Consider the following 72,089-nt stretch of genomic DNA (forward strand, 5'->3'; position numbering starts at 1 on the left):
GAGCGCTCCCACAGACCGCCACCTCCCCACCACCTGCCGCGCGACGCATGCGCAACCGTAACGGTCACCGGCGTTGAGGAAGTGACGCATACGCGCCCGGCGTGGGTGGGCGGTGAGTGGCGGAGCGGCGGTGCCGTGCGCCGCGCGTGCGCAGCGGCGGTGAGGTGTCCCAGCTGCCGAGCGGCGGGGTGAGTACCGCGCCGGGACCGGCGGTGCCTCGTGCCTCCGCTGCTCCTCCGCCTCCTCCGCGCGCGCGGGGGCGCCAGCGGCCCCTCCCACCCGGGGCCGCGGCCTGCCCGGCGCCCCCCGGAGCCCCTCGCAGCCCCTCGCGTTTCCATCCCGGCCGGGCCTTGTCGCCAGCCGCGAGGGACAGCCTTCGGCCGGCGGTCCCCGGCCCGGCCCCGGGCTTGCTCGCAGAGAGAGGTGGTGAAGCACGGGACCTTGGGGACCGGTGTAGGCGGGGGGTGGTGGATGGGGCCCGGGGTCTCTCGAGGGGAACTAGCCGGTGCGCGGCGTTGTCACGGTACCTGTTGCCTGAATGCAGGGCCAGACCCGTTGCGTGCGTGTTCGGAGCTGATGGAAGGAAACCGTGAGCTGGGACTGAGATCCGCGGGCTGCCGTGCTAGGAGGGGTTGCTGATGAAGCCCACCTGCCTTATTAATGTCTTCCTGCAAGTGAATAACACTTCTTTCTCCCCGAAGCTGACAAAAAATACATCCTTTCAGAAGGCAGTCTGGCCCTGAAGGCTCCAAACAATACCAGCTCCAGACTTGCCTTGGTAAGTCAGTCCAGCGTTAATTTCCTAACAACTATGATGCTTTATTTTCTACTTCAAAGCTGAATTGTCAAACTAAAGCCTACAGCCAGCTGTTCCCATGGGTGCTTTCACTGGCAAGGCTTACCCTGTTTCAAAAACTTGTATTTTTTGGTTTTGGATATGTTAAGTTGCATATGTTTTTGTTATGTCGTAGTCTTCCAGAGCATGACCATGTACAACAAGATTGAGTTCACTCTTTTTGCAAGGAGAGTAATTTTTACAAGTTTTTTTATTTGTCTTGATATCAGTGTCTTCCAGGAATATTCCATATAGTTGTCTTCAAGAAGTTTTGGCCACTTTTTCCTTTTCGATTGTGGAAATTGGTGTAGAGAAGCCTTTGGGGGGAGGACTCCTGGAGAAGTAGACTACTAGGTGTTTTGAAACAAGAATTTCTCGTAAAGAAACAAGCTTATTGCTTGCTTACTTTTATTTGGGCACAGTCTTCATGAGGAACTTCGTGTGTGTGAATGTTCTTATGATGATGTGGTTCTTCTTTGTTGCCTTTGAGCAGAGGATGCCAACAGACAACAGCCACCTGCCAGACGGTATCCAAGAACAAGACCCTGTTACTACTTCAAGCGATAATTGCCTGCATAATACTGAGGAATTGGGAATTGAACAAGAAAATGGCATTTATAACAGTGACCTGGGTAATAGTATTAGAGTTCCCAGCTCTGCCAGCCAGTCATCCACTTCCATGGCTGTTCCTTTGGAGGTGCCCAGAAGAGGACAGCCCCTTTTACAGATCAACAGGCAGCAGATTCAGTCCATCTCATATAGTGCACAGGCTGCTGAGCTCAAAGGTTTAGGAGTTGATGTCTATGACCAGGATGTATTGGAGCAAGGAGTTCTTCAGCAAGTAGATAATGCAATTAATGAAGCTAATAAAGCAACAAAAATAGCTGATGCAGAGAAAGAATATCAGTCAGTGCTGGATGACTTAAGGTAAATTGTGTCCTTTCTTACTGTTCCTTTCTGTTATTGACTATCTAATGAGGCTTGGTGTCTCGTGTTTTTAAAAGCTGGAAGATGAACAGATGTTTTGAAAGCACGAGATCACCTGTACTTTTTCTGAGTCACCCACCTTTTAAAAAAGGAGAAAATATTTTTCACATCAGAGCAATGCTTCATTACTCTTATTTGACTAATTCAGTCATGCATCAAGACAGTAGAGGACAGTGCATCTCCTTTTTCTGCTTTGTCTCCTACCTTACCAAGATACATGTCTGTTTTCTGGGCAGTGTAGAACTGCATTATACTCTATTATTCAAAGTTGTAGTCAGAAAAAGTGCCACTTCTTCAGTTCTGTATACTTCGTAGGGTTGTCTGTGTCTGGTTATGTGCTTTCTGTAACTTGGATGACTCCATATCACGAGTGTACTACAACCAAAACAACCCTATCACAAGTGCTTGTATGAAGTACTTAATGACACCTTAAAAGAATCAAATGCTTAATTAACATGGTATATTGATAATAGAAGACTTTGAGGGATAAGAGCCACTGATCTTTTGAGTTTTGATCTTAGATCTCCTGTTCTGTTTCTAGTCTCATTGTAGAGTTACTGTGTGAACTAATGCAGGTACATAATTCTACCTGTGCATCTTTCACTGTATTGCATTAATGTTGTTTTTTAGTGCTCAAGAGTGCTGTAGGCCTCCATTATCTATGTGATATCTATGCATAGCTCTCTTATTATGCATATGCTTAATTTTATGCGCTTCATTAATTTTCAAGTTTGGTTGTGGAGATGTGAAATTAAGTAAGTTTCCAAAACTGGAACCTAATTTCAGATGTTATGTAGCAGAAGGACGTAATGAGTAAGATGGTCATTGAGAGGAAGAATGAAGCAGTGTAACCTTTGCAATAGATTGTGCGGTTATTGAAAGAGTGGTGCAGGGCACTGTCCGTTAGTTGATATTTTCCTGTTTTTCTTTAAGAAGCATCCTATGATTTTTCTTACCCCTCTATTTTCACCTTCCACTTAAAGTTGTAAAATGAGATTTACATGAGGTGATGCAAGTGGTTTATGCAGACCTGTAGAACCTCGTCTGTGTAAGATGTAATGTGCAAGTCTGAAAGTTGATTTTGAAGAAAATTAGCAGAGATTCAGCTGGCTTGTTGAGCAGAGGGACTAACAAAAGTAAAGACGTATAAGTAGAGTGTTATAGAGTTGGTTAAAGTCCTGTAACACTGTGAATGCATGACTAGAGGTAAAATCAGGCAAGAAGTGGTTTTTGAGTAGTTGGCACAGAGTTCATGGTGGAAGCTGCATGATTCTATAATATACACACAAATTTAAGCAGAAGAAGGAGAATAAACAATGGTTGAAGTTAAATCCTGTTTAAATCCCGCGGTCCTGTTAAATAAAGCTTTGTGGAAGAGGACAGTAGTGGTATGTGTCAAGAGACCCTAGGGCCAAGGAAGCAAGAGCCAAAAGGTAGGAGACATGCAAAAGGATGGTATACTTCAACAAAACGGAAGACTGAGAAAGGGGATGGGATGGTTAAAAAGTGTTGAAAGAGAACAGAGAAGTGAAGATGGCAGTGATAGCTGGGGAGCTGGTAGAATACGTCTCCTAGGAGAACAGTGGTAGAATCCAGATTAGAGCTGGAGAGAAATGTGGCCCAACAATTTCCTCCCTGACAATTGAGGAGACTTATGTAGTGCTTTTCTTTGCGTATGAGGGGAATAATGGCCGCTTTGCAAGTGTTGTAAAGAGTTTTCTTTGACATTTTTCATAATGCTTTGAGATGCTAATTTGTGTATCCTTATGAAATATTCTGCTATTTAAATCAACAAACCTAGATTTGTTGCTTCTGACGGGGGAGCAGTGCCTTCTTCCTTGCAAATGAATTCAACAGCAGAAACAGATGATAGTAGGTTATACTATGTGGTTCAACCTGAATTTCATATTGTAAATGGAAACATGAAAAATGGTAGTGCATGAGTAAGGAAAGTTTAATGTTGATGTACTGTTAATTCTTTGATCTAGTCTGTCTTTCTGAGTCTATTTGTATCTTCTTATCTATTCTTTGTGTAAAGAGACATTGTAAAAGTAAAAGAAATAGGCTTCCTTATATAATGGCATCAAACTATTAAAACAGTTTTAGAAAATGAAAACATGGGATTTCCCATTTAGATTTTTGTTTTGCCTTTTTTTTACCTTGAATAATAAAAGCAACCACTATCACTTGCTTATTATCATCATCAGACTTGCAACTTTTGAATACTAAATATTGCAGTGGTTAGTTGTTTCCTTGCCTTTGGAATTTTAGTATTAGCAAAATTTTGTTTTAAAAAGTTGTACATCATAAAATATTTTTAAGCATTTAGTATTTCCAGTGTTGTTTAAATATAAGATGCTTGTTTAGAAACTTACCTTTAGACCTTTTTAAATCTTACCTTAAATCTCCTGGAATTTCTAAGTTGTCTGAATCGAGAATGTGCTATTTTTCTTCTAGAGTTGACTAGTACATTGCAATCTTCTTGTTTTTTCAGATCATGTACAACATCTCTGAAACAAATAAGTAAAATTATTGAGCAACTTTCACCTCAAGCTGCCGACAACAAAGATATAAACAGAAAACTAGATTCTGTAAAACGGCAAAAATATAACAAGGTGACTGGATTACATTAATTTCCTGCTGACAATACTTAGCTTGTACTTTGGCTTAAGGTTTGGATTACGTGATATAGTTCTTGCTTAATTATATAGTTCAGAGTCAGACTACAATTGCTGTTCCTTCCCTTTTAAATGGTTTAACTGTCCATGAAAAAATGTAAATAACTAATTTAAAGATGTGAAAGTGAGAGCTGAATTTTTTTTTTATTATTCTAAGTTTCAGAACAAGCTGTAAAGCTGAAGTTCCAGGACCTGCTCAGAAGACTGATTTGCATTAATTTAATTAAATCCCTCCCAATAGTATTTGGACACTTAGCAAAGCATTGTTAGGGCATGACTCAATAGTTGACCTAAATCTCAGCTCTCATGGTCTTTGTTCCCTACCTTTCTTTCCTTAATTCCTCTTTCATTGTCTGTATCTTTCTTGTACCAGTACACATCATTCCTTTCTGTGAGCCATTTTAACTCATTGATTTGGCAGAAACTGCTCCAGCTTTTTTCTGCCAGAGCAGTAAATTAAAGGAGCTTGTAGAGCGATCTAGCAGGCATCAGGGTAATGTAAGCAATAGACCTATGCAGCTGTGAATAGGAAGGAGATTTGAGAAAAGGGGAACTTCTCCTGGTCAGGAATGTAGCACTTTGATCAGCTCATCGTCTGATGGAAATTCACCCTAATATTTTCTCTAATGATAAACCTGGCTGAAAAACTTATTGTCCTTTGCCCTCAGACACTTCTTCCCAGTCTCAGGCCATTTGCCACGGACTCATTCAGTTGTTCGTTTTTTAACCTTGATCATTTCAGCAACTTGGATAACACCGTGCTCACAATTTGGCCAATTAAGAGAGTGAGGGGAACAGTACTGAACAGTGGCACGGGACTAGGAACAAGTAGCTGGAAGTAGTGGGAAGAAATGCATTAAACCAGACTTACCACTAGAGAGTGATCATATAATTGGACACTGTATTTTACTTGTTTTCGTATTACTTGAAGTAATTTACGCAAGTGTTAGTTGCAGGGGAAGTTCAAACCTTGTTGCAAGTTCATTGTTATCCATCTCTAACAGTCCTTGAAGCGTATAATAGGGAAGTGTATAAAAGGGAAGAATAAATCCCTGTATGAAAACTATAATCTGTGAAAGTGGTCCTATAACCTCAAGAGTGTTTTGGAGGCTGTTTGGAGGCAGGCAGTGTATTTAAAGCTGGTCTTGAGCTGCTTTTTGCATGGAGAAGTGCCTTTTAGTACTCTTCCTTTTGTAGTATTTTAAAAAAAAAAAATGGTTAAAGAAGACTGAGTTATTCCGTTATTAAAACAAATGCAAAATTAATGACTGGTACAAGACAGCTATTTCCTTAGAGCTGTCATACAGGGAGTGTTTTATGATATAAAGTACTTTGGTAGCAAGGATAATAGTGCATACACAGGAGATAATATATTGTACCATACATGAATACACTTACCCTTTGTGGTTTGGAAAGTGCTACATGAAGACATGAGCGGGCTAGTGAACCGTTCTTCACCAAAAAGAAGAAAAAAAAAAATTTGCTGATTTTGCCATGAACTTGATTTTTCCTGAAGTATGTGCCTCTCTATGTAAGGAAATACTTCCAAAGAATGGAGTTACAAATGTGGAAAGTTACATTGCCTATGTCTTTGTTTTACTGGTTGGAATTTCTTGTTTCATAAATGAAAGTTAGCAACACCAAGGAATCACAATATCACCAGTAAATATACAGTTGAGGATATTACAATCAAATAAAAGGTGTAACAGAAGAGCTAGCTATGAATTATTTTCATAGCAGTAATGAACTATACTTGTTATAGTATCTATAATGTTGATTTTTTTGACTTTTTTTAAAGTTATTTCACTTTGTAGTTTTTGCTGTTAAATTAGCTGTGACCACTCCTGAATTAACTGTGTACAAACATATACTAGGATGATGGACTGATTTACAATTTCAGTTGCTTTCTAACAAAAGCAAATTATTCCAAAAATAGTTGTTCTAAAAAACAACTATTCCAAAACTACTGGGATGATAAATAAATCTTATAGCTGTTTTTAGTGGCTTATTAACCATTAACCCAGTCTTGCAAATCATGAACAAATTTTTTTGTGTTCTCTGTGCATCTCACTAATCTGCTTGATGGGCTTCCTTCACTAGAATCAACACATTCATAAAATGACCCCAGAAGGTGTACATAATGTGTAATGTGCACGTGTGTATAAACAATCTGATCTTACTGTACGTGTATCGTAAGATGATTGTACACACAAAATTGTGTGTGTTCTATGGGTTGGAGCCCTACGGACATTGTGGTGACTCTTTTTTGCACATTTTTTTGTTTCAAATGTGATACTGTGAACATTTGAATATGAGATTCTGGTGGAAAATACTGTAAATGTAGTAATTTGAGTCTTGTTTAAAAGGATAGCAAGTTTATGAACCAGATTAAAAATTAAATTATGTATCTATTTGTCATTCAAGGAGCAACAGCTAAAGAAGATCAAAGCAAAACAAAAGCGTCTCCAAGCAATTCTTGGTGGAACAGAGATTCTTGATAAAGTAAATGAGATTGAATTAGAGGAAGATGAAGGTATGGGAGAAGGCTGAAAGTTCTGTTCTACTTTGATGTAATGCTTTTTTTTGTTTGAAGCTAGTTTGCAAGATCTTTGCAATAAGGAAATAAATTTCAGTGGTTTGCTTTCAAAGAGAGAGTTAAGAACACTTATTCTCTGCACCTGCAGAACTGCAGATCTTGGCATATTCATGTGGGAAGTTTTAAAAAATGGATGTTAATCCATGTTCAGCTCAGTAGGGATGGCTGAGGCACATTAGAGTATTGGGCTTAATAAATTGGAAATCCTAACATTTTTTCACAGCTAATTTGATAAAGATGACTAACATCATGATTGAATTACATTTTATATGCTGGATGCTATCAATCAGCATTAACAAAATTGTTTTTTCTTACTGTTGGGAAGTATCACTGGAAATGGAAGGGGGAAGTGCTTCTTTTTTTCAGGCTGCACTGTGATTTCAAAAAAAGTAAAAATAAGGCTTCTTCCAAAGCAGAATATTTGTTCTCTCAGTGTTTCACTAGGTGTTCTTTCTCACTGCTGTCTGCAAACTGAGCTTGGATTTTGTAACTCCAGCTTGGCTGTGACTTGGCCACAGTCACTAATCTGCAGTATTCTGCAGGGCAAGTTTGGACCCCATTGGCATCTGCACATCACCTTTGGGTTATATTGTTGTTTGCAGAGGTGGAAACTCTTTGTGCTATTTGTACATTGCAGATGTGGCTGGGGTGGATTCCAGATCTCACAGAGCTCATGCTTCTCTCCTGATGCAACAAAACTTACAGGAGTCAAAACCTCAGTAAACTTTTCTTAGTAGAAAAGCATCTGTAATCCTCTTTCTTTGAATGGGTTCATGCAGTAAAACTCAGGCACCCGGTGTGATGAAATGTAACTAGGAAGTGAATGGGGCCCAAGACAATAAATGGAGTTGACCAGTTCCAGTAGTTTGAGAAACTGAGGGGGTGGAGAGGGAGGAGTTTCATGCCTGAGGCATCATCGTTACTCATTAAACGTGTTTTGGTGATAAATACAGTGCTTTAAATGGGACCGTATACAGTAGCATGCAGTGCTGGCAATTCTGGTACAGCTATTTGGAAATTTTGGACCCTAATAGTAGATTTCAGGCTGGAATTCCCCTTCAGCTTCCTGAATTCAAGAGCTTTTCCACCTCTTTGGTTTCGAACACCAATTACAGTTTGTGTTAGTATGTATAGTAACTGTGTATGCAGTTTAACTGAAGTGCTCTTTTATGGCAACATGCTGTGCAGCCAATCTGACTTTTAAAGTCATAATCCTAATACTAGTATTGTAGAGTAGGAAGATGGGGTTTGTTTTCTTTTTTTTGTTTGTTTTTTTTTTGAAGCATGTGGAAAGATAGTCTTTTATGTGTTTTGTAAGATTTGTGTCTGTCCTGGTATGGTAATGGAAATGTCAAATTTCAAGCTTATGAGTAGGACTGAAAAATCAATAATAAAATAGAAACGGACGATGTTGCTGCATATGGGAACGCAGTGGTTTCTTGCACTGAACATGGTGACATGGGTTGAATTGACAGCATAGGGAGCACATTAGAGCTCATGTGCCATGGGGAACTGTAATTTTATGGTAGTTCTTGCTGCTGTGTGTTGTTTCAGAAGTATTTGCATTTTGATAGTATGCGTAATGTTTCCTATATGAAGTTTGAGAAGTAGTTTGAAGTAAAAGTTAAGTCTTTTTTGGCCTTCTGTTTTGTTGGGTTTTGCCTTTTTGGAACTTCAAGTATTATGTGTGACGATAATTTGGACTTTTAAGTTGTATATAAAAACTGAACTGAATGCATATAAACTTGGGGAGAAAAAAAAACAACACACCCTTGTTGCTGTGTTTGAGTTATTCAGAAGGTGTTAAAGGCATGCTGGATGTTCTGATTTTTGTTGTAGAACCTGGTCCATCATGTCTTGGCAGTATGCTTATGCCTGTTCAGGAAACAGAGTGGGAAGAGCTTATTCGTACTGGCCAGATGACTCCATTTGGAACTAAAATACCTCAGAAGCCTGAGAGGAAGACACGACGATTAATGCTAAATGAAGCTTCTGATTTTGAGAAATACTTAGCAGACCAAGCTAAGCTGTCATCTGAAAGAAAGAAGTTATCCCTTCACAAAGGAGCAAAGAAGAAAGCACAAGCCAAAAATGTCCAGTGCGTAGCTCCCGCATCTACTACAAAGGAAAAAAGGGGTAAAGCCCTGTCAAAAACAGATAAGCGCTTAAAAAAACACATGAGAAAACTTCAGAAGCATGCCCTTCAGATTCAGTCAAAGGCAGAGATTCCAAAAGAAAAGAAATACCTTGAGGCCAAGAAGTTCAGGCGTGAACAGGAGGATGATAGTGGAGAGTCTGAGTATGTACCTGATGAGGAGCTCTTTGATCCAGAAGCAGCAGAAGAGGAGGAAGAGCAGGCATCTTCTCATGTTGAGAATGATTCTGATGATGAACTCAGGAATTTGTCAAGAAAAAAGAAATATTTGGTGAAGAGAGATTTTAAAGAAGCTGAAGATGATGCTGACTTCTTTCCAAGCTCTGAGGAAGAAGAGCATACACTGGGGAAGCGCAAAGTAAAGAGATGGAGAGATGATGGAGATGAAGACTATTATAAACAGAGACTAAGGTTAGTCTTAGACATTTTTATTAGTAACATTAACAAATGATGTTGAACATGCAAAGGGCAATGTCTGTAATACACTGCTAGGAATTGAAGTAAGGAAAATGAGACAGTCTGAATGATCATAGCCTTCCAAAAGGAACTAGACGTACCTCTTAATTACAAGGACTTTGCTGTTAAATTTTTCTGATTGTTATAGGTCCTTCAATAATAAGGTATTTGTGTATCAGTGGGTGTTTGTTTGCAGAACTGTGAATGTGCCCAAAATCGAGTATGTATAAAACAACGTATTACTTGGCAGTTTAGTACTTAAGTACTGCCTTTGTCTGTAGATCATATACCTACCTTTAAAAAAAAAAAAAAAAAGATTATGTCTTCTGTTTGCTAGGCAAAATTACAATGCAGACAGACAATGCCCTCCCTCTTCAGAGGAATGGCACTTTTCCACTGAGAGAGAAGTCTTTGGTTTGGGATGGGGTGAGGTGCTTAGTTTTCGGCTTTAAATAATTAACTACTAGTCAAGAAGAAATAATTTGAATAAATTATAGTTACATACTATTTTTGTAGAATCTGTTAGTTTATTGAAATCCGAGGCAATTACATACAGTTTACATGGCTAACAGGTTTATTTGAAAATCAATATTAAAAGGATCTTTTGAATTTAAACTTGTAAAAAATTTATACTGGAAAGGACAATATATTATTTGATTATTAGCACGTGATATCTCTTGCATAACTTATACTAGAAGACATAAGTAATGAAGACTGGACATTTATACTGCTGTTAGTCAAGTCTAAAAAGAGCTGCTCTGTTTCACAGTGATTTTCCTCTCTTTGTTCTTGATGAGGGTGAGGGTAAAATCCTCCTTAGCTAAAGAGATAGTTACAGTGGTGGTAGTAGTGGTGGTTTCTGTTGCTATGATGACCTAAGGTTGTAAACTGAGTAAGGTTTCTAAGGAGAATCTAGTATGTTAGGTGGGGGAATACAGCTAAGAACACAAGTTGTTTTTTAAAATGGCAGCTGAAACACCTTGTGCTAATCTGTGATTTATGAAATTTGTATAACCTGTGTGTTGATCTCTCTGTAGCTACAGCGTGCTGTTGAGATGTTTTCTCTAGTGATAGCATAGCTGTTGAACTCCTAACAGTAAGACTGAGCAATGTTTCCATTTTCACAACTGCCTGGAAAACATTTTGAAGGGGCAACAGTGTGACATGTAATTTGTTAAGCTGTTAAAATGCTAACTAGACATGGCAGTGAAGTTAAGAGACATTTCTGCACATACTGGGAGTCAAAAGATCAAGATCACTAAAATGATTGTTTTGTTTTAATTGTTCTCTAACCACTGGCATGTTTTCTCTTTTCTAGTATAAGGGTTGAGCTTCATATAATGAACTTTAGCTTGTTGATAGCACGCTTACTTTTAATTAATTAGCTTTAGTGAATGTCCTTCACATAGTTTTATAGTCCTCCAGAAAATCATGGATTCCAACTTGAAAACAGCTGCTCTAGAGTGAAAGGAAGAATATGTATTAGGGCGGTCAGTGAAGGATGATTGATGTAGTGATAAGGCCTAGCATAGGAACTTGGTTAATGCTTGGGAGACTCGAATTTTACACTTCTATGGAAGTATAAAATCTTACGGATTTAAATGAAGCTGTATCAGAGAAGGGGTCAAGAAGTAGAGGTATAAACACTGTCTCTTCCTGTGGTGAGAGCCTGAGTTGCTGTGGAGGAAGAAGTATCTTCTGATAGCAGAAGTACTCACAGTTGGAGAATTACTGGTAACAAAACCTCAGGAAGAGCCCAACTTCACTGTCACATCCCAGGTTACAAAGGCAGATCAGGAGCTGATATGAGGCAATAGGTTTGCAACGAAAGCATAGTTTATTGCTCTTGAATAGAAGATTTTGGCAAAAGGCTAATCTGAACAATGTCCAAAGGGTCAAAAAGAAATATGTTTTTTATTGGATGCATTAACAAAAATTAATTGTACTTAATTGGTAAAATATTTACTATTTTCTTGAATAAAACTGTACTCTTCACATTTAAATTACACCAATATTAAATCATTTTTAATTCAGTGTTTTCATCAAGAGTAATTTATTTTGATTGAAAGTTTTAATATGACTCACAGTTTAAATTCATTCAAACACGTTTTTTAATAACGTTAAGATTGTGACAATTTATCCTTAGCAAAGTCATATCATAGACTACATTTCTTTTGGTTACTAAAGTTACAATAAAAGCCTAAATGAATTTTAGAAATATCAATAACTGTAATTGCTACCAAAACACTACATCTCTTAAAAATTTCATAGCTACAGTTATTGTGGCTGTTAAGCTGCAGCTGTCCACATTGACGTTTTTATGCTGACACCCCCAGGTAATCTTCATTATGGGAAATGCCATGAGAAAATAAAATGTAGTGAATTAAGAAACATATTAAGAATGCTATAGAAATGCTGTCATTTGCTTACATTTATGTCTTGTTTCATGTCAGTTTTACTTTTGAATGCAAATGAATGGGTGAGATTATGGTATATTTTACCCCTGAGAGAGGCAGGGGAAAATCCGTTAGGATTACTTTAGTCTTCTGAACATCTAGTCTTATGCTTGGCGCCGAATACAGTCCTACGCTCTTAAAGATTGAAAATGAGTTTCCTTAACATTAAAACTTTTCAGAGATGGAACTTGAAGAGATTGTTCTGTGTCAAGGGGAAACTACGATGATGTTGTTAAAGCATGATAATTAGCTAACTGTGGGACTGCAAAGCATCTCTAGAACAGGAGACTGTTTTCAGAACAGGAGCTGGTGTTATCTGCAGTAAACAAGGCAGGTGGGAGAGCACCCAGCTCTTTCCTTTCCTTCTAAAGGCCGCTTGCAGTGGTTGGCCTAGTGACTCAAAGCAAGATGTGATCAGTGGTATGTGAAAAAGTAGAAGTTAGCTATACAGAATTCAGCTCACGCTCTCAGTAATTTCAGTTCTTTTTGCGTGGGTCTTGCCTTTCTCTAGTTACTGTTACTGGAGGCATGTTGCTGTGCAGAGACGCGGGGGAAAAATCTTCTGTTCTGAAAAGGTTAACGTCTAAAGTGAATCATAGCTTGCAAGAGTAATGAACAGTAGCAAGGAACATCAGGGTTATGGAAAGTAAGGTAAATAAGTAGGATACTGTCAAGCAGCTAAAAGGTAAGTTTAAGGTTCAGCGAAAAGTAGTATAGCATCATTCCCAACTGTCCTTTATACTGGCTATTACCAGCTGAACCCAGAGGATTAGGTAATCAGTCTCTAGGATGGTGCTGAAGCTCTCAGAGACTTGATCCCCATCAACAGGTATGTTATTGATGTATATTTTGTCATACTCAACAGTGACCATCTTGGTCTAGAAGTGTTCAAAATTGGCGCTGGTGGAATCTTAACCTGTTGCATCCTGCCTGGTGGAATGGTCACGTCATGGCAGAGCCAGTTTCTTTGAAGACTATGGAATGAGTGAAAAAGCACCTGTTTTCAGCTTCTTTTACCTAGGCTTACAAAATAAAAGTAACCTTGTATGCCGGTTAAATGCATAGGAAATAAACCTTTTCTTTGTTCTCAACAAGAAAACCGCTGCATGGTTTTCTTGTATTATTCTCAAGACTTTGTAGATGTGGAAACTGCAACTTACCAAGATTTTTTTTTTTTTTGCATATTAATCAAAGCTTTCCTTTGCATGTATTAAAATGCAAAGCATAACCAAGTAATTTTTGCTGCTTATAATATATGTAGTTAATGTGTTACATTATTGACATCACTAATATGGTACCTGCATAAGGTAACAGCTTGGAGTCAAAACAAAAAATTAGCAGTCTTATGGTTGCTATTCCCATAGCAGTTGTCAGTACGTATCTGCCTGCTGCTTCAAGGAAGGAATTACATGTCATGTTATGGAAGATAAGTGCCATATATGTGTTTTCTTGTGTATTCTGTATAGTTTGTGGAGTACAGTTGTTTGAATTCTTCAATTGCTGTCAAGTGCTCAGAGGCAAGGCGAGGAAAGCTGCTTCTTTCTATGTCTCCCAAGTGACATCCAAGCAGCTGAGTAGCTGGAAGTTGTGGCTATCAGTGCGTAAAGCAGTTGATACAAAGAATCAAACGAAAAAATAAAATTTGCTTAAAAATAAGTTGTTTTTCTCAAATCAGATCAGTTTTCATGTGCTAGCTTTCTTTGAAGTATCTGAGTCACTGAATCTCTTGATGTTTCAGATTTATAAATTAAAAAAGGATTAAATATTACCTTTCCTGAAAGATACTTTCTTAGAGCATCCTAACTGCTCTTTAAAATGACAAAGCCAAGACACAAATGAAGATATATTTTGGCTCACTCGCCGAGTACACCTTTCATTCTAAGCCCAAGTGTGTAATTGTCTACATCAGTCTTAATTTACTTATGGAGACTTGTGGTACTAACTGCATGTATTTCATCTGTTAGAACGTACCAATTAAATCCACCCATATAGACCATAAAAAGTTAGATCAGAAAAGTAATGCTGAATGCTTCAGTTTAGCAAATTAGAATAATCTGTAAGGGATTCTTAGCTGTATAAAGTAGAAAACATATTGTGCTTCACAAATACAAACTATATTAAACACTCAGCTTGGTTCCTGACTGTATTTTTAAAAAAAAAATCAAATTGTGCTCATTACTGTTTTGGATGCAGAATTTCTTTCTAGGGTATTGCAATAAGTGGGAAATGGGCTTAGTATCTGAATACATTCTTACATTAAGGAAGATTTAATTGTATGATATATGGCTTTCATACTGCACTTTGAGGATAAAATTGTATTTATGTTAGTGACCGTGGACAACATAAAATAGATTTCTCAAAGGACATGCTTTTATTTTCAAGAGACCTTGGTGATACAGTAAAACCTGTATTTTCTGATTGTTTAGGCATGCTAATGATGTTTAACTGAGGTGTATGAGGAATATATTGACCAAATGATCAATATGTTACTGTGTGGTTAAGTCAAATACGAGCTACTGCTGTTTCTCCCTCCAAAGTTTGACTTCTGAGGAAAGGTACAAGACCAGACTGACCAACTGACTGATCTGGTCTAGCAAATGGTGTTTGTCCTCCCATTGCTTCAGCCGCTTACATATTTACACTTTTTTAAAGAAAATGATGAGGTTTTAGTGTAGAATGTCTTAATACAATGTCTTACATTAAGTTCAAAAACTGAATATCAACCCCAGCAATGCAGAGTCATGAAACTGTAACTAAAGAAGATGTTCCTTATGGCAACAAAGTAAGTGCTAGAGCATCGGATGACTCATACCCTTTCCTTCTCTTATGCTGTCTTTATGTCATATTTGGTTGATAATTAATTAGAAGATACAAATTAAAATCTTTCCTCTCTAAGCAATACTTCTGTATGAATTCTAATCATTATGCAGCACAGAGCTCCAAACTTTGCCTCAGATACAGCTGAACAAGGTTATGTTGTTATATCTAAAGTCCTAATCCCTTTTCTGCATAAGTACAGATAGATGTTTTTAACCTATTTAAATTTGCCTTAATTGTTTGAGTCCATAGAAAACTGATTGTACTTTCTGCTTTTCTGGGCAATTCCAAGAAATTAATATGCACTAAGCTGTTTCTTTAGATATTGCAGACTTCTGTTAGCAGTTACAGTTACTAAGCAAACACATTCCCTGGTGATGCAAAGATACCCCATGGTGTTTGCCACTGCCTGCTTTTACCTTGATATCTTTCAAACTTTGGAAGTTGTTAGTGGTAAAAACAAATTGCTGCTTTTTCTTTAAACTGGTAATTGAGGGCAAAAAAACCTCCAGACCTTTGGAAGAGATGTAGTACCAGAGCCTTCAGTAGTACAGCTTGTGTAATTGTACACTTCAGTAAAGTAACAGATACAGTGTGTATAAAATAAACTTTAGGAAAATTAAGTACGGGATTTATTACTTCAAATTCTAGACATACGTATTTTCTAGGTATCCAATAATTTTAAGAGAAATTGATCACACTTTTTGCAGAAAATAGAGTAGTTATATTAAGGTGAAGTGCCTAAATTCCTGGACAGCTACGAGCTAATCTCAGAAACGTTTCTTCTTGGTTGTTTCTGGATCACTTTTTCTAATGTACACTAGAGGGCAATCTATTTCTTCCCAGGGGAGACTGAAGCTCCAGTGTTGACTAGTGGCGATTCATATTGGAATACAGAATTAGAAGCAAACTCTTGTACAAATTCTTGCCCTGCTTGAGTTTAATATGGATTCTTTATCTAGCTGTCACTTCGGAAGCTTTGTAATCTACAATTGTTTTGATTTTTAGTGTGGTAAGTAGGAGGTTTTTTTCCTTGGTTTAAGTCTTGTCATAACCCAGTCAGATAAAATAATCAAGTTCTGACATGTCTCAGTTCCAGTAATGACACAGTCTGAAGCAATGACTGTCAGCATTTCTCAATTTGAATCGTTGATCGTTTTCTGGAACTCAGAAGAATAATTGACCATGCATGCCTGATAGCACAACATTGTAGTACTGAACAAAAATAAATGCATTTTTATGCTGTGCCTCTAGAATGTATCATATCTGTCTGCTAGACTCCAGAGCATGAATGTTATTTTCCTAAATCAAACATTTAACAGTCTGCTAGTCTAAGATAGAGATTTCCATTCCTGTTTTAAGATAGATACATAAAAGTATCTGTGGGGAAAACTTTGACACTTTATATATTTTTAGTAAGCTCTTCTTTACTACTTAACTGGATACATAATTTCATATAATGAAATAAGAACAATCTGATAATAATATTAGCAGCTCATCAGTTTTTAATCAGAAAACTGAAGACTATCTTTTTCCGTCTTGGTTTTTTCCCCCTGCGTATGCTGCTTTTTCTCTCCATCATGATTTTTGCTTCTATATCAAAATATATTCCAGTGAAGCTGGCTCTCTAAACCTGTCCAGCATTGTGTTGTCTTAGTTTTTCAGTGCAATTGTTTTTGGCAGTTATGGTAACTAGTGTATATTTGGAGATGGTGGTGTTTATTTTCACTTAGTAAAACAATACCACAGTTCCAAGTTTGTGACTGGTTCCATAGAGGCAGACTGTAAGTATTTTCTCAAAAGATACTGGTGAAATTCTGGTCTAGAAACCTGCCATAATTAGATTTCTTTCATGAGAAAGGGTATATGATTGTGTCATTTGTATATGAAGTGTTGAACTTCTTCCCTGTTCTCTTGTTCCTAACCCAAGTTTTTTTAAACAAATTTGCCAGAGACGCAGAAACCTTTAAGTGGAAGTTCCAACAAGTCACTGAAGTAAGTGGTCAGGAAGACAAGAGAAACTCTATTAGTGCTGCCACTGGAGAAAAGACAACTTGAGCTTAAGACGTGTTATGAGTTTGCAGATCCTGTGGAAGATGATTTTGAATGACCTAACAGCAAGAAGAGTCTCTTTTAGTGTTTACACCTTACTTCATACCAGAGAATGCAGAGTAGTGTCCTTAGGAAGACAGGCATCATTGGTTTAATTGCCCCTAGAACTGCTTGTGTAGTTAAAAAATACAAGGGGAACACTACACCTTCATTGCCTGGGTTTTTTTGTTGTTTGTGTTTTTTTTTTCACTCACTAGTGTGTTCAAGATAGAAAACTTGAATCAAATCTGATTTTAAACGGTTTTAGCTGGCAGGATTTTTCTCTAGTGGAGAAGGCACTTCTCATATCAGGCTGGAAGGAGTTGCGGTCCTGTACGAGACATTGTGCCAGTCGTGTCCGCTCTTAACATGACTGAGCTAGATAGCAGCATGGCTGAAGTCTTAAAGACTTGGAGCAACACTTGAGATGTTTTATAGTGTCTTCTGGTTTGTTTGCCAGGTTGGAAGTGCAAAATGTCAGGGATGGTAGCTGTCGTACTGGCGGTTGTTTGAGAAAAATTTTAACAGTGACTTCTATCTCCCTCCTTTTGGCTAGTTAGGTCAGGATATAAATCAAGATAATGAAACTGTTTAAGTTATGTTTCCATAGCTGATGATATTGTCAACTTTGGGCCAGAAATTAACTAACATTTTTATGATTATGCTTCTTTTTCCTGACCGATGAAATTGGGCTAGTAGCTTTGAAAACTTAACTGTAAAGCACACTGGATTGTGCATAGCAAGGCTGGAAATAAAATACAGTTTGCATGTCAACCTCTAGATGCAGTTTATCTTTGAATGCTTGAAAGCAACGCAGAGCTTTACAGAAAGAAAAATCAGGATAAATAACTTCAAAAATTAAAAAAAAAAAAAGAAAAAGGAAAATGTGAATTTCCTCATGTTTTTAAATAGTTCGGAAATCCCTTTTCCCAGAATATGGAGTGTGTTTTGGGGAAGAGGGTTGGGGTTTTTGTTTTGTTTTTTTAGAACTCTGTTAATCCATTATCCTGCCATGGTTTTTTGCTGCTACAGAGGCGACCTAAGCCAACAAGAAGCTATTTGTGTAATGGGTAAATGCGAAAATGTCACCAGGAGGGAAACGGACTATTCACTCACCTGTAACGTTTGTCATTCAGAAACTGGAGGTGTACTGGAAAGCTGTTGCATCCTGTTAAGTCCTCCTCCATCCAGTTACTGCAGGACTGTTCTAGAGTGCTTTCTCAAAGGCTTCTTCAATGTAGAGTTAAAAGACTGGACAGATGAGTTTTCCAGCATCTCACTTGGGAGGCTGTTTGTCACTTAATGCAGAAGATTTCAGTGCTAGGCGGCTTAACTTACTTTTTTTTAGCCTGAATTTCCCACTTGCTTCTTTTCATCCCATTGCTACTATTTATAGTTCTTTGGGACCTGAACAATTTTAGTCTTCATGTTTTATATTTCAGATACGTAAAGATTATCAGGTCCTTCTCCTTCAGCCTTTTTATGAAATGAAGTATGGCTGCTTTTGCGCTGCATCCAGAACAGTAACATAAGGATGTTTTTCATCTGTTCTATAACTTGCCAATTTCTGTAGGGATTTTGTCAGTTTATACACTACATTCAGTGTGCCTGCAGTGAATGGTACTTTCATGGGAGAATTCCAGCAAAACCCAAATTGTCAGTGAAGTGCTATTGATTGGTTAGTACATACCCAGCTAGCAGTAGCATATACTTGACTGTTACAGGTAGATGTTTTTGGGTCACTAAAACACAAGTCCATCATTTCCTTGGATGTTGAAGATCCATTGGTACTTTTTCAAAAAGGAGGGGAATGATGGGACAGGAAGGTAATTCTCTAACCTGCCTAGAGTCCAAATAAGATTAGGCTGCAGACCACAAATCACTCTGTAATTTCAAAACCTCAGAAAACTCATTCTCTTAATAATGACTGCTTAACAGATTTAGAACACATCACACCAAAGATGGTGGTTTCCAACTGAGTCTTCTGTGTAAGATGATACACTGCTGCACATTTCTCTAGGTGAAGGAAGTTATTTCAGTATTTGGTTAAATTAATAAAATAGCTTTGAAATCCCTAAGCTTTGTTGATAATTTTGTAGGGTTTTTTATGGAGGTTTAGGAATTTAAGGTAGCCAGATTTTTTTGATGGTGTTAACTGTTGATTCCATTATATTAGTATTTCTGTCTATAGAAAATTGTAACTAGCTATAAAACTCTGAAGGCTTATAACTAAATAGTCAGGAGAGCATGCACCTTTTAATATGTCAGACATTTGGAGCATTTACTTGCATAGTTCTCTGCTCCAAAGGATTACTATTTAAATCATGACATCAGAGAATGCATTTTTGTTGGGTTTTTACTTGATCAAAAATTCAGTGTAGTTTTCATGTAGTATCTTTTCTATGCAATAATTGAATGTTGAATCCTTGTGTCACTCTAGGAGGTGGCAAAAAGAACGTTTGAAGGACAAAGAACATCAAACAGCTGAGGAACTTTCTGAAGAAAGTGATGCTGACTTTGAAGAGGGTTTCAAAGTACCAGGATTTCTCTTCAGAAAGCTTTTTAAGTAAGTATTGTGTACTTTATTTTAATATTATGCTGCTGTATGCTGTTAATAATATTAGTAGTAATAGTCATGGTGATTTCTGGATGCCCTTTGCTGTAACTTTTACTTCAGTGAATGATGCCTCAACTTTTACTTCAGTTGTTTCTGTAGGATTATTTCTTTAAAAAAGGCTCCAGGATCAAACCTCAAAGAAACTAATTTATTACAAGCACAAAATGCAGTTACATGAAAATACAAGTGATAACTGGCTGATGTGAATATTGTGAATGCATATTAGCTAAACTACGAATTGAGAAGCTATCCTTGTCCATTTTTATAAATGCTTTCTTTTATTAGTAAGTGCTTGCTTTTAATTCAGGTGTGGAGTGGTAGAATAACTTTAGTTTGAAGAATAAGGTGTTGGCAAGTTGTGATAAATGAAAACAAGAAATGTAGGTGTTTCTGTGATTGAGTGGAGTGAGTGAAATTTTCTGCCAGTAAAAAATATAGACAACTTTTTGTTTGAGTAGACTTCGAGTAGTTATTTAAAGTAACTACTTACAATTCATATAAAATAGTCTTGAACATCTTGCCCAGTAAAATTTTAAAATATGGAGAGTGCATTCTTAATTCCTATAGTAGATGGAAAACACTCTACAACTCATTCTTTAGTTATTTAATGCTGGATTACAGATTTGGACATAACTGCTTTCTGTTTCAGTTTTTTGAGACTGTGGTGCCCAGTGACACTTTCAAGTTGATCTCAAAAAGCTATTTACAAAAGGCAGCCCAAACAAGCTAGCAGCTGACAAGTTAACTTCATCCATAATCTCTCCCTTAACTTTCATGCATAATAGGCTTGATTTCATTCTTGTTGGCAACATTTCGCACAGCAGGAAAAACACCTTCTCTTTTAAAAGCTAACTCTCTAAAATCTTACAATTAGTGTAGTAGAAAGCCCTGGTTTATAATGGGTGTGCGTGGTATCCCTTCCAACAGGACCACTTAGTCTTAACCTCAAAGAAATTATTACTGTTGTCCTGCAGTTCCTCAGAAGGAAAGCACTAGCTCTGAAATGGAATTGAATTAATGACTTGGTTGTCAGGACCATACACAGCCAATATGTGGTCTCCAGTTGTTTATGCAAAGGTACTGCAGAAGTAATCATCCTGAGAACGGATGTGTGGTCTGAGCAACCCAAAGGGAATTGAAATAAAGCAGACAACTAAAAATTAATCTTAGAGATACAGGCCTTACTAATGAAGGGTATCCCTGCAAGCATGAGTCAGTTGGCAAAACTTAAGTGGTTAGAAAGATCAGTTGAGTTGAATGATTCATCTGTCTTGTAACTTAAATGCTGAAATCTCCAATGTAGGAAGGCCCATAGACAATAGGCATTAAACTTTGAGTTCTGAGCAAGTTTAGTACAAAACATGGAAGTATATTGACCCAAGGAAGTGTATAGCAGTATACTGTAAGTGATCTTCCTGCATACTTGAATTGAATTCCAAAGAAGTTAGCTCACACTAGAAATAGTAGACCCTTAAGTTCGTTCTTTGGTAAGGCTGTTGAAGTGGACAATCTGTTTCTTCCCTATGTACTTGTCTGCTTTGAGGAAGTCAGCAAGAATACCATTGATGCTGCTGTGGAACAAAACCAAACATAGTGAGCAAGACTGACTTACAAACATTGCCTTATACTGTCTGCACTTAGCCTGAGAATGCTGTCTGTATAAACAAACCAGGTTTCTTCATTATTTGCTTTCAGTGTGTGATTTCCCTGATACGGCTGAAATGCAATTTTGTCTCGGCAACAATGCAGCTAAAATCTGCTAGCTACTGTGGTGAATTTTGAGGGATGCACCACAGCATGATTGCTCATGTGAAATACAGTCCAAACATAACCATTTTGGAAGACCAGGCAACATTTTTATTTTACTTCTACAGTATTTTTGGAGTAAAAAACAAAACATGAAAATTGGTGCAATGAAAGCGTAAGATTAAAGAGAATTGATTATCTCTACGTATAACCATAAAAAATTATCGGGGGCGGGATTTTTTTACTTTTGCATAGTTGCAATTATTGCATGTTTATATGATTATACAAAGAAAGCACCTGCATCTTTTCCATTTTTAGATAACCTTGGAGCACAGTTTTTCACAAACTTCATTCTTTACTGTGAAACTTTCTCAGGAGAATTGGGGAGAAGGAGAAAGATGCTTATAAATGCAGTTAGCTTTTAAAAACCGGATGTAATCCTAAGAAACAATACAAAATAATATCAGGAAGTTCTTGAATGGTTGTCTTCTGAAGAGACATGCTGGACATTAGTCTGGGGGAGCAGCTTCTGACTGGAATTAGGGTTCTCTCCAATTCTTTAATATTTCCATCAGAAAATGTTTTGTCTTCATAAAATGTAGTAATGGTTGCATCTTAACCCAATTATAGCTAATCCTGCAAGCCATTTCGTAGTTGTTTTTAGATTGCTGCATTTTTAGGGTGAATTAATTTCTAATAAAAGGGGGTTTTTAAGGGCTTCTTGGTATAATGCATTTGAGACACCGGCAGATATTATGATGTCTGAACCATTACATGTGTTCTTTGATCATCGTTTTCTAACTACTCAAGCCATTTGTTTGTCTCCGTTTAGCATTCTCTAAATCCATACGGAACTCATCATAACTTGATTTTTAATAGCACTTTGTAGACGCTAGTGTAATTAGCTGTCAGTAGTCCTAAATATTATTTGCTCAAAGAATGAAACAGGATTTTGAAAGGCACACAAGACAATGCCCTGAAATGAACAATCCCTATTTTACAAAAAAAATGTGTTTTGCTCTTTTCTGTGCTCTGCACTCCAGGAATGCATGCCATCAAGAAAATTATATCAGTAACCTTGTTCTTCCTCTAAGTTACAAGACACAGAAGTCCTGAAACGTGGGGTTTTTTTAATTGTAATTTAAATATACTGTTTCTTCATTTTTTTTCTGTTCTGTTTTCAATTTAACCCACACACGGTGTGTTATTCCTACTGGTCTCACTATTTCATATCAGTATAAAAAAGCATGTCCTAAAGTGATTCTCAGTCCAGCATCTTATCTCCACCTTTTTAGCTTGCCATTGTAAATCTTGCTTTCTAGTCTACTTCTTTTAATTGGAATGTATTTTACATTGTTGCTTATACAATTTCCAGTGAATGACTGGGAGTAGAAACTGCCCTGATACTCTTAGATAATAACAGTCTGCTGCATCCCATTCACTGGAATAGTTTCTATTGTTTTGCCTTCCAAAACATTTTGCCTTGTTGGCTTTTTTCTTCATTGAAAGAGACTGAATGTTGTTAAATGAATTTATGTAAAAAGAAAGCCTGCTTTGGCAGATGTGATCAGTTTGCACAGTGGAGTATGAAGTCTGTGCCCCTTACAAGTCAAGCTTTTCCTTCAGTTCAAGGTATATGTTCCAAATAATATAATTTACTAGACCCTTACATGTCGTCTTTTCTGAAAAGGTAATGCTTTGTTAGAGTAGCTTTCCAAGTTGCTTTTAACACTTAAAATACACAGGAAATAAAATACCCTCTAATTACCATGACTATCAGTTTAATTAGAAATGTTTTAGTGTTGCATAAAGAATGAAAGTCACATGTAATGTCTGAGTGCATCAAAAATGTATGACCTAGTAAATACAGCGCTCATGTAAAACACACATCCAGCATGTTACTGTAACTAGTATAAGAACCTTGCCAAATGATTAATTCATGAGTACTTTCTGTTATGATCTGTATTATCAAACATTTGCCGTCTTCTTTTTCCTTGTTTTAGGTACCAGCAGACAGGTGTTAGGTGGCTCTGGGAATTGCACTGCCAGCAGGCAGGAGGAATTCTGGGAGATGAGATGGGATTGGGCAAGACCATCCAGATAATTGCCTTCTTGGCAGGTCTGAGCTACAGCAAGATCAGGACTCGCGGTTCAAATTACAGGCAAGTGCTCCTCTGCAGACTGTCAGTCTGTGGAGCTCAATTAATATTTCATCAGATGTATTGCTGGTGGAGGAGGGTCCTGTGAATTATTAATGACATTTCAATTACAATATTCCTTTAATTCTTTTAGTGGGGGACATCAAAGGAAAAATTTTACGAGACAATGGAGCTGTAGGGCAGGAAAAATTAAACATGTAACACTTTTAATGAATTCCAGGCATTGATGCTTCATTTTGCAGATGAGCCGCACTAGATATTTTGGGTCAATACAGTGTCTAAGGTTAGCTTCCACAAATGGATTGTTTACAAACTCAATTACATTAATATCAATAGTTTACACAATATGGAATTTTAAATTAGATGTAATACCTTTAGTTCCATTTATTAAATTTTACATTAAAATATTTGTTCTGGCAAGCCACCAGGTAAATGCTTTACAGGAAGTAGCAAGCTGATTTGCAATGAAAGTTAGAGTTTCTGATCGGCAGGGAATTATCCATGCCAAAAAAGTAGTAGTAATAGTAAAAACAGTAACTTATACAGAGGAATTTCCATCTGCTTTTGTTGTTGTTGTTGTTGCTTTTCAAAACTATGTTAGAGTGACTGGCCTTTCTTACACGATCTTTCATGCTTTCTTGTTACTGAAAAATGCTTTAAAATTCCTTCTTCATAGGTGAAATTACCAGAAAAGATACTTGTTGATGTCCTTGGATTTACAAATGCATGCATGAATAGTACTTGATTTTTCTGGTTCTGTTGGCCTGTTTACCTGATGTAAACTACTACATGCAATTAAGTAAACATCTTAGTACTATACTAAACAAAAATAATTAACTTTATATAGAGGCATATTTAAATTATGTTCAGCATGTACATGAATTGTAAAATAATGCTTTAAAGAGAAAATATTACTGTCTTTTCTCCAGTTGCTTCCTACTGTAGCCTTTATATAAAAAACTCCAGGTCCTCCATCACTCAGGCCAGTTGATTGATATGGCTGCCTGATTTAAGAATGCTGCTGTACAGATTATTTTGTGTAGGTATATTCCCTGCCCCAGTTGGAGGACCACTGAGTTGATAGAAATTCTTCAGGAACATCTCTTGACATTGTTACACAGTTACAGCTTAAGACCTAAGATACTGCAGTGAAACTACAATAAAACTTTGAAAAGGCCAGAATATAATTGCACACCTAAGTTGCAGTGTTCTTTCTGCATGTCAGATAATGTGTTCAGTTTCATTTTTTGGCTGGTGCATGTCACTAAGTTCATCATGATAGTAATTCTATGGGAGGAAACAAGGTTTAATTTTTTGGTGAAACTTACTATGATTTTGCTTGTGTGCTGTAAGGCAGAGGGTCTAAACAACTTGATCTTTGAGTAGTCAAGTATTTTCCCCATCTGCACTCTGAACTAGGAAAGCGGTAACACTGGCTAGCTAGCTTCTATCTGAAAGCCATATAGCATAGCAAGCAGAAGACCTTCTGGTCAGTCTGGCTGACAAGCAGGCATTAAGAGTGGACATAGTTGTGTTGTCAGCATGTTTAAATGTCTTCCAGCCTAGCTCGTATCTCATTACCTTGATGTGTAGATGGAGCTAGTGTACTACTGTATGAATCTGGCACTGCGGGCTTTCCCAGTCTCAACTGGCCTTCTGTAAATGGAGATAATACTGTCATTCCTGTGCAGAGTTGCAGAGATTGTTGTATTTGGATGCACTTGAGTATTAAGACAATAGGGTCACTTTTGTTGATATACAAAATATTCAGCTTTATTTTCTATCAGTGAAATTTTCTGCAAAAGTATTCTTTAAAATACGGTGAGGAGAAATTTCCTTACAAAACTGCTTCCAATTCCAGTATTTTTCTGATTCTGAAAGAGCCTGAAGACTAGCTGAAGTAAGGAACTACTTGTTACATGGAGTATAACTATTACAAAAATTAAAATGTTGTTTCACTTTTAACAGTTATTGAGCCATACAACTAGGGAAAGCCAAATGTCATGTGAGGTATCAGTAGAAGTGTTGCAGCTATGGTGGTGTAAGGATATAAGGGAAGCAGGATTTACAGAGGAGGGAAAGGTCTTTTATTAGACAAGCAGAGATAGCTGGAATAAGCAACACCTTTCAGACCAATGGTCCCTTCACAAGAAAAAACAAAGCAGCAGCAAACTTAAGTAACCCATCTCTAGCCTGTATCTAGATTGAAATCAGTTGTTGAAACCTGTTGAAGGGCTTGGGGGTCCACAAGTTTGCTTGTTTCCAAATACATTATTTTGTTTAACAAAGATGTTATCTTTCACTACAGACTTTGCTTCATTTATTTGAGAGATCAGATGAGAAACTCTGCCATAAAGTTTATACACTGATTATTTACTCATCTGTGCTCTTCAAGATACTGAGATATAATCATACACATTAAACATTAAGTCTCAATCTCTACTATGAGTGGCAGAGAGGTTAATTTCTGTGGTGCTTACATAAATAAAAATCCATTGCCCCAGAAAATTTGTATTGTTCTTGCTGCCCTGTCCTTTTATTTTCACTAGGATTTAGTTGTCATTTCAGTTTCATTTTGAAGGCATGATTTGCCAGTGCTTGGCAATAGAGTTGGTTATAATGCAACATGTTTTCCTCTGCTAATTTTTTGAGTATTTAAAGATTATAAATATAGTATGACTACAGCTGCCTTTTTCTTGGTAATAAGTTGCAGGAATAGATCTTATTTGCAATTCTAATCACATCCAATTAAATAAGAACTGATAAAGGATACTTGCTGTGAATTAGGGTTTTATAAACCAGAAGCAACAGAAGAAGAAAGAGATTTGGGTATATTGATCATATATGATATTGACTATAAGCTATTAGTACAATGCAACTGTGAAAAAGGGACAGAATACACTATGACGATATATTTGGGGTAGGAACAGGGCAGTATTAGTAGCCCAGTACAAGGCACCAGTAAGATGTTAGTTTGGAATGTTATTAGTGTCACCTTTGTTCAAGGAAAACAAATATAAATTGGATGGGCAGCAGAGCAAATCTGTTGCAGTGATGAGGAGAATGAAGGATGCATCCTAAGTGTAGCAAGCAGAAGTGCGTGGTTTGTTTAGTTTTGTGAAACAGCACAGACTGGAAGAAGTTAGATGACTCTTTTACATAAATAAATAAAAGCTCTCAAGAGAAGAATAAAATGTTGGCTAGTGGAAAGCGGTCAGAGCCAGACTAGACACAGAAGAGGTTTCACACAACCAAGTGGAGGGGGAGTGGATTTTCTGAAAATTGATCAAAGGAAGTGTGAACTCTTTGTGTATGCTGAGGGGAAAAAAAAAACCTGATAAACCCAGCATGTGAGCTTGTTTGATACAGACCAGGGGAATAAACAGAGGTAATTTGTTACTACCCCTGAAGAATGAGAAACTATTATGTTCTGGGAAAGTTGGCTTTTTTGCTATAGATATTCTTAAGAGCAGTAGCAGTGGTTATTTGGATTCATAGCATAGTTGAAGCTATTTTTTGCATCTCCAGCTTCTAACTTCCCCTTGGATTGCTGGGAATTTTTTAATTAGACTATGTAAGGTTGTTATATAATATTTTTTCATAACAAAAGAGATAAGCAACATCTAGGTTGTTATTCTGCATATGTATAAGCTTTTAATAAAGAATATTATTTCTTAATGTCAGCAGTTTCTGAAGGCATTAACAGTTGGTTTTTTTAAAGCAGGGTATTGCTGGTGTCTGGGAAATCCTTCTTTATTGCTATGTGCATGTGATCTTAAATGTATACTGTGATCTTTTGAATTGTTTATTTATTACCACTTGAATAGTACATAGTCAGCCAGACACAGATCAGTATGTGACAACTGTAGCTATTGCCTTTGTTTGCGAAGTCATTTTATTCTGTTTTTTGAAGAGCAAATACATTTGAAAAATAACCACTAGTAACCACTACTTAGTATATTTCCTATATGATTGTTGGCATTTGTTTGTGATGGTAATATTTCTTGTTTGGCTGTTGTGCGAGAGATTTTTCTCTTAACCTTAAGAGTAGCTCTGAACTTAATATACAGAAAGACTTTGTTTCAAATGTCCTCAGTAATGCTCAGAAACAATCATATGATTATGAATAAGAAACTTATGAGACAGTTTAAGCCCAGCTCAGACCTCAGCTTCCATAGATGATATATTGTGCTGCTTTAGAGTCCTTGTCTTATCTGTAAATTATGGTGATAATAGTACAGTATATTGCCAACATGAAGCAGAACACCTGTGTGTAAGTCCATTTGTGAGACTCTGCTACACATTCTTTTTAATAGAAGTAATAAAATAGTTGTTTGTTAATGATTTCTTTTCTCTTACAGAAACAGCAGTCACCCAAACCTGATTTGTATTACCACAGGAGGAAGTTCCCTTATGCCTTATTGTTTGGAGCTTTTCTATTTCTGTGTTTATCTTGATAGATGCATCCATTAACCGTTGAGTGGATACATTCCTATAGCAGTACCCCTTTCATCTTCCTTTAAAAAACAGACTCCAGAAAAACAAAGTGCCAGTTAATTTCCATAGCACTCATATTCCACTTGAACTATAAAGTGTGTCATTTTAATATGTGTGTATTTTAATGAGCCACTTAATATAGAGTATTTATTTCATGTTAAAGGTTTTTTTCTTGAATACTTTATTTTAGGTACCAGGGATTGGGTCCAACAGTGATTGTTTGTCCAGCTACTGTGATGCATCAGTGGGTAAAAGAATTCCACACTTGGTGGCCTCCATTTAGAGTCGCTATTCTCCATGAAACTGGTTCTTATACCAACAAAAAGGTAATGGTTGACATCTATTTTGTAATTCCAGAAGCTTCTCTCTTTTTTTTTTTTTGTGCTAGCAAAAAAAAATAGCCCCTGTGCCTGAATGTTTCTGTGCAAGCTTGTGCTCTTTCTCTGATTGTTTTAACAGAACAAAAAGTTCACTGTCTTGTATAGATTTGTTAGGAAACTGGACAAAAAGGGGATAACATGAAGTACATTTATATTACGATATAGACTAGCATTGCCTGGACAAATTAAACATAGTAAGAGGTTTCTTGCTTGAGCTTTGCTTGTACTGTAGTTCATGCTAGAAGTTCATGACTAGACTGCTTGTACACCAGATATATGCTTCTGGTACCGGTGAATTCTTTCCTCGCACTTTTGTGCATCAGTATGTCATTGATCTAATATTTAATAAGTTTTGCTTGCACAGGCAATTTCTCTTCAGTTGGTCGGTATGTCAGTTGATATCACCTAGTCTCATTTTCTTTAATGACAGTGTTACTTTGTTGGTTTTCTTTTTTTCAAGCAGTGTCTTTTCTGTCTTTTAATTTTCTTGGCCAGTCTCTTAATGTGCATGTTCTTATTGCATTTCTTAAGTTGACAAGCCTGACTTGTCTGAAGCTTCAATCCTTGGTACCTTGCAGGAACAAAACAAGGAAAACTTAGATTTTTGTTTTCCCTTGGCCTCATATTTCAGATGCTTAAATGGATTTTCAGGATTCAGCAAAGCATTTTTAAATTTCTCTTTAAATATTTATTGAATTTCTTGTAATAACATTAAAATGATATGGTGCTTAATTGCACTTGATTAAATGTATTCTGAGGTAATTGATGCAGTTACAGTACATGGCAAAAAAGAAATAGCACACTCTAATGTGCTAATAGCTTCCTGTTGTTCAATTAACTTGGTATGTTTTCAAGCCCTAAAAGTCTGTTGACCTCAATAACATGCTCATATGTCTTCCTAAATTAAATCGTGTGTGCTTATTTTGGGGTATTTGTTAATTAATGCACTTGACAGACTGGCTCAAATTTTTCCATCTGCAGGAATAGTCAGGTTTTCAGGACTTCCCCTCCCCATTGTCCTCCCACAAATGCCTACTCAACAACTTAAGGAATTTGGATACCATATGATTACTTTAGATAGGTTCAGTTCTCTAATTCTGCCCTAATGCCTCATTTTCTGAGAGCTGCAACAGTATGCTTTAAACAAGTGTCTCTGCTGATCTGGTCTTCACCTCATGCACATTTTTCTCCTAGATGCCTCTTAAGCAGAGAAGAGCAAGCTTATGACTAAAGTTTAGAGGGGAAAAAAAAAACCCACCAAAAAAACCCCAACAAAACTTTCCCATTCTAGTTGTCCTTATACCTGCAAGAAAAGTTTACTACTAATTTATTAGCATAAATAACACTTGTACACTGAAAATATATCACATAAAATACAGGCCAGGTGATTTACTCCTGCCTGGAACTTCTTTTCAATATACATTCTTTCTATGAATATGTTAGTGCTGATCTGATCTCGTGACAATTCCATCTTCTGATAACCTATGGCATTACAGGAGACTGCTTTTGCATGTGTTAACTTTATAATACTCATGCAGGGACCATTCTGCCCTTATGCTCTGGCATAAGGCATAAACTTAAGTAAGTTTAAGAAATAAATAAGAAAATTGTGGTTAGACTGCATAAGAACATACGTTTGTTCTTTGTTTGAGATTAATTTTACATGGCCAAAAGCCACATCACTATGCACCTGTGGTCTTAATGTTGCACAGACCTGTTTGGAATTAAACTGACAATTCCAGGATTTGCCTATTGTTCTGTTAGTATATCATGGTTTATCACAAAGTAAATGAGAAGAGTTTTGTGCTGGACAGCTAACTTGCCAGGAGACAGGATTGGGGAACTGAACATTGTTATCTGCTTTGGAGTGGGAAAGGCCACTTCAGCCTCTGGGCTAACAGAGGTTAGAATGGTCTGGACCGGTGAAAGAACATAATTGTCCCCCAGATTAACTGGACATCAAACAGTGAAGATCTTAACGGATTTTGGGGAATGCATTATCCTGTAGTAGTTGGCCAGCAGGTTGTTCATGGTAAAACACAGTATTGTAGCTTGTTCTGTACAGGCCTGTGAAAGAGGGACAAATGATTTATAAGGAACAAAGAAAGATTAATCTTAAAACTAATGAAGGAGAATTTTGGAGGAAAAGAGTTAAGCAATGATATGTGTCCCCTAAGGCAAGACAGTATTTCATAGCAGAAAGAGACAACAGCTGAAGTTTCATTTGATAAAACTTAAGTTGATCTTTTAGGTGAGATGGATCTACATAATTATTATCATAACATTGTCAGGAATCCTGAAATATTAGCAAATACTAAATCTTTCAGCACTGGTGAAATTATATGCTTTTACGAATAGGTATTTTCTGTTGCACCTTCTAAGGTACCCAAGCATCAATGCAAGATCCTGTCTCCCAGTGCTTTAGGCTTGCCTACGGAAGTATTTGATTGACAGTGAAGAGTGGGAAAGACATCTCTTCTAATTGTTTTATCATAAATTGATACTAGGCAATACCTTGCACATATTTTCAGGTAGTGACACTTCTTTAGTGTTACAAAAGGACTTCTGAGCAATGTGGTAAGTGAAAGGCTCACCGATCATTACCTTGGCATATCCTCTCTTCCCAGTCCATTTTGGTTTTCTTTGCAAGCAACTTTAGGATTTTCCACAGTAACAGTATGAAATAACAGCCTGAATTGTGAGCACCAGATTGGCTGCAAATCTGGTCAGCCTGTTTCAGATGAGTCATTGAGACATCCTGCTTAGGTATCTCTGCTGCTATAGTATTTGCGTAGGTTTTTAGCATATGCGATGCTTCAAAAGAGAGACTACTTCATTCCTTTGCTAAAATAACAATGGTAGACAATTTTGGCAGTAAGGGAGAGAAGTGTAAAGTTCCAGTTTCACCCCTTGAAATATGACTAATAGTTTAAAAGCCTTCAGCTATCCACAAGGGAAGGCAGATGGGTATTTTGGATGATGGAAGGAAGACACAATAGCAAGTTGGATAGGTTTCCAAGACTTTAGAGCTAGTTTAAGGCATTTGGATGAAATGTAAAACTTGCTTTTTTTTTTTTATTACTATTATTTGTAATCACAGAAGATCATTTGGTGGTTCTGTGATGATAAATGTGCTTAAGTTGGTAGCAGTAGGAAGAAGCAGATTTAAGTAGTAGTCTGCCCCTGTGAAGTCAGCTTTCAGTTGGAGCAAGGTACAGCATTTGTGACTAAATATGTCCTGTGGTGCTGTCTTATGCTATTAACCTCCTACTATGGTTTACACTCAAATCTGATGTAGCTTAAAGTGACTTGTAAATATCGAGTGCTCTGAGACCTCTAAGGATGAGAGAAAATAAAGAAGTAAATCTAATGTAGTGTATCATAAATACTGTTTTATTTATGGTAGAGAACAGAAGATAAGGGGAAGAAAGCTCTGTAAGTGTAGGAAGAAAAGCCTTCTGTACAAAGAGCTTGTCCTTTTATTTCAAAACTTCTGATGCCACATGAGCATTTGTAAATCATAGAATGTAAGAGGCGACATGAACTTTGGTTACCTTGGTTTAACATATCGCATATGGAAGGAGGCTGTATTTTTTAGGATCAAGGATGAACTTTTAATTTCTTGATCTTTAGAACAGGTATCACTGAGCTTAACAATTTTTTCTGGTGGTAATCACATACCATTTGTAAAGCGTAACGTTACATTCCCTTATTCTGGTCAAATGCTGCACACACAATGCAGCCCTCAAAAGCAATTGTCAGTTCATGATGCTTGCACCTGTGGAACCATCTATTTGAAGATGACTTCGTACACTGAAGATTTTAGACCTTCTGCCCTCACAGTACAGTACGCAATATACATGGAAAAAAAATAAGCTGCAGAGGTTAGAGTTATTGGTATGACTGCATATGGAACCTCTATTTTAGCCAAAGGCTCTATTTCTGAGTTAAGGGCCAAACTCAGATAAACTTAGTATCATGCCACAAGAAGTAGCATTCTTGTTAAATATGTAGTAAGTGCTTTAGCTCTTTTTATTGCAACTTTTACATTATTAAACATTGTAATGTGTTCTTTTGAAGCCTCTTCGTGGTGCCATTTAGATTGTTTTGTTGGGGGCAGGGAAATAATAAAGAGGTTTTATAGGTTGAATTTATGGATCTCTGGCCTTAATGGTTGGTTATGAGATAGTGATAAGCCTCCTGAAGAATGCGTTTTTGATTCACAAGTGATATATGGTTGTGTGACTAGATATTATCTCTGTAAGTTCACACTCGCCTTAAAGGTATCTGAATGTTTGGAGAATTTCGTAGTTATCACTAGTCTAGTTCTTTAAGTTCAGTCTTAACATACACGTTTCTGTCTAAGAAAATTACCATTTTTAATACGTAATATTATAGAAGAGTTTGGGTCCTCTTAAATGTCTTTTAAAAGACTACTTTATGCTAAAAAAGATAAACCTTATTTCTGTAAGCATCAGTCAAAAAAATTGTCCTGTTTTTATAGCTTCAGAAACAAACTTGTAGCTACAGCAAGGTACCAACAGGAAAAAAACATTTGCTTAGAGGTGTGTCCTTAAAATAAATCACAAATGTTTTAGCCTTAAGAAATGGTGCTTGCCAAAAATCTTTCAGTCTTTGTACATTGCATGTGTCCCAGTGAAGACAAAGCAACACAATCAACTTATCACCCTAAGTTAGGAGAAAACACTGTCCTTGAATTGTAAAGGCCTGAAATACTGTGCTGAATGGAACTACGAGATCAGAATTACTTGATCTACTCGCATGTTCCTCTATTCATTAGCATCTTTTAAAGGCCAGAGTTCAGAATTTCAAAGCTAGATAACTGCTGTGTAATCTTTTGGCATTAGTAGAATTTGTCTCTCTTAAGCTGATTTTTATTTTTTTTTTTTTTTTTTAGTTTAACAGTGCATGCCCTGAAATATTTCATTGAAATGTGTAAGTGTATTTCCTGAGGGGGGGAAAAAAAAAAAATTAAACATGCCTGAATCTAACCAAACAGGAATTGTGAATTAAAGAATACATGATAAAATAGCATAAATTCTGAAATGCCACAGCCTCAAAACAGTGTGTATCTAATATTAAATCTGTTATCATATTTTAAAATATTAAAAATTATTCCAAGAGCTGCAACTAAAGCGAAGGCAACCTCTGAGAAAGTACCCAATGCAGTAAAATGAGAGTTAATAAGTGTTGTAGTGTGAGTTGATAAAATTGTGGTGGTGTATTTTTTCATTGTCAGCAGAAATCCTTGTTTATTAAAAATTTAGCTTGAAGGAAACTTTAATTAATTACAGGTTCAGTAAATCCTGACTAGGATTCTGCTGTGGTATGTTTACAGTGAATGGCCTTCATGTGCCTGTGTTTCACTTCTGTTCTCTCTGCTACCTGACAACGTGATTTATGGCTGTTGTTTTCTACTAGTCCACTGTTTGCCCTCTAGGAGGGATTGGTCTCTTGAGCCTCCATAATAACAGCAGCACTTTCACAAAACATCTTTTAATGACAACAGTGTAGCATTCTGTAAGTCAGGCTAATTGCAGACATACCCTATTAATTGCAAAAACTAGGAGAGGTTACATATTTTACAAGCTTTTAATTTGAAATCGCCCGAGATGATTTGTCTTAAGTGTTTGGGTAGAGATGTCTACAATATTCTATGATAAGCCATTGCTGAGACTCTAGGACACGGTTGCAGACTATGGGCAATGTACCAGGTAGAATTAAGCTTTGGATGTCCACACCTGCCTAGAAATCCTACTCTGTCTGTAATACAAATTGTTCTAAAGATTACATATTCTCTTGAGAACCATGATGTCAACATTAAATAATGTGTCACAGTTTTATCAGGAGATGATAATCAGAAAGTAGAAATTCTTGAACAGTTAAACGCAAAAGAGCTTTTTGAATCTTGGGGTATGTCTGAGCAAGAAATTTTACAATAAGAGAGCACGGACTTTTAACACCATCTGAGTCTTTGAGATGGATTTTTCCCTTTTGTTTTTGTTGGTTTTGTTTTGGGTTTTTTTCTTAAAGGCACTTCTAGTAATAAGGGTTTTGTCTTTCCTTTAGCAAATTCTGTGGTGGTTCTACTTTTTTTTTTTTCCTTTTACATTGGGTATGTTTGTTTCATCCAGAATTGCCTCCCAGCCCATCATCTTCTGTTTAAAGTCTTGTAGATTTATATGTGGAGGATAAATGCAAGAAAGATGAGTCTTGAATACTGCGAATGCAGTGGAAGGTGATATAGACTGTCCTTGCCCTACATAATTTGCAGCTACAAAGGCTAGTAAAATTTGGGGAAGGGATATAGCTTACAAGAGAAGCACAAAATTTGAAGATTAATAACAAATATTATCCTATTAATGAGAACAGTTGGACAGAATTTAGGATTAACCAAATAGATTTTTGTGATTGTTTTTCAGTTTTTCACGTCTTTAATTTTCCTCTAACATTCTAGATCTTGCATGCAGTACACAAAGCTAGGTTTGTGAGGTGAATATAGGAGAACTTGAAGAAACCGGTTACTTTAACAAAATTTAATGTTTGTTTTTTCAGACATTGCCTTTAAAAAAAAAAACGCCAAAACAAACAAAAAACCCCCCACTGTTTCCTTCTGACCAGGCTTCAGGTCAAATTCTGATCTGTTACAACACAGTATTCAAGTGCTTCATTCTTTTACAGATGAGCTAAGAATCACATAATCAAAATCTTGCCTATAGTTATTTTCTTTGCAAAGTAAATTGTATTTCTGCATTTTCAAAACTTTTTGTACGTACCTGGGACAGCAAACCTGTAGGTCAGTAGGTCTGAGTTTTCTGTCTCACTGTTACTGACAACATGCACCTTTTGCTTTTAGGTGAAACTAATTCATGAAATTGCTTCATGCCATGGAATTTTAATTACGTCTTATTCATACATTCGAATGATGCAGGATAACATCCACAGCTATGACTGGCATTATGTGATTCTGGATGAGGGTCACAAAATCCGAAATCCAAATGCGGCAGTCACACTTGCATGCAAGCAGGTACTTTATAAAAAATAAATGAAAGATTTTAAGCGCTCTGGGGGGAGGTTCCGAAATCTAATAGCCTGTATTACCTTATCATAAAAATACACATTTGACCATTAATAAAGAATAAAAGCATAAATCACAATGGTCTGTATTTTACTATTTAATTTACTTAACATTTTTAAGGAGTTTACATCAGTAAATTTACAGAAGTATGGTAGAGGAAAAAAATCAGAAATTTTAAATTGTGTAGTAATTTACCATTAGGGATAAATGTCAGATTGCTGGTGTTCATTTTCTGCTAACAGTTTATGGCCAATATATTGCAGAAAGCTATTTATTTCAGGAATATGATGCCACATATTTTAAAATGAGAATTCATTGATGGTGAAATTGAATATCCTCTGAGACAGGAGGCAGGTTATACCATGAACCATGAAAATAACTTTCTTTTGGTTTTGTGTTTTTTTTATTAATAGTTCCGCACACCCCATCGAATCATCTTGTCTGGCTCCCCTATGCAAAATAACCTAAAGGAGCTCTGGTCTCTCTTTGACTTTGTATTCCCAGGGAAATTGGGAACACTACCTGTGTTCATGGAGCAATTTTCTGTTCCAATAACCATGGGAGGATATTCCAATGCCTCTCCTGTCCAGGTAAATGCATCAAAAATATCACTTTGCTTGAAGGAAACGATTGTTTTTTCTAAACTGACTTTTAAATGTACTTCATGCTGTATGTTCTAGACACTAACCCAAAAGAGAGTTGCACGTGTGTTTTACTGCTGCGTGTGTGAAAAGAACTGTTCAACGAAATGAGACCATTTCATTTATACAGGGATATAGCTTATACACAAGGTTTTCTTGTCAAAAGCTCTAAAGTTTAAATCATTAGAAGTATTCTTTGATATAAAGTAAAGATAAGCAAATTGGGGTGGGAGGTGACTGATCTCGTATTTTGATGTATTTAACTAGAACTTTCCTGTTTGATATCAATCTGCGGCAAATTATGCAATAGAGGAATCCTTAAATCCAAACTGAAAACTATTTTCATTTTAAAAATATAAAGTAGGTATTGGAAGTCTGAAAGTAGATAAACTATTTAATTTTGAAAGCAAAAATTATTTGGAATATTATTTTGAATAAGTGTGTCTATTAATCTTTGTAGTTGTGGTTCTCAGTATTTATGACTTCTTAAACATTTTTCAAATTAGCTGATAGATAAATTGTCTGCATAATAATCTGCGGACTAAGTTTCATATAAATGCTAATAAACTTGTATCCTTTTAAATATTCTTTGTAATGTTTTGCACACATACATTTCTAAAGTTTTATTTTCTTTTTGAGTTTAAGTACTTCCCTTGTCTAAAGCTTAGTAATTTACTAAATTGGACATCCAGTTTGTTTTTTACATATCAATAATTGATATTCTTTGTTTTGCTTTAAGAGAAATGAAGGTATTTGTAGCCATTATGTACAGTTAATACCCATCTCACACATCCATTACCCATTATAGAACCATATGCTCCATTTAAGGCCAGAGTGACCTTTAGTTTCTGTAATCATGGGGATTTTCTTGTACCGATTTTTTTTTAATAGTCTCAAGCGGGCACTAATCTTCACTTATTGTCTAGTAACCACCATTGCTGCAGGCTTCTTTTTTGATCTTCAGTATATGTATTAGCAGTTTTTCAAGAGGATTTTGGTTCTGTGCAAATTTATACTCACTTCTTGGATTGGTTTCTAAAAGAAATATCTCATTTCTAGTCTCTTTTAAAGTCCACTAAATTAGGAAAGATAAATTAGTGGTATCCGAGGAAGACTTATTCAACGTTGTTATTGCTAACATTAATTTTATTACAATTCATGTTGTGTTGAATATGTAACTGTAGATCCACATAAATCATAAACCATCTCATTTTATTAGGATTTTCCTATTACTAATTATGGAATTTTGCTTGTTGGTAAGATTAATATCAAGAACCAAAATACAACTTTTGCTTTTTCTTCCTTTTTCAGGTAAAAACTGCATACAAATGTGCCTGTGTGTTACGAGACACCATAAACCCCTACTTGCTGCGAAGAATGAAGGCTGATGTAAAAATGAGCCTTTCGCTTCCAGATAAAAATGAACAGGTTTGCTTATCTTTACTATTAGATCTGAGCCCTCTCCCTCACCAAAATCCAATCTTTCATGGACGTTTGGAAATAATTTATGCTAATAGCAGATGAAATGCTGTTTTAACTGCAGATAAGATGTAGAGCTTTCAAGTTGCATATTCTTTTCACCTGCGTTCTGAGTATTAAATGGTCATAGTCTTGCAGGGTCTATACAAGTACACTCTCATCTAAGAAACAAAGGATATATGAAGTGTAGTCGGGTCTGCTCGTAGGTCACAGGTGCATACAAATGAATTGTCTGTGGGGTGTTTCCTATGGTGCATCTCTTGGACGCTTTAACATTGTTTCCTGCTGTAAAAAGGTTAATTTGGGCAGCAAATAGTAGAGAAATACTTGATGGCAGTTGTTAATATTGCAAGCTAGTTGGGCCTGTACATTGTAATAAATTTCCAAAATATTAGCCTTTTGATCTAAAACTTGTTTGCTCTACAAAGAGGTGGGATATTTTTTAGGAAACATTTTGATTCAAAGTAAGGAGGTTGAAAGAATTATTTAAACAACTGAAATTCCTACAAATACTCACTTGTAGTAATTATTAGATTCTTCTGCCACTCAGGTTTCAGTGCTTCAGGCTTTCTTGTCCTCTCGTCACTCTTTTCCGTCCTGTTTCCTCCCTCTAAAAGAGAAGTAGATGTGCTAGTCTTTGTAAGACAGTGCTGAAAGGTGCATAATAAATGAGCAGGCAATACTTGGTTTCTGCTGTGCAGTCTAATGATCTTTTTTTTTAAATCAAATTTTGAATTTCTATATACTTTAAAGAGTCTGGGCCACTTACTCTAAAGAATGCAATCATAAACAGATTAAACAAATTTGATTTTTGTTCTTGTCAATCACAGGGCACTACATAAGTTTTGACTTAGGGCATAACGTTGGGTGCCTTGCAGGATGCAAGGAAGTGATTTTGTTCCATTTTAGCCCATCAGACCATCTGAAAAATCATTATATGCTCACATTCAAAGGCTAATGACAGAACAGATTACGTGTGCTAACCTTCCCATGAGGTACTAAGAATTTGCAAGTTGTAAGGGACATAACAGACCCACAATGGAAAGAGTTTCCTATAAACATAGCTTTGAGAGAATGCTAACATTGCACAGTAACCTCATTAAAACTGGAAAATGGCAGCACTTCCAAAACTAAAGCAATTTGAGGGGGGAAAAAAAAACAACTGGGAAAGGGCACAGAAAAACGCATGAAACCCATCTTAATGATTGTGTTCATTCTCTAAAAAGTCTAAGTTTTTTTTATTTCTAATGATTTCTGTGCAGTATCTTTTAACTTAGTATTTCAGTATGTCAGACGTCTGTGAAGCTTCATTGTAGCACGTTGTAAAACTTTAAAATTTACTCTATTTGGAGTTTACAGGTTGGGCTTGAGCAGTTTGTTTGTTTGTTTTGGTAGGTCCTCTTTTGCCGTTTGACAGATGAGCAGCGTCAAGTCTATCAAAATTTCATCAACTCTAAAGAAGTTTACCAGATTCTCAATGGAGACATGCAGGTTGGCATTAATTAAGGTTAATGACAGGTAGAGTTTGATGGATAAAGTCATGGACTGACCTTTGCATTCTTCTAGCTGGATTCTGAGCAGAAAGGGAAGCAAACGCACTGATCTCAGTTCTGCTTTTGTGGATGTCTGGGTTTTTTTCTCAGAAATGTTCCATGGAATATGTAGAGTTAGTGATCCATATGTAGTGGCATGACCAGATAAACGTGGGAATGGAATGGGCTTCACAATATGTTTGTGATCTTGGGAACAAATTATGGCTTGTTGGATGACTTGCTGTAGGTAACTGTATGCATGCTTTTAACCAATTACAAAATTGAAGCAAAGGAAAAGAGCAATTTGTCCTGAGAGTACAGTGCAGGTATAATAACTTCGTGATGCAACTGTTGGTGATTTCACAGAGTCTTAACATGTAGCAGAGCAAATAGCAAGCATCCTCGTTATTGTCTGACTAGTCACTTCAACATCTTTCACCTCCATCCTCACAACATAAGTGTTGAATTTGCTAGGGCCAGGATGACAGCAGTAATTGAAATACAGTTTCAAATGCCTGCTGTTGCCTGTGTAAAAAGCCTGCTATTCCCTGTGACTCCTACATTGCACACATCTGGTCCATTTGACTTTTGTGTGCATTCAGTGGACGTTTTTCACTCCCATTTTAGCTGCAGGATACAGATCTATTGTTTGTAAGAGGGGAAGTAATATGTCTTGGTTATAATGTGTAATTTACCACATGTTTCCTTGTCTTGTGAACTGTGAAATCCCTTCTCCCCTCACCCCCAGCGGCTCCAGTTAGTTGTATGGTCAGTACAGCCATCTATATAGCAGTGCCATACAAAGCAGATGTTGACCTTATCACTGGTTTGACTTTTTTGTTTTTCCAGATCTCACAAAGGTATAGTGGCCAAGTTTTTTCAAATGCCTAGCCATTTTAGTTACCCCAATGAAAAGTATTTTAAGGAGCTTGATCTTCAAGAGATGGCTTGTACAAGACTACCTGCAGAAATTTCTCTAAGGTGTTACTTAGAGTATGGAGCTATCATATTTGCTAGAGTTTTGAAAATTTTGAACAGTAAATGTCAATGCTTTTATTAGATGTTTTGTGATGACAGCAGTGAATCCCAGCTGAAAAACAAAAACCCTGTTGTACAAACAAACCATAAATTATGAGCAGGCTTATCCAACTTGTAGCGATAGAAGATTGAGGGATTTGCTGTTCCAAGCTAGTTCATTTTTATGAGTGCCCATTATATCAGAGGAATAAATAACACTTGTAATATTATTGAATGAATAACTGAACAGAAACCTTCTAACATGGCATCAAAAGTGGTAATTTTCAGCTTCGTATGTTTGTTCAAATATGTTTACTCATCTGTTCTTTGTTACCATGCATTCTGGTGGGTATACTTGCTATCCTCAAGGTCTGTCTTAAGTTACCCACTAACATGGCGGGGGTTAGAAGGAAGGACACAATAATTTCAAGTAACAAACTTGGTGGAATTTTTCCTTTTAAGTAGGAAAAATGTGACTGTGAGTTACAGCTAGGGACTGCTTTTGCTAATGTGGAAATTGTTGCAGAATTCTCTTAACATTGTCACCAGAATAGGCTCACAAGAACATAAAATTTCATTGACCTTCTCTTGTACTGATTTTTCCTAAAACTTTCCATGAAACAAGTATTAGTGTCCATTGGCTTCTCTAAAGAGCAAACCACTGTTAAAAACAAACTTCTTGATGATGACTGGATTAATCCATTGCTGATTATTTTTCTCAAGCACAACCCATATAGATACAAGTATTTGTCAAGAAAATAAATCTATTTTTCTCCTCTATTCTTTAGATTTTCTCAGGACTAGTAGCTTTGAGAAAGATTTGCAACCACCCTGACCTCTTCTCTGGTGGTCCCAGGATTTTGAAGTGCGTACCAGATGCTGAAGTGGAGGAAGCAGATCAGTTTGGATATTGGAAACGTTCTGGAAAAATGATAGTGGTAGAATCCTTGCTGAAAATATGGCACAAGCAAGGTCACAGAGTGTTGTTTTTTACTCAGTCAAGACAGGTAAGATGAGCTAATTGATTTTAGGTTTAGTTATTACTAAAACTAAAAAAGTGTGTGTGTGTGTGTCCCAACAAGACTTGTAATTAGAACCACCTTTTGTAGTGTTCTTCTCAGAAAATTAACATGGGGGGGGGGGGGGGAACACGACCAAAACCAAAATGACTAATGTCTTTGGAATAAGTGGAGACCAGTTCCCAAGCTCAGAAAGCTTTACTGGAGTGACACAGTGTTGTGGCAGTATTGCCCAAATTCAATATACTGGGTCAAAGCTTGTATCAGTTGTACCCATATATTAGCAGGCTGAAGCAGTGGTGATGTATTTATTGTCCCTACTGTGTAGTTTCAGGATAGAATTGGTAGTCAGTTTGCTCACTCTGTTTAGTGCATGTGCACATCTAATCCTCAGAATTGTGTGCTTTGGACCAGTAGCACAGACAGTGACCTTCATTTGTTTTCCCTATGTATTCATGATTCTGTCTTGCTTCCGTGGATTCCCTTGGAATGTTGCACCATTTACCTGGTTAATTGTCTTGAGATCATGGCTCTGGACTTCCCAAACCAAGCACAAACATTCCACTTGTGCATTCAGCAGTGAAATAACTACTTTCCCTCCCCCGCCCCCCACCCCCCCCAGTTACATAAGCTAATTAATTTTCTGCTCATTTAAGATTCACAAGGTTTTGGTCACCATCTTGTTTGTTTGATTGGCACTGCAGTTAGTACCAGCAATTCTTATGACTTGATCAGACAGTTGCTCAGTCTTCACGTCTGGATTTCATTAAATTTTTTCCGTCACAACAGATGTTGCAGATACTTGAAGTCTTTGTGAGAGACAGAAACTATTCCTACCTCAGGATGGATGGTACCACAGCAATAGCTTCGAGACAGCCCCTTATAACAAGATATAATGAGGTGAGATGTTGCATCCCACACACTAATGCCTATTAGTGAGTATGGTTAAGTTCTTGCATTCCTTTTTGGTCTGTTTTTAAATATACTGCTTCAGGTTTGAGACACAAAACTGGGGAGTTCAGTCAAATGAAACCACTTTCTTTGTGAGAGAGGAAAAAAGTAATCACTTTTTACACACTTAAGTTGGGTTTTCTGCTAAGGAAAAAAACGCAGTTGAAAAGGGGGAAAAGAAATTTTATTGGACAACAGTAAATGAAATTTAGATCAAACTACTTTTATTTGTCAAAAGACATATTAGGCAAACAAGGAAATTATTCCTTCTCTTGGCTTTCTTTGCATCTTTGCAAATAATGCTGATAATAAAAGAATCCAGGAAATACAAAAAAAATTATCTTGCCCTTTGGTAATTCTTGCTTTAGTAAATTCTCTCTTGTGTTATAGGACAAATCCGTATTTGTTTTTCTTCTAACAACTCGTGTTGGTGGCATTGGAGTTAACTTGACTGGTGCTGACCGGGTTATTATTTATGATCCTGACTGGAATCCCAGTACAGACACACAGGTGAGTTTGGTTCATTGTATTCCATTTACCAGCTAAGTTGAAATAAAACTGAAGACGGAATGACATTTATCTCCTCAAATAGTGTTAAAGCACTATGTTGCTCTTCCCTAAGTTGCTGTTCCCAGCAATGGTCGCTTAGGGTGCAGTTCCACATTATGATTACTCTTGTGGCAAAGCCAATTTAAGTGGTTCCCACCACATCCCCTTTATGCTGTTACACCTTACCACTCTTCAATATTGTCGATTCATATAATCTGTTTAGAGTGTAGCCAAACAAACAGTTGAAATGGCCTTTTTTTTTTTTAATAAATAAACGAAGAAACTAGATGTTTCTGAAGGGAGAGTACAGCTGTGCAAGCTCTTGAACAGGCATGACTTCATGATGGCAATGCAGAGTAAGAAAAGGAGAACAAGGGTCGCTTAAATTGGCTTTGTCACTAAATAATGATATGTAGCTATGCCCTTTGAAGCTGCTGTTAAGCCAATACCTTAAAGAAGTTGTTCTTTATCTGATGGTGTGATGAGACTCTGGTTTATCAGATCCCTTAACAGTATATGGGGCTTACATGTTTGAGAGGAAAAACGTATTTTTGATGGAAATCCTACATAGTTCTGAGATCTGCAAGTGTGTAGTCTGGCCTAGAGTGGTCTGTTTTAGCAGTTGGTTCAGGATGTTTGTAGGAAAGCTTTCAGTTAAGAAGAAGAAAAGTTCAAAGGAAATGTGTATATTAAAGCTCTATTGTGAAATAGATCTCTTTTGGAATAAGTCTATATAAAGTACATATCCTAGATACAAGTTCTAATTTTAACATAATTTATTTTTTGACATTTTTTGCATAGATTTCTTGGTACAGTTGAAGACTTGTCTTTTTACATACATAAACTTTCTAAACTGTTTTCCTCTCCTGCTGAGTTAGTTGTCCTAATGCTGTAGAAATACCGCAGCTATGTAACTTCTTGCATGATTTGTTAAATGTCCAAACTAGGTTTGAAACAGTGGTATTGATAGCTCTCTGTCAATCGCATGTCTAAGAGGCTAATGTCTGTCAACCAAACCTTTTGTGTTCCAGGCTCGTGAACGTGCTTGGAGAATAGGCCAAAAGAAACAAGTGACTGTGTATAGGCTTCTCACTGCAGGTACTATTGAAGAGAAGATATACCACAGGTCAGTCAGAACGATTCCTTGGATACAGCTGTATGCTCAAGAAAACGTTTGTAGTGAATCTGAGGTGGTGTAACAGTACCATACCTGTGCGTGTGCACGCGTGGCTTGTAACCCCCAACCTTGCTCATGATGGGCACGTCATGGAAAACTTTTTAAAATTTCTGCTGAGAAATCGGCCGCCTTCTAATATTGGACTCCCAGCTGCAGGGCTGTGTTGCTGCCTCTCTTAGCTCCAACACCCACATGGTAAATACACCTTATCAGTCTGTTCCAGCAGCTGTGTCCAGCACATCCAGAATTCACTGTAAATGAGAGAGTATGAGGCATAGACAGGAAAAAATGAGCCCCTTACTCAGAACATGAGACTCAACAAGTCTGAAATGCAAATTGAAATCACCAAGTTCTTTATATTGTCCTTAGGATATACAAAGATGTACATGGTACATACATCCATTTACTACTCTGCAAACCCAATTTGATTTTATTCCCAAATCATTCCAAAGTGAGAGAATTAAATCCCAAGAACCACCAGTCATATTCACATTATTTATTCCAAAATGTAGCTAAAGCCTTAAAGTGCTTGTATTTTGAAATCAATGAAATCTTTTTTGCTTTTCCATTCAGCTTTCTCAGTAGTTAGCTTCACTCGAATTCCAAATGAAGGTACATGGGAATCCTCTGTCTAGGCATTACTCTTTAGAACTGGAGTATCCTTTGAAAATGCAGATGAATTAAAAGCTCTTAATAATGAAATACCTGCACATATTGAGTGCCTTTTTTAATCTGTTTTACCACATGGACACAAAGCATCCGCTGTTGGTTGGCTTGCGTCCCTCTGGCATACTTCTGTTTGAACAACACTGACCACATCAAGGAAGTGGGCTGTAAGGGTCAGGACAGCCATCAGAAATTCATTTATTTCCAGAACAGTGCAATGGACTTTGAACTTCAAGGAAGTTGTCTTTTCTCTTTGCCTGTGTTTTCTTCCCTGCAAATATGTGATCATCCTTGCAGGAAGCTATGAAGCTCAGTTAAATCTTAAAAACTTTAAAGTGTTCTGATGGGTGCACTAGAGTAGCTGGCACCTATGTTTAAACTTAGTTTTTGCCAATTGGATTTAAAAATAGTTTCCCTGCTTAATGCCAGCAGAGCCAAAACCGTGATAAAAACACTTCTTGAGAACTGATTTCCAGCTTTATTTAGGGATGTATTTTTTGTACAGGAAAATAGTGCCTAGAACTTGCAATCAAAAGCTATGTAGTACAAACATGGCATAGAAGCAGATTTACCAATACTAGAAGACTTTTTGCAGCTTTGTTCCTTTCAGTCCTCTGCAGATGAGCTCTTTTTTTTCCCTTCCTCTCAACCACAAGTCTGATTTCCCTTTTCAGTGGTTGTCATCCAGTCATCACCATCAGACTGAGCTACTCTGCTGCTTTTGATTCCTCCAACCAATTGAACCATTAAAATGTTGTCATTTTAACAAGTTCTTGTTTTTCTTTCGGAGCTTTCTGATAGTTTTAGTGTAATATATGCAAGCTTTTCAATTTTAATGGACAAAAAAAAATTCTAGCTGTGAAGTTATTTATTGCTTAGTTAAGGGATGCCTCATAGGACATTTCAGGATGGTGGTTACCTGATGTGTTATGGGGTTGTTGCAAAACAATAAGTCCCTGTGTTTAACAATTTAGTTGGTTGTTTGAAAGTTACTAACTCAAGATTGCCTTTTGGAAACTAACATCGTCTTCCCACTGCTTAATTGTTCTGCAGGGTAACATCTGTGCTTATACAGTTTTCTGTAAGTACTGTATTCAGTACTTAAACATAGCTAGACATGGTTTCATGCACAAAGTACTTTTTTTCTTTTTTAGACAAATCTTCAAACAGTTTTTAACGAACAGAGTGCTGAAAGACCCTAAGCAGAGGCGCTTTTTCAAATCCAATGACCTTTATGAACTTTTTACTCTGAGCAGCCCAGATGTGTCTCAGGGGACAGAAACAAGTGCAATTTTTGCAGGTACGCATTTTTTTTCTATTTGTTTAAAAGAAAAAATGTTTGAAGTGTTTGATAAATGGATACTAATTTCATTCATCCCTCAGGTACTGGTTCAGATGTTCAAGTCCCAAAACACCAATTGAAACGGAAACTTGAAAAGCCACCTGATAGTGACACTTCTAAAGGTGATCTCCATCTTACAGAAAGCAGCTCACCAAAGTACAGCAAGTCATCCAATTCCTACTCAACCACCCACATGACAAATGATTCTTCTAAAGCAATAGAGACAAGTGAGGAAACCCAAGGAAATTTGGAAGCCTTTGACCAAAATAGCTCTGCAAAAGATAATGCACAAGCTGCTACTAATATAAATTCATTGAATAAAAGCAAGGAGGAAAGCTTGGAAAGAGCTGAGAAATCTATGTCCCAGTCATTGCCAGGTGATGCAGGGTCTTCCGAGAATGCCACATGTCTGAACACCACGGTGGCTGATGAAGTACATGGAGCAGCTAATGCAAATGTTAAGGGAGATTTTAGCCTTCCATGTGGTGCAGCTGGCTCTTGGGAAAAGCACGTTGCTAAAACTGAAGATGCGCAATTAGATAATAATCATTATAAATGTACCTCAAAAACAAAGCACAGGGTGGATGCGCTGTCACATGAGAGCCACAAAGATAAGTCTAAGAAGAAACATCACAAAGATGCCAAATTTGAAGGAGAACGCATTCCTCATCTAGTGAAACAAAAGCAATACAGAAGGGAGAACAGTGAAGAGAAGGAGGAAGACTCAAAGAAAAATGATGATTACGTCTTGGAGAAACTTTTCAAAAAATCAGGTAACCATTGTTATTTGGCTGCTCAACAGTATCAGACTATTTAAACAGAGGTATACAAAAATTATGCAAGTGAGGGAAGGAGCAGTTCTGTTACTCTGATGGTTAGAGCTACAACACAAAACGTGTTTTATCTATTCTGTTAGTGTAGTGAAACTTGAAAATGTTCATGATTGAAATGCTCCAGTTATGAATGTGCTCATTACCTTGGCACAAACATTTCAGAGAGATCTGCAGCCTTCCAGAAACGCTTCTGGATATAGATGTAATGCAGTGGTTCTTCTGGAAATAAGGATGTAACCAACCTTAATTTACACAAGGGTTTCACTTCTGTCTGTCTTGTCCATAACAATAGAAATGATCAATTTACCCACATAATTGCCAAGTCTGTTGTGAATAATGACCTCATCAGTGCACCAGAAGTGGTTTGCTGTCAAATTGATTGCTTAACTGATAGAAGGGGATTCTCTTATTAGAAATGACTATACTGAAGTGCTGAATATAATCAACCTGAAAAAGGAGAAATGTGATTGTGGCATTCACTTAAATGGTGAATGTTTAATTTTACAGGTAACCATGTAAATTAACAGATGTCCTCCTTCACCTTTTCTTGTGTCTTCTGGTTTTTAGGGGTACACAGTGTTATGAAGCATGATGCCATTATGGAAGCTTCCAGTGCAGATCATGTGCTGGTGGAAGCAGAAGCAAGCAGAGTGGCCCAGGATGCCTTAAGAGCCTTAAAAGTCTCTCGACAGCGATGTTTAGGAGCTGCTTCTGGTGTGCCGACCTGGACAGGCATGAGTGGTCTTTCAGGTGCACCATCAGGAATAAAGTAAGTTCAGTTCTCACACTGCTTTTCAAAAAATAGAGGAGTTCCTTATAAATCCTTATGGATTTATCTTTTTTTTTGCACTTGGTATTTGCAGTAACATGTATCAAAGTGGAGTTTCATGTTTTATATTTAATAAAGACATGAAGGCCTATTACAAGCCTAGGAAGTCCATTCTGAAGTACAAAGAAAGCATTATTGTTCCACAGTAGAGGAGAGAGAGTTTGGCAGAGGGCTCTTGAGAACCCTAAAATGCAAACCCAGTCGGTGTCTTTGGCAAAACTGTCATAATCATTTTGAGAAGGATGTTTTATGATAGGAGTTAATTCTTTTGTGGGTTTTTAGGAGTCGATTTGGTCAAAAAAGAAACCCCATGCTACTTTCTTCACATTCCACTTATGCATCACCTGCGAAGAAGTGCAAGGTAAGAGACAAAACCTAACATTTCTCTTTTAATAGCTGATATATGTGAAATGTTCTGATTTATGCAACAAATCTGATTTATACTGTAGATGTGTCTCATACCCATTTGTCGTATGATTATGTAGAATTCTAGACTTCTCAGTCACTCGTGAATTTGATTTTTCATGTTTTGATATTGCATCTTGATGAAGTCTAATTAGATACAGCAGTCAGAAATTGCAACGTGGTCTGGTTATCTGTCTCAAGACCAGCAATGCTTTTCTTCCGCTTCCTAAGTTCTAAAGTTGAGACCAGAACATATTACCTCTTTATTGTGTGTTTCAGATGACTAGCTTCTGAGTGTTCATGTTTGTTGTTTAAGTCTACACAGCAGGCAGATTTTAATAGATTCTCTGGCTCTCAAAATCCAACTTTCTCCATAGTCTGTATGTTTATTTGCAGGATGCAGACCCAATAAAGAAAGAAAATGTAAAGAAGTGTAGTTCCAATGGGCACTTTGATGGAAAATCTGGAGAATCATCGTCCAGTGCGCTAGACTCTTCATCTTTATTAGCTAAGATGAGGGCAAGAAACCATCTTCTTTTACCACAACAGACAGGGAATGAGGGAGATGAGAATCATCAGCGAGCACCTGCCCCAGCCTCGGGTTCAACAGAATATGATGAACTGCTTGTGGATGTGCGTAACTTCATAGCATTCCAGGCCCGCGTGGACGGCGAGGCTAGCACTCGGGAACTACTGCAAGAATTTGAGTCCAAACTGCCTGCGGCGCAGTCCTGCATCTTTAGAGAACTTCTCCGCAATCTCTGCACCTTCCATAGGAGCCCGAACGGTGAAGGTGTCTGGAGGCTAAAGCCAGAATTCCGCTGACCTTTGTCAAGGGAAGGCACCTGTCTGGGCGCTCGGCCACCACTCTCATTTCAAAGACTTACTGTTTGTCTTTTAAAATGAGGAATTACTTCGTATTAATGATTTAGTAATTGACTTGAGCAGTCAGTGGTGCAGCGCTTGTTGCAGGCTCAGAGCTAACTTAATTTCTGATTTACACTATTTATATGAAAGTGCCATCTACCTCACAGATGAAACAATACAAAATATCAGCACCTTTTCTTTAAAAGAAATCTTAATATAAATGGGATGAAAAACACATACTGACTTTTTATTGCAATAAGAACCATGGATGTTGCCGTGGGCTGTAAGACTTTTATTTGATTTCTGTGAAATTCCAAGAACTACTTCTTCTGTATGTTACTTGAATGGTCATGGGGCACACAGTGTACCATCAAAAAAAAAAAAAAAAAAGAGGAGATGATAGTGGTCAGCATGAGATTCACTTGTACCAGCGAGTGCATCAAAATCATTGTATGACACTCTCATCAGTAGTGAGAATTTTGTTTTAATGTTGGTGCTTTCATTGTTGCCAGCATCTAGCATATGCAGTGTAACTTACATCACTAATTAACTTGGGAAATAATTCTACTGCCATGGAGGTTTAATCACAAAAAATGAAAAGGCTGGCAGGATATTGAGATGACTGACAGTTGGTAATCATGGAAAACTTACTATATTACAGAAAACCCATTTACACCACCATCATCAATTTGGTTATGGTCCCATACACCACTGGCAATTGCTTGGTACAATATTTCTTACCACTGAGGTGACAGTAACTGTTATGTTTGTCACAGGTTGTGGACTGATAATTGAAATCCCATGAAATGTTCACGGGTGTCACGGTAATTTATGTCAAAAACTTTCCAGTTCCCTGTTAGCACTTAAAATTTTATACCTTGACAAAGACTGAGGTGTTAGTTGGTGAGAGGGGGAATGGTTTCACTGTATTTTAGTGAACATAATCACTTTTGGCCAGAGACATAATTGGAGCATATACAGAAGTTACAGGTCATACCTATTCTGTAGACAGAGAAAATCTCAGTCTTTCTGACAGTCGGACAAGTTCTAATACCCATTTTCTTTCAAGGAAGGAAGGGTTGGATTATTTGTAGCAAACCCGAGTACTACATTGGGTCTGTCTTGAAGGTACTAGTGTGCTATGTAAGGAAATCTTAAGGGGGAAAAAATGGATGGATTTTTGAGAAGAAAACTGCATTCTTGCAGCAACATTAAATTACTGTATGGCTTAAACTAGGAATAGTTAAATATGGCCAATGTCCTTCCTATCCCTAAGCTATTGAGAAAAGGGGAAGCTGAGCAACTTTTAGTTTTTTGTTCAGTGTGAAAGTATCTTGTTTACTTCAAGTGACTGTACAAATATTGAAAGATGAATGGTGAAGCAAGAATACAAACTGTTACTTTGTTCTTGTACAGAAAGTCTTTAAGATACTGCCAATGGCTTTTCCTCTTGGTTTTGCTCAGTGCTAAAGGATCTGTAGAGATTTGCAGAAAGTGGTGCCTCGCTGTTTCAATAACTGGTCAGTTGGCTTTTCACAGACTGGAGTTGGAGAGGGCAGACAGTCCAAGAATCTCTTCCTTTTCCTCATGGCATTCGAAGGGGACTGTTGCACCTTTTCCTGACATCTCTTTTTCTGATCTCATTTATATTCATTCAGATTCCCTCTTTCAGGAGAAAGATGAAACCAAAAATCTAGGCTGCAATTACAAAACACTTCAAAAATTGTAGATCTGTTGATATGACTTAAAGTGGATCAGTAAAAGAGTAAAAACAAACCAATTTTGCTGTTCTCTCCAAAGCTATAGGGAATTTTAATTGGTTTTGGGTGTCATGCCCCCACGCATCCCTTTGCCCCAGGAACAAACCAGGAATTCAGCTGTCAGCAAAGCTGCTATTGTCACCTTAGCTGTCAGTTCTGGTGTCCTGTTTTATTTACTACTTCCAATCTTAAAGACATAGTTCCTGTACTAAGGAAAGTTTGCAGCTTCTCGCTGATCTGTTAATGTAAATGGACTTGCATGTGCTTTTTATAAATCCTTGGCTTTTATGGACTTATTAAAAAAGCAAAACCAAAAGTCTGTTCCAGAAGTCTTCTTTGGGGGCGGGGGGAAGAATGGGGTGGGGGAGCCATCTTTTCCTGTATAATGTGCTCTGAGTAAATGATTCATATTATCTTTAAGTACACTTCTATTTTTCATACAACTTCAAATTATGCATCCTAGCAACTAGATTTTTTTCCAGTACTAGCTTTTGTTTAAAATGTTTAAAAGACTGAATGAATATTAGTATAATACTCAAAGAAGTATTTTTAAGTATTTCATCTCAAAAGTGTATGTGATTAAAGGTCTACAGGCTGATTCATAGGTAAAAGTTGTTCTGGAATATAATGTAGCTGCTATACATTTTAAAGTAGAAGAGTTACTCCAGAATAATCCTACTTTTACTCCATAAAGCATTATCTGATTTTTTTGTTTGTTTAGCTTTACCTGTGTAAAGTGAATTCATTTCACATCTTCAAAGAATATCTGAAACAATTCCTGACTAATGATATTGCATAGTCAAACATGTTTACTATGAAACAGCTTATAGATATGTAATATTTTTAAAAGCTTGTATTTTAGCCTTCTCAGTTTCCAAGTATTCAATGCTGCAGTTGGTAGTTGCTACTTTATTTGTGCATGATTCCAAAAATCACTCATGGAATGCTTGTGTTTTTATAATTTGTTTTCTTACCTCAGTAAAAAGAGGATAAAGAATGATCAAAATATAGATGTTAATTTAGGAATCAAGTTGAAAAAAATCATTAAATCTTTTTAAGGAAAGACATTTCAGCATGAAACAGTGAGTATAATCTTTAAATTAAAAAAAAAAAGCATACCACAAGGAACTACTGAAAATTTCTTTCCTGTAAAGATGCTAAAAGCTGAGCAGCATGCTGCTCCAAAAATGTCATGCCAATGTAGATGATGTGACCTACTAGCCACACAGCTCAGCAGACAAATGCAGTTGAACAAAAATCTAGAAAGCTAAATAGCAAAAACTTGGATTGTTCTGTAAGTGGTTACAGGGTCTGCATACACTGTTTGGGTAAAACGTGCTGCACTGGTATTTTAACAGCAGAAGTTAAAACTTACCATAATTGTTCCTTCTAGTTTCAAACCATATTTGTAAAGGGGGAGGTAAAAAATCTTAATAAACAAAGCAAGAAGTTGTTTCTCTCCCTCCCTCCATCCCGTCCTCCTTTTACATTCTTCCAGGTGTTTATTCTTCTGTGTTCATCCTTTTGCTGAACACTTGTCTTGTATAGCCAACCCACTCATCTCTGGTATAAGAACTAAATTCTGACCTAGAGAAAAGAGATTCTGCTAAAGATTGTAGGCGTTTGACTCTTCTGAACAATAATGACCTGGCACAAACAAAATGTTAGCAAGATGCTGAATTGATAGATTGATAGAAACGGTGATTAATAATGGAGAGGAGTATTTTTAAATCCATAGCTTCATACTGTGGCTCAGCTTTTTCTCAAAGGGCTACACCATGTGGAGAATTCAGTCTACTGCAGCTAATAAATGTTATCCTCCCAAGTAAAGCCATAGAGAATTGGGCTTTTATGTCTATAAGTTTTGGCTTCAGATGATAGTCACCTATAGACAGTTGTACTCAAGTCACAAGGTCAACTTTACGTTTGATTCCAAGATTGCTAAACTTGGCTAGTTTTGACTGTTTTCTAGTAGTGCAATTCTCTGCCTTTCAAGAAGCTACAACAGAAGGGACAAGACTTTCAAAAGGACTTGATGGGATTTTTGTTGTTGTTCATAAAATCCTGCAGCACTTCCCTTCTTTGAGCTACTGAGTCGTTAGGACTAAGAAGTTTCCAGCTCCTCAGCTGTTGTAAATGCAGCTCCACTGACATGGATGGGCTGATGCTGTTCCTCGAGGACCTAGCCTTGTGATACTAGCCTTCATCAGAGCCAAAAAGCGTGCTATCTGGGATGCTGCACATGCATGACTGAAACAGCCACAGAACATAAACCTTTCTCCAGTTTCTGTGTGCTTATTGATACTGCTGTATGGAAAGGACAATTAGAGGTGAGTTGCGTCCCTGAAAAGGGATAGCCTGTTGCACAGATTTCTTGTTGATTTTCACAAAGAATGATCTTGTGGGCTCCATTTTTGGCTGAACTCCAGATACAGTTTGAGATGTACTTTTCAAAAATCATGGAGATAGGTGATGGCAATGATTTTAGTAGCCATCTGAAGAGACCTTTGTGTCTTGATTCCCCAGTTATGTATGAAGTGCACTTGGTTATACTGATGTCAGCCTGCAATTGAATCAGGGCTTTTTTCCTCATCTACCAATTAACTCAGTTTGGTAGTGAATGAATAGTGCCAGGACCCGTAATGCCCCATCACTAGTATGTAAGGAAAAAGCCCTTCATAGAGGGAGAATGTTTTGCATTTGCTAAGACTGAGCAGATACACAAAATCTGTTCAGTAAACAATGATACTACTGTGTAACTGTGTGAAAATGAGAGGGACATCCTCATAACAGCATTGGTGGGGAGGGAGGGAATTTTCCAATAGATTTTAAAATGTTACACATTGAGATCTATTAAAAAAAAAAATCCACATATAATATGATATACCATACTTTCTCAATGACAAAGATATCCAGGCAGGCATCACATAACTAGAAAAAGCAGTGTGAAAATTATTGTTACAGGATGTATCCTTCAGGGAAAGCTGTCACAGGAAGCAGTAATTTAAGCAATTAATTTGACAAAACAGTCTTAGAGAAAACAGTAACTTGACTAATGTTCTTTTGAAATGGTAACACTTTTCTCCAACATAAAATAATTTTATTTTTAAAAGAAGGAACTGGGTAGATGAATAATAAAATTAGTGGGATAATACCTGACTTGCATTCTTTTTGCATACTGCTGTGATTCCTGTGTCAAATCTAGTAATAACAGTTGAAGCAGTTTTCTCTCTTGGAGGGAGGAGGTGTTGAGGAACAGCCATATCTCAGTGGTTCAGCAAGGAAGGACGATGCAGTGTCTCTTGTGCTGGTGGTGCCTGTGCTTTCTCAAATGATACACAAAGATTATGAAAAGATTAGATGTGAAAAGACCCTGTACCAGCTTTATCCAAACATGGCTTACTCCCAATGTATGGGCCAAGAAATTACTTAAACCATGAGGAAAAATTAGGAAGGAATTAAGTTAGGTAGCATAGTCACTGAGATGGTTTAAAATGTGGAGTAATCTACCTGTTTCGTCTTTTAGGAGCAGGGAGATCTAGATTCTCCTGCTATAAACCTCTGGGTGACTTTGGATGCGGTACTATACTGCCTGCTGCATTGGTTTCCCCATCTGACAGATACAGTCCTTCGGGGAAGGCAAGAAATCTTTCCAGTCCTTTGGAAATACTTCAGGAAATGATAGCACAGTACAAAGAAGTCCTGGTTGGAAAAACAGAGGTAATATGGCATCTTATTGTCTAGATCATTAATTCATCAACTGTAGTTTACACAAAACTATCATACAAAATTGCTGAGAGTCCAGTTTTTGAAGGGCTTGAGTAGGGCACATGTCTTGGAGTCAGGATGTGTTGGCAAGTCTGCACTTGGGAGTTTATCTCCTCTGGGAGAGGTATTTATATATTAGATACATGGTAAAAACACTCTCTGCTACTTAGGGCCATTTATAATTTCCCTGTTCCAACATTCAAGCTAAACGCTGAATATACCTTACTAACTCAGTGGCTCTCTCCATCTACCCAGCCCTCAAGGGATTGCTATTCTAGGCTCTGGGGTGACGTCAACAGTCCTACTTCACATCATATCACTGATGTGGTACAGTCCTGTTCCTTCAGCTGAGACTTAGAAGATGAAGCTTTCCTTAGTAATTCTTAACTTTTCTTGGTGACCCTGGTTTTGCTGCCTCTACTATCATTAAAAGTAGAGAGAAGTCTGACATCTTTCATGCAAGGGTCATTCCTCTTTTCTTTTTTAAATGGGTCTAAGAAAGCTGCTATGAAGTGAGTGAAATACCCTGTGTTCTTGCTCCCTGCCTGCAAAAGCCACAGTGAAGACTGCAGTGCATCATTGCTGCGTTCAGGGAGCAGAAAACTACTCTTTGGGTTTTTTTCTTCCAGAAAGAAGAGATCTGTTGTGAGTCACTAAACTAGGCACTACAGAACCGGCACAGAGAGCGTACAGAGAAGCATCAGGCAGCTGTGTTGAGAAAGAAGCAACTTCCAGCCTGCTCTATCCACTAGTTTCTTACTGTTTGTGCTAATATGTAATTAATGGGAGAAGGGAGAGTGTATTTTGAGCTGAGCTTTTCATTTCTGAATGGCAGGGTTGGACTTGCATTTAAGTCCAAACTTGCTAAGGTTCTGAAATGCACAATGAAGGCTCCCGAGTAAATTTTGCTCTCCCCACTAACGATACCATGCGATAACCATGCTTTTTCAATATTGCTGTCCCATATTAATTATAATGGCATCAAAGATGATGTGGCAGGCCACATAAAAAATCCCACCGTTCTTACCCATAAGCTATACCTGAAAGCCAGATGATTTTGAACTCTTCAGACCCTCCAAGCTGTTTATCCAGTCACTTGAGAGAGGGAGAAGGAAAAGCAATGCCAATGCTGAACTCTTTAGAGAATCCACCTAAAATTTTAAGTTGTTAACTATCTATCATATTTCCCTACAGATTCCCTGCTTTTCCTGGGCTCCCAAAGCCACACTGCTCACAACATGTAAGTTGAGAGAACCTATTTTTATTGTACAGAATAGGGAGGTTGAAGCCTTACGCTAATTGCAAACCAGTACGTAGTATCATCAGTGGAGCTATGACCAACTCCTGCATAAGGCTTACATAAGTGGTGAGTCATACAGTCTTAGGAAAGAATAGAGAGCGAGGCTTTCATTATGTTGTTTGCCTAATCAGAAATATGAAAATAAAAGAACACAGCACTCAGTGGGTTACGTTTGGCTAACTGTAGGCTGGAATTTCTGCAGTTGCACTACTATGATTGAGGCATTTCGTTGTTTGTGGTCCCAGCTTATATTAAACAGAGAGGATTTTTTCATAAATTGTTGCCTCTAGGGCAGAGTTAAGGTTGTTTGGGAACCCTAGCTATGTATTTCCAGACATTAATGTCTGGAAGAAGCACCCTGAGAGTAAAAATGGAGGTATATACCTAGGGAGGATACTAGGAGTAAATGAAGAGGCCCAAGGGCAGGGTAGGGTTTGTGAGGATAAGCATGTGAAAAAGCAGTGGAGTGGAAGCAAAGCTTTTAGGATGACTGAAAAACAGTCTAGTGATGATTTCTCATATCTTACTAGTCTCTTTCCACGCTCTCAGGCAGGTAGCTGAATGGATATTACTTTACCCAGCACTGCTGCTAGCCATGAGCTGAGATACCTACAGCCCTTGGAAGACAACTGGAGAGTTTTGAGGATCAAAGTTGGCTGTAGCTTTATGTGCAGCAACAGCACTCTTTACACTGGTCTGATTAACCCGTCACTGCTTCTCATTTTCCTCCATCAGTCCTGTGCACCTCGTGGCAAACTGGATCAGCAAGCTGGTCTGGTGAAAAAAACATAGCAATAGTAACTATCCAAATTTTTTTTCAAGCATGTGGCTACAACAGCTGAAGGCTGGAACGAGTGACAGTGGGAGGGAGTCTGGAGCTGAAGAGCCGCATGGCCAAGTGCCCTAGGAACTTCAGCTTTAGAGCAGCAAAACGTGAGTGCTTCCTGTATCAGAGCTGTTTGAACAATCCAGATTAAACCATGGGTTTCTTCTTCAAATGGCTAATTTGGGAGCGTGTGGAGCTGCAGCCTCTTTGTCACCACCTCATTCCCCTATAGGCCCACATGCTTGCTCAGCACAAGTACTCCTGTCTAACACAGTGTGCCTAAGCAGAGGAGCCAGAGGACATTTCTACTTGCCCCATAACCTACCTCCCTTTGCTTTCCTGCCTGGAAAGGGAACACGGGGCTGTGTGGCACAAGCAGAACAGGCACTGCTGCGTGAACCATCAGGAATGTATAATTGCTCCTCAGTAAGTTCCCAGGCTGCCTTAAAAAGGACTAGTATGCAGGATGCTTGGGGTTTGTTTGGTTCTGGGGTGGGTTGTTTTTTGGTTTTGGTTTGGGTTTTTTTGGTGGTGGTGGGGAAAGGTGGAACTCCATCAACCAAAGGGGGGGGAAAAGGCAAATTATTGAAAGCTGATTCAGTTCGGGAATTACTTAAGCCTTAAAATAGCTTTTCAGAATGCATATGCCTTCCCCCATCCCTAATTACTTCGAAGTGTGGCTGCTCTTGCTTGCACTGCAATAGCAGAAACCTGGACTCTGTCCCTAAACCCTCACCCTGGGCAGCTATGGGGCCGGAGTTAGAGACTCGTGTAACCACAGGCTCTGTCCTGCAGCACGGCCGAGCCCACCCGGGTACCCGGCCCCACACCAGGGGGAATTCTGTAGACTGTGAAGCTGGACGACACAGAGGCTCACGCTCGTTTTCAAGCGTACGTTTTATTGCTGTGGTAATGACAAGAAGCAGCACCTGGGATCAGCAATGCCCAAATCAAAGCCTTTTTTAAAAAGGTAAATTTAAAGAACAAGACTTTCACAAGTGTGGTTTTCTTTGCAGACACTTGGCTTCCCCTGAAACCAACAGCCATTCCCCCGAGCCCCGGCCGGCGGCCCTCTGATGTTAACGAGCGAGCGGCGATGCCCCATTGAGCCTTTAAGGGGCCTTAATGGCCCGGGCGAGGCGCGGCCGCCCGCCCCCGGGGGAAGCGGCCATCAGGGCTGAGCACCCTGCCCAGCGCTCCGCGCTCTCGCCTCGCCGCCCTCAGCCTTGGCGGGCCGGGGCCCGCGGACAGGCCGCTGCCGCCTCACCCCGGTGCGGTCACAGCCGCCAAGCGGCGCGGGGCACCCGAGGCGGCCTTCCCGAGCCAGCGCCGCCGGCCATGGCGGCCCGCCGCCCGTGGCTGTGGCTGGGCCTGGCCTGGCTGCTGAGCCTGCCGGCGGCGAGCGGCCTGCCCCTGGCCCTCGGCCCGCGGGACGAGGTCCTGGCGGCGGCCTTGCAGCGGCTGCGGGAGGTCTTCGACATCGAGGAGCTGCCGCCCGACGTCCTGCCCCGCAAGAAGCCGCCCCAGTTCATGGTGGATCTCTTCAACAAGGTGGCCGACGCCAACGGCATCACCCGCGCCCCGGGGCTGCTGGAGGGCGACGTGGTGCGCAGCTTCGAGGACCGAGGTGTGCGGGGGGGCGGGCCGGGGGCGGCGGGGGCCGAGCCGAGAGGTGAACTCCCCGCAGCAGAGCAGCGGCGGCATTTCCCGAGCGGGGGAGCGGCCTCCGGGCCCGCTGCGGAGCCCCTTCACCTCCCGCTCCGCGCCCCGCCTGCAGATTTGAGCAGACCCGGCAGCTGCTGTGGAAAACGCAGGGGTACGGCTTATTTTGCGGGGTCTTGCGTTGTTCCTAAAGAAGGCTCTTTTCCAGTTCACGTGGACCAGTACCGCTTCTACTTCGACATCAGCGCGATGGAGAGGGGCGAGCAGATGCTGAAAGCCGAGTTCAGGGTCTTCAAGCTGAAGAGGACACATGTGGCTAGGTCTGACGTGAAACACTTTTGCAAAGTAAGTGGGGAAATAATTTGTCACTTAAACACTTACTTGTGTTTTCATTGTTAATAATACTGAAAATGAGGAGTGCGACCACTTACCACATAAACCTGCTTTATTTTTATTTTTATTTGATTGTCGTCCTCGCTTTTTCTTTGCCTCCAGCATGCACAGAAGTAGACGCAAGGTTTGGGCTTTGGCAGTATGCTGTCCTTTGCACGCTATGGCAGTGAGCTCTCCCTAAAGATACCTATGTCAGACCTATCTCAAACCATACCGAACTTTTCCGGGATTTGAGATGTTTTGAAATTGGAATCGAAATTTATCTGCTTGATAATTATAGCAATCCGGGATTCATAGGAAAATAGGGCAGGTGAGGACTCATGAGGACGTCGAGTGTATCTGTTCCTTTGGCAAAAGGCAGGATTGGACTTTTTGCAGACCTAAAGACAAAGATGTGGAGGAACAGAAGACTTTCATGGTATCAGGTATTCAAAATAGAAAGAAAAGGGATGGTCAGGATATTTTTCTATAGTATCAAACAGTCCGGTATCCTGCCTCTGAACACATCTAGAAGTAGATGTATGTAGTGATACTTGTTTTTCTGTTAAACTGTCTGAAAACTACTTTTTGCCTGGTTTAGAATGATTTTTTTTTTTTACAGTTTTACAGCTATGATGTGGCAGAAATGTGCATAATCTTCATCCTCCTTGTTTTGCTGGAGGAACGATTGGTTTCATTTCTTATTGTTTTGTTGTATTGCTCTCATCAAGGTGGAAGTGTATGAGCTCTTGGAGAGTGGAAGTAAGCCACAAAAAAACCATCTCATTGCATCAAGATTATTGTCCCTGTACACAGAAGGCTGGGAAGTGTTCAACGTCACGCAGACAGTAAGCAGAGAATTCTGACTTAATTTTAATTCTAAACCTCTTAAGATGACAGTCAGCTCATAACTCCAGCATTGCCCTTATGCTGGGCTTTGGGGTCAATTCAAACTGAAGGACAGCAGCAGAGGGAGAAGCTTTCTCTCTACACTTAGAAGTACACCTGGTGCTACCTGAATTAAAGGAGAAGTGTTTATATGCTGCTAGCAGCACAGACGTGATGATACTTGAGTAACCCAAACCTAGTCGATAGGAGGGACATCAGGCCAAGTATGTCATTGTGATTAAAACGTGTTAGTCCTTAGGCTGCCAAAGGAGACGGCATTGATTGCGTGCTAAGAGGAGGTTTTCATTTCTTCTTTTTATTCTGGTGACATTACTACAGGGCAGATGTACAGTGTGCTTTAACGTTGTGTTTCTGGAATTTATCATGGTTGGATCGTTTTTCATTTAACTTCCTCTGTGGACTTATTTGTTAGTTTCAAGATTTGTTTTGTAGATATCCTTAGACTATAACAGTATGTGAATGCCTTTCCGTAGCAAAAAACCAAAGGTGGTTTAAAACATACAGTTTCTTGGGTTTAAATCTGTATTCTTGGACAGTGTTTCTCGTTGCCTAAGCTTTATGATCAGACTGAACAGCATGCTTGGATGATTGGTTGAGTTGCATCTTAAATCATGATAGCCCTGCTTGAGAATGGCCTGGCCTTATCTATTAGTCTGTAATTATAACAATTAGATAAAGTAAATTTGCTTGATTGTGAGTTAATTTCTTCAAATGCCATGTTTGTTGGATTTAAATGAGTTTTAATGGTTTGGAAAGTCTGGAGAGTTCATATTATTCTGTTATTAAGTTTGCTATGAAAAATAAATTCCTGGCTAAGTCAGAGAGGATTTATTTTAATGTTAATTTTAACTCCTAGACTCATCTATTCACTAGTAAATTCTCTGAAATTAATTATCTTCCTGTAAATGTAGCTTTGGGGAATGCATATGGTATTTTGTATTTTTAAATGTTGAATTACTGGTTTAAATATTAAACTCAATTGCGTCTCAGCTATACAGTTACCTCACTTCTGTCATAATATATGTTCTTACGCTCTCATAGCTTGTTGCCTGTTCCCTTTTCCTAATATAAACATTGCTTAATCGTAATGCTGCAATAAGAATATTGAAACAATATTTTTTCATTTCCATGTCATAACCAGGTTTCCAAGTGGGTTAGAAACAGCAGCTCCAACCGTGGCTTTTTGATAACTACAACACATGTATTCAACAATAGAATTGAGCACAACCTGGTTAAGTTTGCTAAGAGCCAGGGCACTTTGCAGGAGAGTAGAAATGCTCTCCTTGTCCTCTTCACCAACAGTAACAAACGGAGGTCTTCCAGCTTTGTACCCTCTTCCACAAGTAAGTTCACACGAAAGCAGCAGCTCTGTTTTAGAATATGAACTCCCTGTTCATCTTCTGTTACCTGTTGCTGCCTCGTGTGTACCTAATCTCAGTATTTACTTGCAGTGTCGAACAGATTTGAAGTTCAGCTTTGTCACTGATCAGAGTTTGATAGTTCTTGCTAGTAGGTCACCCAGCATCTTAAGTTGCCTCTCCCCTCAGAAAAAACTGTGTTTGCAGGAAATATTCATAAAGCCTAGGGGGCATCTGGTTTATTTTGTTTGTAAAGGGGTGGGAGTTCTATTTTTTTTTTTTAAATTACTATTTATTTTATTTTTGTGATGGTGACGTTTGCATGAAAATTGTAGATTAAGTTTAGGCTAAGAAAACGCAGTGACCTGGAAAACTTTGTGAAAATGCTGGTAAAGCAACTGTAAGTAGAGTTATTAAGTGCAGTTTTCAAGAGTGAAAGAGGTTGTTAAATAAGCAATTTAAACCTCTCTGTCCTTGGCTTGGTTTTTAAGCACCTGTTTAACTTCAGTGACTAATTAGCATTGTGACTAAAGGCTGCTTTCATCAAAGACAACGCCCTCATCCCTTAAATTACAAAACACAGTGTCTTACCTCTCCCACGGGTATTCCAGTAAAACCAACTAAGGATGGGTTTTAGAGCCTGGTAAATGCAAAGAGCAAAAGCTGGGAGGAGGGGCAAAAATGATTCTGTTTCAGGTTTGCAGGGTTTTCTGGTAAACGATTGAATTTGCATATTAGAAAGAAACTAGGTAGGACTTGCATCAATATTAAGAAGTAGGTGGTGAAATTGATTAAAAGCAAAAATGAGGCTGGCCTGTTTATTTTTGTTTTCCAAAGAACATTTTTATAGTGAAATCCTAGATCCCAATTTAATGGGCATCAAGCTGTGTATGGGATACTGTGCCAGGACTGAGAAATTGATTCTTCTTCAATGAAGAAACTCCCTAGACCTGCGTGTTGTTTGTGGTCAGTGAATCTCCGCAGATTGTTCTTCTACCAGCCTGTATATCAGTGGTTTTCAGCCTCTATACATGGATCTCGAGGTCTCCATGGACATTTATCAAGGCTTCTCAGAAGATACTTTAAGAAAGCAAACCTGTTGTCAGTAAGCTTCATTCTCTAGCAGAGTTCCATAAACCTAGTATGTAATCCATATGGTAATCCATAGTGGTAATCTTTTCAGATCCAAAAATTGAAAAATATTTTTAAAAACACTACTTTACAGGAACACACTCTGTTTTGCAAGTGTATGGGTAGAGTTCCTGGGAGGAGAATACTGGAGAGAGAAAAAGGCTGTGATCTCCACCCTCTGTTAGCACTGCTCAGCATGCTGTGTGTTGTAGGAGTGGCCACACAAAGACCGTTAATACCATTCTGACTAGATTCAGCCCTGAAAAGGGCCTGTGGAGTTCACAGAATGTATTTAGTATATCATTGAGCTTTTCCTTTATATTTCTGCTGAGTTGGGGCCTTTCAGGCCACAAAGCGAATCACAAGATTTGGCAGTGAAATATGGCTGAAATGGCAATTGAATGCACACCCCTTCTGGTACTTTCACAGTTTAAGTGACATTTCAAAATCTACTCTGAAGACTTTGATGTAGATTTATGGGATAGACTTTCATGCAGAATACTGTACTTAGGAAATTAAATTCTTTTGAGAAAGATTAACACGCAACTTCCTTTCAGAACCAGAGATGAACCCTGCCAAAAGTGATGCTTCACGCGTGCCTCGTGAAACTCAGGTCATCGAAAGCAGCCATGCAAGCATGAGCAGGAGACCTCGAGCTGCTGCAGTCCCTTCTGCCAAAAGCCAGGTACCAGCATGTCATCGAAGGGAACTCTACGTTGACTTCCATGCTATTGGCTGGTCAGGATGGATTATTTACCCAAGTGGATACAATGCATTTTATTGCAGAGGATCCTGTCTCTTCCCCTTGGGGGAAAGTCTAAATGCAACAAATCATGCTACGGTTCAGTCCATAGTCCATACACTTAAACTGTCTCAAGATGTCAGCACGCCCTGCTGTGTGCCAGATGAATTGAAGTCCCTCAATCTTCTCTATTTTGATGACAAAGAGAATGTGGTCCTTAAAAATTACAAAGATATGGTGGCAACAAGGTGTGGTTGTCATTAGCAGGACCCTTTTTTGTCTGCATTTGGCATGCACCTGGATTCAGTTCCCCATTTGCCACTGAAGATACCGAGGGAGACGGCATTTCAGTTTAGAAGGGCAGGAGAGCCAGAAGCTCAGTTGTGCTTCAAATCCTTCTCCCCTCACCATGGCTGTGTGGAAAGGTGTTTAAGGCTGGCTTTCGAAGAGCCGTGGGCTTCTGGAGGGTATGCTGACCTACATGGAGAGCTATTTGAGTGCCTGTGCACCAGAGGAAACCGTTAAAAACAGGAACTTGCTATGTGAAGGAGTTGAAACACCTTAAGTTGAGTGTTCAAATTAAGATCTTGTTCTGTATATTGAGGCTCAGAATTTCCTATGATTTAACAGGCATGGTATCCTGCCTCATTCCAGGACGGGGTAGAGGTCTCTTAGTAACACAGCCTTACTCAGTTTTGACTGCATGATCCAGTGGGGATGTACACTCCTACACAGAGCTTTCAGGATAAGTGTTTGCCCAGAGCGAATCTCAGAGGCTGCAGCTCATGCATTACCTGGAAATGCACTTCTTCCCCCTGTTCTTTATACAGCTCTACCAAATGCAGAGACCTCCTTGTAAGTCCGCCTGGGACTTGCTAGCCAATCCGAGGGAACACACAGGTCAGTATTTGTCTGGGAATAGCAGACTTGGCTTCCAACTCAGGGCCGCACCTCTGTATGATGAAGGGTCAGCCAGTCCCCCTCTTTGTAAAATCATTCTCTTCCACCATGGTCTGCTGTGGCTGTTAGGCTGTGTGGCAGCAGAGATTGCCTTTGTGTATTTATACAGTGGCTGTACAGTGGGATCCTAAGCTTGGGTCAGAATCCCCATAGTTTAGCAGGAAGAAAGAAGACCACTAAGCTTTGGAGGTCCATGAGAACATGCTGGATGCTGGCCTGGTCCTGTATCTGAGGCAAGTTTGATGGAAGATACTCACTGATTCCCTTCCATTCTTCCTTGAAGAACAGGACATAGACTGGGAAGGGACCCTCTGAGGCCTTTCAGTCTTGCTATGATTTAATGCAGGTAACCAGCCCATTGCAGTTCCTCAGTCAACTCATTGAGTTGTAACTTAAGCCTGGTTAGGTTTCTTGTCTCCATTAATCCTTGAAGGAGGCTGACTTCTTACAGAACGTGACATCTCGCGTGGGTAGAAACTTCATGGAGAATTTTTTTACTCCAATGAGATTTAAAAAAAAAAAAAAAATTATTTATGTAAATATTTTTCTTTCTGTAAATACTAATGTCTGTAATAAATTTATTTTATTTAAAACCCAAACACTCGGAGTGTATTAACTTAATCTGTAATATAAAATGTTAATTTTCAAATAAATGTAATGTAACATTGTTTGGTTTTTTGTGTTGTATTTGAACCTCCTTCCTAGAGTCACAAATCAAATAATACTTTTCCAGAAGAGAGGATGGCTTCAGTGGGCTTCCCAATGGCTTCAGTGGGCACTGTATAAAGTCCTCTGACTCCATGTCAAGGAGTACAATGGATAAGCAGAATAAATGTATTTCCCTTCAGGGAGGATCCAGTAATTATTCCTGAAGTGAAACTTGCATTGAAGCCTCTTACAACTCTCACTTGAGTTAGGCATAGAGATTAAAGCCCTTCAGGTTGGTCACGTCGTGCTTGTAACAAAGTCTACCTCGCGGAGGTCCTGAGCTTAACATACCTGAGATGGTTTCAATTTTCTTGGTGTGTAAGGCCTCATTTTCATGTATGTTATACGACTTTGGGATGCCTTCATTAAAATTTCACTAAGTTAGAAAGCCAGGACAAAAGAAATACTGTTATTCACAGATACAATACATGGATGAGAAGGCTGTGCACCATATGTGTAGGCCAGGCATGTGCTCATCAGAACTGCAGCCTGGAATGGGTGGAGTAGAGGAGCCTGAGCAAGACAAGGATTTGGAAATAAAGGATGGCATGCATGGGTCAGTGTGGAGAGAAGGGTTTTCTCCTGCCTAGTTGTTTCTCTGGAAGGCTGCAGAGGCAGTTGTAAGTATCAGTGGAGCTGTGATACTCTGATGGCAGAACGGCTCCAAGAGCAGGTCTTGCTGCTGGGAGCAGCAGTTAAGGCAAAGGACTTGGTGCTCAGTCCGGGCTGGAACAGGCAGTGGAGTGTTCAGGAAGCTCATTTCTGTTAGGGACAAAAGGCTTGATTCCCCGAAGCCAGGGAAACAGGCTGTGATAGGGCTCCTGTATTTCCATCGAGCAGACCACGTGTTGAACTGGTGGTGTGTGAGCCGTACGGCGCAGGCACAGGGACTCCAGTATGACTGAATGTTTCAAACCTGCTGTGTGTGCCCAGCATGGCAGAACAAAAGCGTTCGTCATTTCGACAGAATAGCCCATCATCGCCATGCTGACCACACTGCCTCGTGTTCGTAAGTCCCAGACAAATGGCCAAAATCTTCCTCTGCCTACGTAAAACTTCGGGGGGGTGGGGGTGGGAAGGGTCTTTTGATCTTGGTATATGGTCACCCTGGTAGAGTGGAAGATAAATCTGGTGGCAGCTAACTGCTGCATCAGCCACGCTCAGCCATTGGATTCAGTGCCGTTGGCAAAGGGACCTTGGAAAGCGTAACGGGTCGTAATCTCACTTTACTCGTCTGTTTGCCAGGCTGCTGTATTGCGCTTTTCCCTTTTCACTGCAGAAGTATCTGTGGTGTTTTAAGCCTATAGGAACCACACCCTGGGAGTGGGAAAATGTATCTACAGTGAGAGTCCAGACAAGGTCATTTCTGAATGGTGGCTTCAGCTGATATCATCTATGCTTTTTTTGGTAGGGGCCCTAAGAACTGAAGCCAGAAGTTTTCACTGCCAAATAACGCTGGGAGAAGGACTGCATTTGGAACGGACTGGCTGAGGCAGGTTCTGCGTCGAACACACTCCAGTCTTCTGTCCATGACATGACAAATGCTTCTAGCACCATCAGCTGCGTATCAGCTGCATCCTTCACTGCTCAACTCAGAGAATTGTCCATTTTTTCCAGGGTATCTTAATGGATTTCTTCTTGTCTCAGATGCCAGGGAAATAAAAGGAAAATTTTCTATTGAAAAGCAAGTGTGATTAATAAATAAATGATGGGCACACTGAGTATTAGCTAACATAGTGCTGCCCTACAATAGGTGAAATATGCACAGTCAAGCTAGGAGCACTCAGTAGTTTTGCACACATTAAATTATTTTTTTCTGCGCTACTCAACATAGTCTCATTATGCCCCATTAAACCCTGATAATTAAAACAAAATATATTGGAATTGTTTATCCTGGACTTTGTAAGGAAATGAGGTTCATAATAATGCCAAGGGAAAAAATTTACACTACACCAGAACTTGTAATTAGAATAACAATTAAGCACAAGTATGCTCCTCTTTTTTTTTTTTTTTCCCCCCCCTAGAATAAAGGTACATTTTCTTGTTTTTCATTAACTGAAATAAGTAAGAATTCCAAAATAAGAAATGCTATGCTTTGGAGTCTTGGTTTAATCGGAACATGATATGTTTAAGTGGCACACCAAAAAGCAACAGTTAGGGTTTTGGAGGGAAAAGGGATAGTCTTCAGCAGGGACAGTCTGGAAAAGGATTGGTGACTCAAATTGTGTTGTTACACCGTGTTGCATCGCAACAGCAGCAAGAGAAAGCAAGGCTGGTAGCAAACCCCGTTGTGATGAACGCTGTACCAAGACTGACGAGGAGCACGCCTGGCCCTGAAGAGCTCTCCTTGTAAAGAGCAGAAACAAAAAGGAATGAATGCAGATTTTATATGCAGGATGCCACCAAGAGCATCAACACCCCAGAGTGAAATTCGGAGGTATACAGAGGAAGAGCCCCACGTTAAAGGGCTGAGAGCCTTGCAACATCTCTCCCCTGCCTCCAGCTCCAAGTGTCACCGAGGGCACAGCTACAGCAGGCATGGGGCTGTCTGAGCCGGCTCAGCTGGTGACTGGGAGCAGAGTGCCCTATTAGCCATTCACGGTGGTGCATCTGTACAGCCCTCAGCTCTGCAACTCAAGGTCTGCTGGCTTGGATCTCTGACAGCTCATGGGTCTCTGCATCCTCTCCATAGCATGGGATCAGCATGATTCTCCTCTGGTAAATAACACACCTTGCATTTTACACCCACAGGCACATGGAAAGCAGGATTTCAGGGGCAGAAAGACTCGGACAAGGCCTAGGAAGAGAATCCAAGCCCATGGTAAAGCTGTAGGGTTATGCTCAACCCCATGATAAAGAGTTTGGCCTGGGTTTGGAACTAAAGAGGTCCAGGTATGTGAGGTATGTGCAGTCACACTCATTATTGTGTAAGGTGGGGAGAGCACTAAACCTGGCCCCGACAACACTGCAGTGAGATGGTAGTGGCATCTGAGTATGTTGTGGGGGAGAGCTAATGGTAAAGAGCACAAATCCACAAAAAATCAGATTCCATGGTCTCCTGTTTGTAGAAATGTTTGTTTTAAGGGATTTCTGTGGGGCTCCTGTCATGAGGTATAGATGACAGGAAGGTGCTTCTTGGCACTCAAGCAGGGGGAGGGATATGCTGGGGATGTCCTGGGGTGGGAAAGGCAGAAGGGGTGGGCTTGGGGAAATTGGTCTGGGTTGGTTTCCTTTGTGAGGGGGGAGATAACTTAAATGTGCCTGCCCTGAGGAAGCTGGAACACAGCAGTGCTGTAAGCAGCTGAAAAGCCTCTGCTCTATTCTGTCTGCTCTTTGGGCTTGGAAATGATGTTCAGTATGAGGCATCCGGTTAAGAATGCTCTGAGTTGTTTCCAGACTGCCTGGGGTAGTTACTATGGTTCCTGTTCTCCCTGTAGGAAATGGGGCATTTATGTGCTTTACTTGAAAGACCCATGGAGGATAGTATATGATGCATAGCCCTGGAGCTTGTGTCCTGAAAAGAGAGAAGCTGGGTGCCTATCAGAAGTTCCAGGCCTTTCCCACAGATACCGAACCCTCCAGATTGTCTCCAGTCCCTTTAAGATCACACATGCAAATATATACATGCAAATGCGTGTATACATGCGGGTTCTTATGTACACCCATGGGCACACGCATTCATGTTCAGAGGCAGCCTCCCTCCTGGTTCATCCGAAACTGCCTCCCAAAGGATGGTGCTACTTATCCGTAACTGAGGTGGAGTGCTCGGGGCTTATTTGAGAACATTGCCACATCCAGAGGGTGCGTTTCGATGGCTTTGCGCAAAAGTATGTCACACCTAGGCTATTTCTCCCCTTCTGGCGTTGAGTGTAGCTCACCTCCAAGGAGAGTAGTTAGCAGGTGTGAATTGACCTTCGGTGAATGAAACAATTGTGCCTTAGAGCAACTAATTAAATGTTTTCTTTCTTCCTACTGGGTTTATTGCTACAAGCCATTCACAGAGTAAGAGGGACTGCTAACTTTCTGTTGTCACAAGGATGTGTGCAGCTATAGATTCATGCAGATACTAACTGCCCTAATTCAGAGCTAGATCACAGCCTGTCTCGGTTATGGAAAACAAAAGCTGTAAGTTTTGCCTGTAAGTGAGAAAATGACCTGTTACTGAGAAGTGATTGGGCTTTAACTGAAACCATGATTTGGTGATGCTGTAAATCCAGGCCTCATGACACAAAACGGTGTTATGGCATAAATCCTAGTACACTGGTTCAGATCTGCTCACAAAAATCTTGCTTGGTTAACTGTCAGGTTAAACGGAGTTGTCAGGCAGCATAAAACTGGTGCATGTACTTAAAAGTCAGTATGGACTCTGTACTGTGATCCACATAGGAATCAACTGTTTGTCCATGTCAAATTTTCTGCTGAACGTGCTGAGCCAGTGTTGGTGGCCAGGGAACTGTGTCCTCAAAAGCCATAGACAAAAAAATTAAGTATAATTTCCCCAAAACATGTCTAAAATTCCCTGGGGTTAAATCAAGCTAAGAATTGGGCCAGCTTTCCTGACAGTGAAAGCCCTACGGGGCAAAGTGCTGGTGGGAATAAATGATCACAATTTTCAGAATAAGCAGTGGATTCTGGGTCTCCACTGCTACTCCCAGGATTCCCATTTTAGTACTGGAGTCCAGGCTGTAAGTGGAAGGTGTCAAGGTTTTGGTGGTTCAAAATCAGAATTAGAACAGATGATGTTGCGAGAAAAAGAACTGAGCAATAAGAGTTAAAATGCTGATTTCTTGACTGGAGAGACAGACATTTGCTGTTAGAGCTAAGACATCATCTCTGTTTAAAAAAAACCAACCAAATGCAAGAATGTTAGGTAATCCATTCAATATCTAACTTAACTAGATCAACCAATACCTTCTGAGAACTGTTTCAGTTTATTTAGTAAGATTTATGCTTTCTGTACCACAAAAAGAAGAGAACTATGCACCATGTTGGGGGAATGGAAGAAGTGATTTAGTTTGCTGTTGTGGTTTAACCCCAGCGGGCAACAAAGTACCACACAGCTGCTTGCTCACTCCCCCCACCCAGTGGGATGGGGGAGAGAATCAAAAAAAAAGTAAAACTCGTGGGTTGAGATAAAAGCAGTTTAATAGGACAGAAAGGAAGGAAATAATAATAATAACAACAACAACAATAACAATATGACAATAATAATAATAATGAAAAAAAATAATGAGAATATACAAAATAAGTGATGCACAATGCAATTGCTCATCACTCATCAACCGATGCCCAGTTAGTTCCCGAGCAGTGATCTGCCCCTCCCGGCCAACTCCCCCCAGTTTATATACTGGGTATGACATCATATGGTATAGAATATTCCTTTGGACAGTTTGGGTCAGCTGTCCTGGCTGTGTCCCCTCCCAGCTTCTTGTGCCCCTCCAGCCTTCTTGCTGGCTGGGCATGAGAAGCTGAAAAATCCTTGACTTAGTATAAACACTACTTAGCAACAACTAAAACCATCAGTGTGTTATCAACATTATTTTCCTACTAAATCCAAAACACTGCACTATACCAGCTACTAGGAAGAAAATTAACTCTATCCCAGCCGAAACCAGGACACTTGCCATTCGTAAAATACTCCTGTGCTTGATTTATCAAAACTACTCAAGAATAGAATCAGAGAAAAAATTAGGCTGGAAAGGGCCTCTGGATATCATCTTTGTCCAACTTTCAGGTCAGAGCAGGGTTGACTTTAAAGTCAGAGCAGGGTGCTCAGGACCCTGTCCAGGTGAGTTATGTATATCTCAAAAGATGGAGATCTGACAATGTCTCTTGGCCCCTGTCCCAGTGCACAACCACTCTCAGCGTATTTCCCTTGACCGCATGACTATGCTCTTGCTAGTGCAACCCAAAAGGGGGTTAGGGTTCAGCACTGCATAGGTGTACCAGGGGCATATGATCAAGTCCTTATCCGCAAGGATCCCCGGATAACCTAAGAAGTCAGCCCCTGGCCTGTGCCAATATAGGGAGTTGTTCCCTCCCAGGAGCAAGACTTTGCATTTGATGAACTCCACGTGGTTGTTGTTGCTTCCTATCCTGAATAACTTGCCATTTCCTAAATGTGGTATTTAGTTTTAGCACTGGGTTTTGTCAGAGTTTTTCTGCTTCTTTTGTCATGAAGATTTTGTCTTGATTAAAAAAAAATGTCAAAACCTCACATTTATTTTAAGATTATGACAATGCAAAAGCATTTCTAAATTCTCCAGTGTTTCTCTGGAAATTCACAGTTCCTGAGTGAACCTGTTCACATTTACATATTACCCTGGAAAGTTCACACAGGTTAGCTCAATAATTGCATAGATTACAAAATGAAAGTAATTTATTTATTTTCATATGGTACTGTAAAACTATGCAAAACTTTGCTTTCTAGTTTTCTGGTGGAAAATGGGTCGGCAGGTAACTAACATATACTTATCATTTCTGAGATGTCTTGAGACCTCCTAGGATTATTTCTTCTAGATTATAATAAGCTCCTGTTTCCAAATATAATTTATAATTATTATTGCAGTAACAGTCTTTCTGATTCACAAAGGTACGTTGTCACAGGTGCTGTGTTTTCAGCCCTTGTTTTACAGGCTCAAGTCCTATTACTAACTGTAGCTAGTGACTTCTACCAAGATGAGGTTTTGACCTGGACATTGGACTGCTTCTCGTGTGCATGGGCTGGCCGATGGCTGAGACCTAGAGAAGATGGGGCTGGGATTCACTTCACCCAACTTCAGATACCGACAACACAGACACCAACACGTGATCGAATTAATCCCACCCTGAGCAGCGTACCTGAGCCTGGTAGTCTTAGAGCTGGACCACAGGACTAACTTCCCACTGGCAGAGCAGTGATGATTGATAGGCAGTCACCAAGTGACATTTTCAAACTGGGCTGAGAGCTTCGGGAGCCAAAAATTGCTGTACAGGTGGCTGGGAGTCAGAGGCTGCAGCACACTTGCCATTTCCAGCTGCCCACCGGCTCCCTCCCCTGGAGGCTGCGGCCACCGCTGATGTGCTGCCCTTGAGGTGGGTCCGCAGCCACTAAAGTCACCGTCTGGCTCCTCATATTGGTTTATAAATGCGACAGCTCAGAAGCTGTTTCAAAGGCAGCGGTCTTTGGTAAATGGACAGGACAGACCGTGGTCACGCACCAGGACACCAACTGCCTCTGTGGCTCAACACCTTTCAGCCTCGCTGCTTTCCTACAGCAGGTACTGCGCAGAAATATTTTCCCCATTGCATGTGAATTTTCAGGGTCAAGCAGTCAAGTCAGCTTTCAAATTTTTGCATGCCAAAAAGCTAAAAGAAAAATTTCACTAAAAATTTTTTTTCAGAGTTCCATAATCCTTTATTCTAATTTCAACAACATAATTTTACATTTGTAATTTGAAATGAGTTTAGGGTTTTCTTCGTTACAAGTACCTTTTGGACATTTTGAAAACTTTTATTATTTTTCAAACAAAATGTCAAGAGGACATATTTTTTTCCTGTGAACAGCTTCAGTGTTCAAAGCTCAACATTTAATCTTTAAAAAGAAAATAATTAAAATATTCTGAACAGGTTCATTCTCATTCTAGGCAGCAAGAGATATGTGTTCTGAGACTTGTGATTGCAACTTAAATGCACATATAAAATGTGAATGTAAACTTTGAAAGTGTAAATGTAACTT

General features: G+C 38.9%; 2 protein-coding genes across 2 annotated transcripts; both read left to right on the forward strand.

The window, feature by feature from the left end:
• The first annotated feature begins 1,262 nt into the window (after positions 1–1,262).
• ERCC6 (ERCC excision repair 6, chromatin remodeling factor) lies at positions 1,263–49,239 on the forward strand. The gene is made up of 20 exons (XM_050899265.1): positions 1,263–1,762; positions 4,317–4,437; positions 6,925–7,033; positions 8,936–9,662; positions 19,512–19,637; positions 23,438–23,596; positions 28,281–28,416; positions 35,348–35,518; positions 35,983–36,159; positions 37,522–37,638; positions 39,085–39,180; positions 41,027–41,245; positions 42,047–42,157; positions 42,599–42,718; positions 43,789–43,883; positions 45,755–45,900; positions 45,984–46,715; positions 47,343–47,544; positions 47,887–47,965; positions 48,406–49,239. Exons 1-20 carry the CDS (start codon positions 1,263–1,265, stop codon positions 48,832–48,834), a joined length of 4,572 nt encoding a protein of 1,523 aa, XP_050755222.1. The 3' UTR covers positions 48,835–49,239.
• An 8,629-nt stretch (positions 49,240–57,868) lies between these two features.
• Positions 57,869–64,266, forward strand: LOC127017907 (bone morphogenetic protein 2-like). Its single transcript, XM_050899215.1, has 5 exons — positions 57,869–58,157; positions 58,401–58,537; positions 59,296–59,412; positions 60,615–60,816; positions 62,520–64,266. The coding sequence occupies exons 1-5, from the start codon at positions 57,869–57,871 to the stop codon at positions 62,966–62,968; spliced, it is 1,194 nt and encodes a 397-aa protein (XP_050755172.1). The 3' UTR covers positions 62,969–64,266.
• The last annotated feature ends 7,823 nt before the right edge of the window (positions 64,267–72,089 follow it).

The sequence above is a fragment of the Gymnogyps californianus genome, chromosome 6, assembly GCF_018139145.2.
Source record: "Gymnogyps californianus isolate 813 chromosome 6, ASM1813914v2, whole genome shotgun sequence".
Lineage (NCBI taxonomy): Eukaryota > Metazoa > Chordata > Aves > Accipitriformes > Cathartidae > Gymnogyps > Gymnogyps californianus.

Coding starts and splice junctions, on each gene's coding strand:
- ERCC6 (XM_050899265.1), top strand. CDS start 1,263: ATGAGGAACTTCGTGTGTGTGAATGTTCTTATGATGATGTGGTTCTTC. Junction 35,519..35,982: donor TCACACTTGCATGCAAGCAG/GTACTTTATAAA, acceptor TTTTATTAATAG/TTCCGCACACCCCATCGAAT. Junction 42,158..42,598: donor TTATAACAAGATATAATGAG/GTGAGATGTTGC, acceptor CTTGTGTTATAG/GACAAATCCGTATTTGTTTT.
- LOC127017907 (XM_050899215.1), top strand. CDS start 57,869: ATGGCGGCCCGCCGCCCGTGGCTGTGGCTGGGCCTGGCCTGGCTGCTG. Junction 58,538..59,295: donor ACGTGAAACACTTTTGCAAA/GTAAGTGGGGAA, acceptor GCTCTCATCAAG/GTGGAAGTGTATGAGCTCTT. Junction 60,817..62,519: donor CTTTGTACCCTCTTCCACAA/GTAAGTTCACAC, acceptor ACTTCCTTTCAG/AACCAGAGATGAACCCTGCC.